The following is a 60,741-nucleotide window of genomic DNA, read 5'->3' on the forward strand; positions in this document are numbered from 1 at the left end:
ACCTAACCTGTACATAGTCTGTCATCAGCTGGAACCAGTGTGGCCATTCTCCCTTGACCTCTCTCATCAACAAGGCTTCTTTTAGTCTGCAGACCTGTCACTCATTTGTTTCACCACAAAGGAAGCTGCTGTCAAAAAACAAAACAAAAAAAACACAACAACAACAAAGTATTACAGCATGTCTCAGGTTTGCACATGGTTTGACCATGTGGATGAACCATGCTGCTTCTTTGAAATGATTCTTTGGGCAGATAAGACAAAAGTGGAACATTTTAGCACAAATGCACAGCTCTACGAAGGAAAAAGAACACACAAAACTTCATCCCAACTGTGAAGCATGGTGGAGGAAACAAGCAATGAAGCATTTATAATCATTTAATTTGGTGAGGATAAGCATTTATTTGGAAAAAAAACCCCAAATTATCTACATGAAAAAGTAATTACAATAATTACATAAACAACACTGATGTAGTTGAATGATGCATTGTCTTGTAACTGTATGTGAATCAGTATCTTTTAGGTATTTCTATTGTTATACTTGATATATAAAACACTTTCAGGTACTTTAAGATACTTTAACTAAAGACCTAATTATCTAATACATTTTGGCTTATGTATTTACGTAGTGTACTATAAAGGTAGTAGATAGTAGTAGTTATAGTATTTATTCAAAGTGATGGTTGCAGTTGCGGAAGGAAGAAGAAAGGAAAGACATTTTGGTATCCAATAGTCATATTTCATGAGTTTTGTAAAGGTGCCACTCTAGCTATGGTCTGCACTCAGCTGTTTTTCTCCATCTTTTCAATTTCCTCTACTCCTCTTAGAGTTCTACTGTACCTACATCTTGCTGCTTTTCTCGCCCTTCCTGATACACAAAAGACCCCTCTGTTCCCTCTGCCTTTTCCTGGCCACCCCACCCCCTTCCTCAACACCCCAGTGGTACATTCCCCCTCCTGCCCATCCTCCGTCTAGTATGCATTCCACATTGACTGGTTCTATTGTGGAGCTTTTTCGTCAGTCGCTCTTAGACTCAAAGGTGCGTTGTTGCTGCACAGCACATAGATGGTCATAGGTGAAGACATCTTAAGCTGGAGAGCTAACAGAGGTGTAAAAGTCAGCCTGACATGGTCATGCCTTAAGGCATAGGTCATATATGTAGACATATGTAAACCTTGCCATATTAAAGCCAGTTTAATCATTAAAGCCTAGCCTCATTTTCTTGCTGCTGTCTGAATTTATATTCTACAGTCAAATTAAGAGGTGTTCTCTGGATGATTAAGACCATCCAGTGCAGCATGCAATCATGCACTGGTTTGTTGATAATGGAATAAATGTGAAATAACTCATGCATTAGAAATTTTTAAATCCAAATGAGTCATTTTGATGCTTTTTGTGACCATGATGCTTTTTAGCAAAGCTGCAGCAATGACAACTATATTTGCCATTATAGCCATTAAGGGCTGTGTTATGATATCTACCAAGCCGTAGATATGGAAATGCTGCCTTAGGTTTGCCACAGATTGGCATTACACAAAAAAACACCCAACACTGAAGTTGTAATATAGGCTCTCAAGTTCTCCAGAATTAACTTTTGGAACTGCCGAATTGTGCTCTATGTTAAGGATGCACTCACAAACTTTTTAACCTTCTACAAGATGAAACAACCCCAGTTAAAATTGGGCAGACTTGTAGAGTTTGGCAGAGTAAGTAGAGTAATACCTTCAACTTCTCTGTTGTTGTTATTGTCCCCACATTTCCACCGTAACCAGCATCTTAAATTACACCCAAAAGCTAAAATTACCCCCCCAACCACTCTGTACCATGTTTCTCTATGTAAACATGATTTGATCCCCTCCTTTCTCTGTCAATAGCCCTTATTCATTCCCTCTCTCCCTACACATACCTCTATAACCCCTTCCTCCATCCCTCTCTAGTCATTCCTATAATATAGGAATATCCCTCACTGTAGCTTTCCATGGCTTCTTTTGAATGTTTCCTTGCCTAAAACCACATTTTATTCCCTACATTATAAAGGGAACACTGTAAAATGTATAGTTACTTGCTGGCAACAATTTGCTAGTAAGTTGCTGTAATACACTTCACAGTATGCATATTGTACATTTAATCCCAGTACCTATACGATATTGTATTTTTATTACAGTAATAATCTCTCTAATATCACAGTAATGTATTTTGTATCACAACAACCTTTAGACTATTTTAAAATTCATTCATTTTTTAGCTAAATTAAGAAATAAAAAAATGCTATACTGTAAAATGAAGACACTGTTTCTGTCACAAAGCACACATTTCATTTGTTGTATCGTTTTCATCATTTCCCAACTTAAAAAAAGCATAGGTACTAAATAAATAATTGTACTGCTAGCAAGAGAAAATGAAGTGAGGAGCTTTACCAAATAGAGCCAGTGCACCAACACATGTACCTAACTATCTAGCTATAAACACAAACACACATTAACGTTTGCCCAGTAACGTTACTCCTACACCGAACTGATGACGTTATCAACTAAATGTCACCAGATCTATTAATATTTTAGTAATGCTTTACACACTGGCATTCTAGTTAAGGAAGGTGTGTCTAACATTTCTCTCTTACCCAAAGCAGTGTAGCTAACGCTGTAGCTACAGGGTGGTACTACAGAATGGTGGAAGGGAGTTTATTTTTAGATTCTACTCTAAATATTTAAGGAAACAAAGCTTTTCAAGCTTGGTATCACTTTCCTACATCTTCTCAGACGGACTGGTTACCAGCCAAAAGCTATGAGCTGAAAAAGGCTTGGCCAGTAACGTTAGCAAGCTGAGGTAACAGACCACCAGCATATATCTATTACCTAAAAGACTAGGTGCCTTTCTCTGTGTACATTTCAGCTACATATAATCTAACTTACTGTGTTTATAAACAGTTGTGGAGGATATATAAAGATCTTTCTGTCTTTGTGATAATAGTATTTGAGTTGGAAATAATGTGCTAGAGAAAGAATCACATAAAATAATTTGTCAAATATAATGTTCGTGATAAGGAATACTACATGAAGAACTACTTTGGTCCTTCAAGATTTCTATACAGAACAATAAAACGCAAATAACTTTTTGGACCTTTTAATGTTTCTTTGCTGGTGTAAAGAGTTGCAGTCCCCAAAAAAGCACTTGGCAACAGTGGCAAGGAAAAACTTGAGCATGAGAGTAAGACACACTGAGAGGAACCACATCCTCTGTTCGACTCCATAAAGCAAAACAAATAACATAATAATAAAAAAATAATAATATATAAAAAAATAATAATATATAAAAAATAATAATATAAAATTAAAGATATAAAATTAAGATATAACATATATAATATATACCAATATGATGAAAGAAACAGATGTGAGCCTACTGCTTCATATACATTTTGCAAAAGGAAAACACAAACACAGGTAGTTTTTGAGGTTACTGGACACAATATATATGGCAGCCTGGTCTGTCAATAGCACCAAGCGGTGTTGGCAGGCTCTTCATAGGGTGGTGTGATCAGTTGAACGTATTTTTAAGAGTAAGCTTCCTGACCTTCAGACCATCTACAACCAACCAACAAAAAAAACTAAATAAGGCATTGCCAGTAAGATGTAGGAAAAATGATATTGTAGATATTTGATTCCAAATATATTATGTCCTTCATAAAATATCAGCTTTGCAACATCATAATAAAAACAAAGAGACTTTAAAAACAATGACACTTAAATCAACTTAAATCAAATCATCAATGACATGTAACAATGACACTCAAATCACATGCACAGGTTTTTGGAAGGTGTAACATATTAAAGATTATTATATATTTAATGTATGTATTTAATGTATATATTTAATAAATTCTAATGCATTTATTTATTTATCTTATTTAAACACTGACTTTATACAGATGACACTCCAGTATAGTTTTTCTCTCCCTTCTATTTTATCAACAATCTTTATGTGCAATTTTTAGAGCTGACTGAGACTACTATTTTTTTAAGTCATTATAACCTTATAACCATATTTACAACTAATTTAAATTAATTTTACAGCTTTATTCTTTCGATGGGTTTACAGAAGTCTTTTACCAAGCCATTTAACGTCCATACACACTCACACACAAATATTCACACACCCAGTCCATTTCCTCCCCCTTCTCTGATCTATTTTGGTATGTTGTAGTGGGCTAGGGTGTGTGTGCATGGTTTGCAGCCCTGCCCAGTAAAATACAGAGCTTTCAAAGAAGTCTACAATAAAATCTGCTTGCTTTAGTGTAATTACAATGTTCTATTTTTAAATAGCTTGTCTAGCCACAAGCGCTTGCTTAATCTGTCTATATGGCACACTTGTCTTTTTGTTTGGACATGCCACCTGATCTTAACATCACTGAAGCCATGAAATGTGTATAATACATAATAACAATATAATTTATATAATTGTAATTTATAAATATAAAAACACTAAAAACACAAATAATTTAAAACAAGCCTACTCCAATGAACTGTTAGTTTGGGTACCTGATCTAAACCAAATGTACTATTATTTGATGCACCTTTGGCAGCAATTACAGCTTCAAGGTGTTATGGGAAAGAAGTTATGAGCTTGGCACACATGTTTCTGGACATTTTTGCCCATTCCTCTTGGAAGCTATTGCTAGCTTCTTCAGTTGGGGAGTATTGGTACGCAGCCAGTTTCAGCTCTTTTCATAGATATTTAGGCCTGCGCTATGGCTGGACCACTCAAAGACATTAACACACTTTGTCTAAAGCCACTCCTTTGTTGTCTTGTCTGTGTGTTTTAGGCCGTTATTTTGAAAAGTAAACTCCCCCCCCAGTCTTAAAGTCCTGAGCACTGTGGAGCAGATTTGTTTTCAAGGATCTCGTTATACTTAGGTGCATTCATTCTTTCTATCTGGACTAGATACCCTAGTCTTGCTGCTAAAAAACATACCTACATAATTATGCTGCCACCATCATGCTTCACTGTATGGATTGCATAAGCCAGGTGATGAGTGTTGTCTGGTTTCCTCCAGACATGAAGTTTATTATTTAGGACAAAAGGTTCAATGTTGGTTTCATCAGACCAGAGAATCTTGTTTCTCATGATTTGAGAGTCCTCTAGAGATGCCTTTTGGCAAACTCTGAGCTGGCTGCCATGTGCCATTTACTAAAGAATGACTTCTGTCTGGCCATTCTATCATAAAGATGTTCTTTGTGGAGTGCTGCACAGATGGTTGATCTTTTAAAAGTTTCTCCCATCTCCAGAAAGATACGATGGAGTTCTGTCAGAGTGACCCTCCAAGGTCTGTCTTCCCCGATCACTTAGTTTCGCTGTTCCAATCTCTGTACCACCAGACCTGGCTCTCCACCACCCTACTGCCTCGCCTCACTGCATGACTATGCTTGTGACTGTTTATCTGCATCGACTTATTTAGTTATTTTTTTGTTACTATCCTGTAATAATATTCCGTTTTATTGTTGTTTTTTTCCTGTTTTGCTTTTTATTGTGCTATCCAATGTCGGCCAGCGGAGTATGGATTCCCCTTTTGAGTCTTGGTTTCTCTCAAGGTTTCCTCCTTTTGATCTAGGGCAGTTTTTACTCGACACTGCATCCACTGGCTTACTTAAAAGAGGCTCAGACCCAGATCTCTGTAAAGCTGCTTTGTGACAACATTCACTGTGAAAAGCGCTTTACAAAAATTATTTTTATTTAATTGAATTGAATATAATATCTTACATTTTGATTGCAAACCATTTTCCATGCTTGACTGTACATAAAAGCATGCTTGAAGTGAGCCAATGTTGTGCCATATTCTGCAACAGAGTATGCTTGTGATTGCCTTGTGATGTGTTTATTAATAAAAAATCACTTAAAGTGATTAGTTTTATTTATATATATTTTCTGGTTTGATTTGTGTATACAGGATTTAAGATTTCAGTCCTAACAATATAAATGTACTATTAAAGCTCCCCACTTTATTCCCACTCATTTCATTTACAACCACTAATCACATGTCAGTATTCTAATCACTATTTGTCATTCTGTGTTTTTCACATCTCTTCAAAAAGACTGTGCTGGGTGATTACTGTCAAACCTGATTTACCTTCTTTTCCTCAATCATTGAGATGCCTTGATAGCCTATGGGTTCGCTGGAGTAGGGGTACCTGGGGAGCATCTTTGCTCAGAGTCAGTGTGGCAGTATGGGAGGCTGAGCCAACCCTCAAAAATGTATGTTAGGTAATGGCACCACGATATGAGGCTACCTCATTCCCTTCACAATGGGAACTCATTCGGCAAACCTGTGTGGCAGAGCTAATAACACTGTCCGAAGCACAGTTTCTGAAGCCCTGTTTTTGTCTGTATGTTATACATTTGTATACATTTGAGAATTTCCCCACTGCGGGACTAATAAAGGATTATCTTATCTGTCTTCCTCTGATGTTTATTTTGTGTAGTCTGAGTTGGGGATTTATTAACAGCACCTCATGGAATATGGGTTATAATCTTCCCAATCACGGATTACATTAATAACTGATTTCATTTCTTAGAGTACAGAAGGACATAGGGTCATTGCTGAACAACTGGCAGCAAATCTGGCGGCCCACTGGCGGCTGCCACCAGCGATGTACTAGCTTTTTGGTCATCGTTTTCTGGGCGTTCCACTTGCGGTTGAGCACACTTACAGAAAAATGCCGCTCTTTTGCAGGTCATTTTCCACGCTCCAGCTTTTATTTCCCTTTTCCACGCGACTGTGATAGTGAGTTTATTAACTGATGTTTCCATATAAATCGTTGCCATTAATACTAAAAGAGTATGCTTTCTGCATAAGTTTTAGGCAACTAAAATATGTTGATCTTACAGAGCCAAAGGAGTTTCAAGATCTGTTCGTTGTATGCTAGTCTTCATCTTATTCACCTGGAGCAATTCTTTAGAGCAGCACACTTATTCAGCAGTTAGCGTTAAAAGAATGGCACGCAGCTGCCGCCACTTCATTATACAAGCAAGGAAGCTGTAGCCAAAATAGTGCAGTCCGTTTTCGTAAAATATTTATCACACTATTAGCCATGTCACTGTTTGTTATTTATCTGAATTACAAAGCTTAAAAACGGTCGAGCTTCATTTGTTTGGATCGGCAATGGTAGACAAGCAGTGGCACATAATCAGACAATTATATCGAGACAGAGGACCAACGTATGTTTGCTTTCTAGGTGTTGGAAGCATCTTTAAGTTACATATTTCAAAAGCATGTCTTCCTCGCCTTTTTGCACACGTAACCTATCCAAAGACTGCTGCTAGCATAGCTCATAGTTATATACTCCTGATTTTGCTTTCTTTCTCTCCACACACACATACACACATGCACACGCCCTCGCTTGTCAACGGAGAAAGTGTGTGCCACTGTGAGTGATAGAGAGAAAGAGAGAGAGAGAGAGAGAGAGAGAGAGAGAGAGAGAGAGAGAGAGATTCCAGGTTTCCCTCTGCTCTCTTCACTTTCAGGACTTCTGCTCACTCCATCTGAATCAATGGAGCTTTAGCGTCAGGGATTTAGTAGAAAATCCAAATATTTATTATTCATTAATTTGCTACTATTTAAATTTTGTACATAAGTAGACGTTTTATTATAAAGGTGAGTGTGCTTCACAGAAAGCTCAGCCAATGCTCTCCTCGACTTACTTTCTGTATCAGAAGGCAATCTAAATAGATACTGTCATACATAGTCTTACTGAAATTTGGAAACTATGGATATTCGGAAGAAGAGAAGACCGTGGGGCATGGAACTCGCCTCCATGGTTCTGGTGACTTTTCCACTTGTCCTGTGTCAGTTACCACAAGCTCGAGCCGGTAAGTAAGAACTTGTCGTTTTTGCAGAGATTATGTAATAAAACTAATTCTAAAATCTATTTGCCACAACACTTCTTTTTCTTTCCTTCTTTGCGTATTTTTTTATCTAACAACATAGGCTAGACATTTAATGAAACATTTCTTTTATTTATTTGTTTATTCACTTACTTAATTACTTCATTCATTTAAATATCGTGATAGCTAGCTCTGTTTCTTTAAAATGTATTAATGAACGAACTGTGGTTGATATTAAACAACTGAGAGAAAATATTCATGACGGGGATATAGGTTAGGACGGTGCACTATACTGTCCAGGTAATCTGATTATGTAGAGTTGTGTCATATATCTATACTTACATCTGTAAGTAATGAAAGAAAATCAATTAGTAAAAACGAAACACACCGCAAAAAATCTTAGCGTGACATTTTATATGAGCTTAATTTACTTTTCACCTGCGCCTAACTAACCCTTTAGGTCTACTTATCTTTGAACAGTACATATCTTTATATATGTTTATATATATTTATATATGCTTCCCTGTTAACCTATTGCTACGGATAGCTATTATATGGGCAATTGTATGTGATTGTTCTCATGGCAAAACTAAATGGTAATAAATAAATAATGCATACTTTTATATTACATTATTATAAAAATATATAATATTGGGCAATATTATTATTTAGATTTTACATTTAAATTATTTATATTAGACTATACTAAATAAAGATTCTATTGTATATATGTATATATATATATATACAATATTATATGTAATAGTCAACGATCTTCCAATTGTTCAAATCGTTCTTAATTTGTGCACTTTTTCCGCATTGCAAACGAGGCAATGTTTGAAATTAGCTATATGGTGGGGGTGGGGCATGGTGGAGTAAATCACTCACCACTGTGGAACGTCGGTCATGGACATTTAAACATTTGCAGCTTAAATTACTATTTAGCTTAATTTTAATACCATTAAACACCTGATAAAAAGTTTTTTTGTTTTGTTGTTGTCCATACGTACATTATACTACCACTACAATACCACTAAAATAAATGTTCAAATGATTCAAAAAGTCAATAGTTTTATGTGGACATTGTAAATGTCCATGAGTTATAAACTATAATTGTGTCTTTGCTTTTGAGATGTAGCATCTAATTTGCTTTAAATGAAGCTAGCCAAAACAAGAGGGAGTCATATGAGTCAATTTAAATGAGAAAACTGCTCTTTTTACTGTTCCAGTCATTCTGTGTTTAAAAGAAAGCCTGGATAAATGTTTCTTTTTGCAAATAGCGTATTGTAAAATAGAACGCTTGTATTACTGCAGAGCGTGAACGTAGTTGTGTGTCAGTATGTGTGTGTGTGTGTGTGAGTATGTGTGAGTGTGCTTTATTCAGTTATGTTTGTGTGATTACGCACGTTAGTGTGAACCAGATTTTTTTTAACCGCCAGAGGGTGGAATGAATGCTTCACTGTTTGGACTAAAGTAGAGCTCTTTGGTGGCTTGGCCTTGGTCCATGTGCAATTTACAAGGGCTGCTTACGCTTCCCTACAGGTCCGCCCTGAAATGACAGTGTCATCAAGTTATGCTGTTTGATTTCTTTGATCTATGATTCCCCTGAGAACTAGCTGGGAAAGCATGCAAAACTAATAAAATAAATGTCGACAACATACACTGCACCGCACCGAGATTGGTTCAACGTGTAGTATTTAGATAAAATGAAATTACCAAACCACACATAAAATGAATGCATACTCACAACGTGTTGTGTGCTTTTCCAGTAAGTTTCACAAACGTTTTCCACATTTTCACATTAGACAGGGGTGGACAGATCGAAACTGAAATAGTAATATCCTAACCACGCGCTTTGATACCTCACATTCTTGAACACGTTTCCAATCGTGGTTTTACTTACCCTTACTCAGTGGACCTGCAGCAACTCCACCTAATCACTAATTTTAGTATATGCTTACGCCGATCCACCCACGCAAAAACATCTACATAAAAAAGATCTATGTAACTCCTACAAACTGTACAGTTGTTTAAACGCCGCGCCGGAGATTTTGTGTCATGCTGACGTCTCCTGTCGACGATCAGGAAGTTACACGATTGACCTCACTTGGTGAGGTCCCCTATCTCGGCTGTATCCTAGGCTTTGGAACGCGGCTGGCTACTTTTTTGCTTAATGTTTCTAACATTGCTGGTGTAAATACACTAGCAATGTTAGAAACAATACACTAGCAATGTCAAAAATATTTAGTTTAAACAACGGTACATTCTGAAACACTATACATAAAAAATATTGTGATAAAAGATTAATGACTTATTCTAATGCTCAACTATCAGTTAAGTAAGTAGTGGCATTAAATGAAATAATAAATAATAATAAATAATAATAATATTATTAATAATAATAATAATGTACAATTTGATCTTATTTCAAATGTATTTTATATGAATTATGATATGTATATACTGTGTATAGTATATATAGTCCATTTATTGATAATGAAACAGAATCATATTTGTTTTGTTCTTCTTACAAGGGGCCCTTCTGCAGAACCATTTTAGTATTACCCATGTACTAATTTGTCAGCATAAACATAACAATGACATGTAAAAATAGGACACGGTGAATAACCATATTGAGGATATTCAGGTGTTCTCCGTCTTCTCCGTCAGGCGTTGGATTCAGCCCCTTAATTCCAATGAAAGAAACTCTTAATGTTTCCAAGAGATTTTGGTAAATTTCATGCTTCCAACTTTGCCAGAACAGTTTGAGGATGGCCCATGGATGAGCCAGTTTGGTGTAGATCATGACTTCAACCCTGAACACCTTTGGGATGAATTAGAGCAGAGACTGCGAGCCAGGCTCTCTCATCCAACATCAGTGTCTGACCTCACAAATGCACTTTCCAGAAGTGTTAAAGCTGTCATAACTGCAAAGGATGGCCCAACATTATATTAAACCCTATTGGTTAAGAATGGGATGTCACTCAAGGTCATATACATGCAAAGGCTAATTTTGGCAATAGTGTTTTTTGGCAATAGTGTATAAACATGTGTAGTACATTTTCAAATATATAATTTAAAAATTATAGGTATTATACACCACAGCATGATTTGTCAATGAATAACTCACAATTTGCAAAATACATAACCTACACCAAGACAGAAAAACCGAAGTTTGTCTTTGTCTGCAGTTATATTTGTAGCCAAATCACAGTCTAGATCCAATTACCAACCTCCAAAATGAACAGCTATAATTAGCAGTCCTTATGCTAACCACAGAAGTCTTCTTCAAAGAGTAGACTTTTTCAAATGATGTTGTGAAAATCTTGGTTCAGGTGGTTTGTGGTTTTGTGGTAATGTTCTGAAAAAGGGCTATACATTTCCTATTTAAAATTCAGTACAAAATAGCACAGTACATGCATGTCTCCCCATCTTTTGGGAATTTTAAATCGATTTTTCTTTACAGTCTATACATGTTTCAAAGTATATTTGATTATATTCATTTTCTGAATATATATGAAAAATTGTATTTCTACCAAGTGAGTTGTTTTGTCCTATGTCACCCAGCTAACATGTCCATATGGGGCCACTGTACAGTACTAGTTACTATTTAGTTTAATAACTTAGTTACAGAATTTGGGCTTATTGTGCAGTGATTGTACTGCACATACTGTATTATTCACTGAACCCTCTATTTAAATTCATAGAGTTATCTCTTGATTGTAGAAATTGACAATGTCTATGTTTAAATCTTTGAGAATACTCTTGACTTCAAATCTGCATTTGTCCTCCTTGGTCTTCCAGGCGTTTTGGTCTGTTTGAGCTTCCAAGTGCATCTCTCCTGTACCAAGTTGTTGATTTGGCCACTTGTAAAGCTTTCTGATAATATACTTTGTTTATTTAGCCTAATGATGGCCTTTTCACTTGCATTGTCACCTCCTGGCCCACACATTTCCATGAACAGCTACCAAATGCCAATTTAGTACTTGTGATCAACTCCAGACCCTTTATGTCCAGAATGTACTGATCCCTCAAAATATGCAATTACTTTTTAGCCTGTGAAATCAAGGGGGCTATGAAAAGATGGCTGTACTTCATATACAGTACTTGAGGTAAAGCTGAAAGTCTACCCTTGAGTCACATTTTGATTGCATTTTGATTGCTTCAACTTTTTTTTGTTTTTTGTTTTTTTGTTATTCTTGCAAGTTTCTATCATTCTATAATAAAGTTGTGACATTTAGTGGATCTGTCTTGGCTGACATGAATTTACAAATAGAAAAAGTTGTTTAAAAATAGTTAAAGTTGTGCAACAAAGTAACCAGTGTAAGTCCAAGAGGCAAAATAACAAATGCTTTGAGCTACTTTAAGCTGCACCCGTGCTGACACAGATTTTCAAATGGCCACACACACAACTTGTCTAGCCAATTGAGAAGTATAGTCAATTGAAGATGACTCACTGGAGCAGACAAACATGAACCAATTGGCACCATGCCTAATACCAGGCATGGGCTAGAGGGGTAATAAGCCCCCAGCCTTGAGCTATGGAGCAGTGGAGCTGTGTTCTCTGGAATGGTAATCATCCAACATTTTGATGCCATTACGCTCTTGTCACTAAATGCAATCAAATTCTCAGCAGTGGTTCATAATGTAGTAGAAAGTGCTGGACAGTAGAGACAGATACTCCAACAAAAAACAGGATAAACTCTTTTAATATCCTTGATTTAAAAAAAAAACAATGAATCTGGTTAAATGGCAAATTATATTGATTTCCTAAATCTGTACCTGTAAATAATTGAATAACTCGTTAGAGAAAATAAACTTAAACATAAATATTTTCTGCACTTTACACAAACTCTTTTTATTTTCTGAATTCAACAGATTGTAAAAACAAATAAATAAGTAAACCCAACACATTTAATATTTTTGTACATGATATATTGAGTAAATAAACAATTATTCTGCATATTATTAATCTATTTGACACACACACATTTAAGGCACTGAACTGCAGGCAAAACCCACCTAAGGAACCACTTTATAAACAGCGTGTAACTTCCTAATCTGCAAGCTAGTTCACATAGTACTTAATGTATGGAGGTTTTTAAGAAACCCTTTAAAATTAATAGATATTATTAATGAATAACATAAATATCATTAAAGAATAACAAAAAACTGAATTTTATTTCACTGTGTACTTGTACAGAGCTGAAATGACAAGTCAAAGCCTTGACTTGAGTTCAATAGGAAAATACAGGGGGAACAAAAACACTTACTTTACTGCATATAACCTTATTACAATATTGCAATAATTACAATGAATGTTGTAGTGACATTTCTCCCTTTCTGTCTTTCTCAACAGATCCAGTTGATGTTTTGCGGGTGCTGCAGCTAACTTCACTCCCAGAAGGTGTGCAGATGGTGCCAGGATTTTGTGCCTCTCGGCGTGCTGGCACTTCTGACCATGCCTACCGCATCACTAAGAAGGCTCAGATCTCTGCTCCAACAAAACAACTCTTTGCAGGTACTAACCTTAAATTTAAATTCAAATGTACAATGTTTGTACAGCATTTTTACAACAGGTTTTATCACAAAGCAGCTTTATAGAAACCCAGGTCCAGGTGCTGAGCTGACAGTGGCAATGAAAAACTCTCTTAGAACCTTAAACTCTCTTAGAATCTTAAGAGGCAGCAAGAGTTAAAAACAGAACTTATTCTCTTCTAGTCAACACCAGAAAGAAAAAAGAAAAACAATAAAAACAATGTAAATAATGATGAATATTGAAACTCTAATAATTAAGCATAATGCACATTTTAGTAATATTGTAAGCCAATCAGAAGTTTGCTAAAAGAAGGAGAATGATAACTAAATCAGTTATCGTCGTGACAGAATGACAATGCATTGTGAGGCAGATGTACAATAATAATAATAATAATAAGAAGAAGAAGAAGAAGAAAGATTAAATGTACCCTAGGGCATTGCACAATCACAAGATTAAACAGAAAGGAAAAAACAAGAACAAAATACACACACAGCTTGTCTACTTCCTGTAGAGAAGTATTTCCAATCAAAATAAAAACAGTATACACATGAGCCAGAGGGAAACTGTGCTTTTGGAATAATTGTGCTCCATCCAATACTTTTGGAATGGGTTTGGGAGATGAGGGTGGATGGTGATCATCCAACATCCTGACATCACTAATGCTCTTGTTACTGAATGCAATCAAGTTGGTTCACAGCAATGGTTCAAAATCTAGTAGGAAGCCTGCCATAGACAATAGAGACAGTTACTCCAACAAAAACAAGGCAAACTTCTTTTTATATCATTGATTTCAGTTCAGATTTCAATTTTCATTACAATGTGCAGAAACGATTTATATATTTTCATGGTTTTCATGGTTCATGGTTCATGGTTGGATTACACATTTTATTGATTTCATATTCTTTGTACATGATTCTGCTTTAGAATGAGCAGAGGTGCATCTCTGTAGACCTATTGTGACTTTCTGATTTACACTCAGAAAATCTTGTGATTTAATATATAAACACTTGTGATTTAATATAGTAAGGAATTACAGAATTATGTCTATTTAATAATCACTTTTGTGTGATCATACTTATTCTATTTATCATTCCACTGTTTTCATATGAATTCCTTCCCCTAAGAATTAGTGGCCCCTGGCTTTTGAATGCTAAACAGCAGTCAAACTCCACCTAAAGATACACTTTGTGAAAAACGAGTAGGTCAGGTTACTGGTTAATCTACTAGCAAGTTCACATAGTACTTAAGTAAGCAAGGTTTTTGGCAAACGCTTGTTAAGTAATGAATGTTATTATATTAAGAACTAGTGAACTAAGTATTTTTTTGGGATAATCACCCCAGAACAGCTCTAGCTTTGTTCTTAAGATGAAAGTAAGCTGTTTTAGTTGAATGACTAAAATAACACCTAGATTCCTAACCTGGGCTACAAACGACAATAAAATCAGAAATTGACTTTTGTTTACTGGTGCAAACATAAAAAAGGGCTGTTGACAGGATAAGAGAGAAGAATAGATATTGTATTATATCACAAAGCAGCTTTATAGAAACCCAGGTTTTTTCACTAAAAATGTTAAAAATGTAGAGTAGTTTTAATGCAGTAGAGTGGGGCTAAGGGAAAGCTATTAGAAATCTTTAACACATTACTGACACTAGGAAATGCTGCATTTTTTTGTATCCTGATTATGTAAGACTGTTATGTGCACTTAGCTGCTGCTTCAAGTAGATCAGAGGAGCAATGATTGTGTAAAGACTAGGTAAAATCAACACAGCGTTTCCAGTAGGTAGTCACAACAGTCAGGTGAACAGAGCTCAGTGCTTCTGTTAGGTCAGACCGGCGCTTCTAGTGTATTATACAAGGGAGGATTAAATAAAACACTGTGTAACATGAAACACTATCCACTACTCATATGATTGGTTGGGTTGGGTGGTGGGTTGGGTTCAAATGATCTAATGTTTAAAAGCAGACTAATGTTATATCTAATGTTGTGTCTCACAGCCCATCCAATTTGTTTACAATAAATACAAATGATAATGAAAATATTATTCAAAGCCTTTCCAGAAGAGTTGAAGCTGTTATTGCTGCAAAAGGTGGCCCAACATCATATTAAACCCTATGGATTTACAATGGGATGTCTCCTACTATATATGCGTGCGAAGGCAGGCAAGTATAGCAATATAGTGTATAAAGGTTTGTGTTTATATAGCGAGTATGTAAAAGCTTTGTCATTTAGATTAGTTGCTTTAACACTGTGATGCCAACTGCACTGTTGTGCACTGTTTGTAAAGGCATAGTGTTCGAGGCTTGTAAAGTAGTTCACCTGCATCACCCAAACTGTCTTCTCAAACAACACAGGCAGGATAGTGTTGAATGCACTAAATAATTTTGTTAATTCCATGAAAACTTAATGTCTCTTACCTTATTTTTATTTTATAGCTTTTTTTTAATTATTAATCTACACCAATTTCCCGCTTCCCTCCACACCTATCTCATCCTCTTCACTTTCCCCTCTCCATCTGTAGTTCTTTTTTTCAGATGTCTAAGTTGTTCTAACTCTTTGATCCACTATATCCCAGGATCATTTTATTTAATTCAGGAAATTTGTTATATGATCATTTGCTTCTTTTCTTTCCAAGGTCGTTTTCCAGAGAACTTCTCCATCATGGCCCTGGTGAAGGCTAAGGCTGGTCTTCAGGCCTTCCTACTTTCAATCTACAGTGAGCAAGGGGTGCAACAGCTGGGACTGGAGCTAGGCCGCTCACCTGTTTTCCTTTATGAGGACCAGAGCCGCAAGCCTGCCCCAGAGGACTACCCACTGTTTACAGGGATTAACCTGGCTGATGGCAAGTCAGTAACCAGATCCCAAACTTATTCCAAAAGAATTGTGCGTGTTTGTGTGTGTACATTATTTCACATAGTGATTTGACATAGTTATATCAAATTAAAAAAAATCAAATGAGTGTTTATATATAACTTCATATATTATAGTTATGATCAGATTTAAAACCTACTGTAGATGTACTTATTACTTTCATTGTAGTTAATTAAATGCATACTCATCTGCTTATTCTCATCCAATCCTGCAGATGGCACCGCCTTGCCATCTCTGTACAAAAAAAGAATGTTACTCTCCTGCTTGATTGCAAGAAGCGCATTACTAGACCTCTTCCTAGAAGTAACAAGCCAGTGGTGGACACCAAGGGTATCACTGTATTTGGTGCTCGCCTGTTGGATGAGGAGGTGTTTCAGGTCAGTTTAATTATGACAGCTTATTTCTTGCTGGTGATATGATAAGAGTATATATGTCTAGTTTTAGACCTGACAGAAAGGCTACAAAGAGGACTAGGTTAAGCATCTAACAAATGTGCTGACTTTTAATGTAAACTCTGCATCTAGAACTATAATTATAGATATGCAAATCCAGCCTCTATGTGTAATTTATCAGTGTTATCAGTATGACTGTTCAGCAAATTTTGTTTGCTTGTTACAATGTTTATTAAACATCTAGCACAGTCAAAAAAACAGCACTGTTTAGTTGAAAATTAAAACATTTAATTTAGCATTACCATTTGTTTTCCTGTTTTTTTTGGATTACCCATTAATTTTCTTTTTATGTTATGCTTCAGGGGGACATACAACAGTTGCTGATTGCCTCCAACCCTCAGGCAGCCTTTGATTTCTGTGAGCATTATAGTCCTGACTGTGATTCTCCTCTTCCCAAAGTTCAGGCCCAGGATCCTAACATTTATGTGAGTAGCACATTACTTCTTCCCAAAAAGTGCTTAGAATGGGGAAAGACATATTCTTACTCATGCTGTCACAAGGAACACTTTAAACCCAGTTTCCTCAAAAGTATCTTGGTTTACTTAACTGGATCATTTTAACTGACAGAGAAAAATTTCAGCAGATACTCGCTGAACAATTTAAGAATCATCTCTCATTTCAGGGAACCCAACCCAGCCACATTCATATCTTACATTTTTTATTACACAACACACCCTCATGCCATCTACATACTTTTCAAAAGCTATGTTTTTCACAAATATATACAAACCCAAAGTCATCTGCAGTTCTTGCACATCATCAAAGTTATATTTCCCAGATGCACTGCTATTTCTATTTCAGAACCTCATCTTCATTGTTGGCTGCACTTTAACAAGTGTATTTTTCTTTTTTTCTTGTATGGAGGAGAGATACAATGGCATGGAAATGTTTGGGCACTCCTTGTCAAAATTTCTGTGAATTACTGTGAGTGAAAGATTAACTTGTTTGAGATTGTTTTAATCTCCAAAAGGCATAAAGTTAAAGATTAAACATTCTTTCAACATTTTAAGTAATATTATTATTTTTCTTCTGTAGACTTTTTGAGTGGAAAAAAGGATGGACAGTGCAATAATTGAGCACCCAAGAGATTTGACCTTAATTAGCATGTTAGGGTCATTATCTTGTCATTACTAGGAAAGGCCAGGTGATTATGAATGCTCTGTCTCCTGAAACCAACAATCAGCAACAGTCAGGGCTTCTCTAAGTAGCTGCTCCTCTGGAGTACTGGTGCATTGTTCTACTGAATAGCAAGAAATGCACAAATACGTCATCAGAAAAAAACCTTTCCTTACAATCTCACAACCTAAAACTCTGTGGCTAGACCTGAACAAAAGCAGTGTGTGCAGGACAAACTAAGAATTGTACTGTACTTGTCTCTTGGAAAAAATATTTGACAAAAAGAACCACTGGAAATACCACGACAAAAAATATCCCCCACAAAAATATACTATTAAATGTCATGAACTGTAATACTTGCCAAAGAAAATGTATCTAAGTACTGCTATGCTGGGTGGCAAAAAGTTTGTTTCAGACTTTTCTATGTTCTATGTTTTTACAGCCTTCTCTTGCTTTGTGGGCATCAGTTTGATATATTTGAAATGCAAATGTAGTTATAATTATTGAAAATAACTATATTGTTATTCATACTTCTTAAAACTTCTTTTTACTATAGTGCTTATTGTGGTTATGTTCTATGTTAAATACAGATACAGATAAGGTCAGAGCCTCTGCATTTATTTTATCTGTATTTGTATGTATTGTATATGTTCTGCATGGAACAACATGGGCAGTGGCAGTTACAATATTTGAAATGTTGAAATTTTCATACTTAGTGAAGTGAAATTATGTCGCTCCAGGACTATGGTGCAACATGCAACAGAAACAATAGAGTACAGATACATAATGTGCAAACATAAATGTGTCTAAACATGAAATCAGAACAATACAATAAATACAACATACATAAGACACAGTAAATAGACAGAACCGTGCAACGCTTACACACCACTCAGTCAGGTATGTAAATGCGCTATGACATACAGGTATACGCAGTTAGCTTATACATACATGATCACAGCCATTACTGTAGAACACTTTTTGTAATACAAGCAGCAGTAACCCGACAGGTGTGCAAGTAGGCACATGGTGGGAGCATCCATAGAGGCCTGTATGTGAGTGTATGTAAAGTATGTTCTTAGCTCAGTCCTTGTGCATTGAGAAGTCTGGGGTAGTAGCTATTTCAGCGTCTGATAGTGATGGCTTGGATGCTTCAGTATCTTTTGCCAAATGGCAGAAGTGAGAAGAGTCTGTGTAAGGGATGGGTGGGGTAATGCTAGTGGCTTTGCGGACACTGCGGATGATGTAAATGTCCATGATAAAGGGGAGGAAGACCCTGATGATGAAAAAGTGATGTGGCTGCTCAAGATGCTCTCTATGGTCCCTCTATATAACATGATGAGGAGGGGAGTGGGAAGATAAGCTTGGTAAAAATGTCTGTAAGAACACTGCCAGGTGTTCTGCACATTCTGTGAGCACTGTATCCGGGTATGTGTTCCGATCCTGGAGCTTTTCGGGGGTTGACTTTGTAGAGTTTTCCGCACATTAGCTGTGGACAGACACAGTATCTGGTCAGTTGGAGGATCACAGTCTGCAGTCATACATGGCTTCTGGTTGGGGTGTATTATGATGTGTTAGGAGACAATAACATCATCAATGAATTTGCTGATTTTATAATCATCCAGATTGGTGGAGTCACCTGAAGTCACTGCTCCCCTGAACATGTTCCAAACAGTGTGCTCAAAACTGTCCTCAGAAACCTGGGGGCCAGGTTTTCACTTTTGATTTGGAACGACTGCTGAGCAGTCTGTATGTTGGAATAAGCATCACAGAAATGTGGTCTAAGTAGCCATATTTATATATTTGTGTATGCAAGGTCCAGCACGTTAGCTCTCTGGTTGCAAAGTACACATGCAGGAGGAATTTAGAGAGCAGTGACTTGAGATTTGCATGGTCGAAATCTCCGGCAACAGTAAACAGTCTGTCTTGAGAAAACTCATCTTGCTCAGCTGTAGCAGGGTCTGGCATTGGTAGACGCAGTGCTGTTGTAGTAGGTGGTAGCTGGTGTGATGAAGCCAGGGACTTCACACTTTCCCTGAAAATGACTATTTTCTTCAGGAGAAACAAATCTAGTTAAGGGTAGAAAGCTTGGTAAAAGAAAAGTCATATCTTTTAGGGTGCCCAAACTTTTACATGGTGCCAGATTAATCTTGCTTAAAATGGTGAAAGGAATAAATATAAATAAATATATATATATATATATATATATATATATATATATATAGTGTGTTAGTATAGTGTATAGTAGTAATAGATTTTAAGAACAAACTGTGAATTACTGGGAGAACAGTTTGTCCCACTCCAAACATTAACATATCCTTTCCACCCACTTAAAATGAACATTTAGGTAGCATTTGTATAATAAAATAGCAGCTTTAATTCTCCACTGACTTGTAAAAAGGAGAATAGTGTAAGATAGAACAACACTTGTGAGAACTGTGTAATGCTGCGTGTCTCTTTTGTGTAAAATCCTGATTGCTATATCACATCAGTCCACATGCTTCTTTCACTTTAGGTTCTGTTTATCTCAGTTTGTCCAGAAATGTATGTATAAAATTTAGCTCAAATCACAAATTACACGTTATAGTGCGTACTGAGGAGGGAATTGGGCAAATGTGAAATCTTTGTTCTCCACAATCATGGTCAAAAGTCATTGTCAAAGGTCATGGTCATGATAATGCCTGTATGCTACCCTACACTAATAAGTTGAATTAACTAATTAGTGTAGATACTTATCAAAAATAACTCTAAAAACCTCTTGAACATTTAATTGCCTCTTTTCTATTGGTGTGCCTCTCTCTTTCCTGATATTCTATGGCTTTATTCATGGTTTTATACTCAGTTCTATGATGAAGACTATAATGACAATTGTTATCAAAACATTTAGCCCCTCTCTGTATTTTTCCATTTTTCCTTTAGCCCACACAGAGCCTCTCACTGAACATGTAAATAGGGGCAAATAGGATAATGCTGGGTAGATCAAATATATAAAAAACATATTTTTACCATATTCTTACCATATGTTTATATAACGGATAATTAAATACAAACTTTACCAGAGTACATTGTGCCAAAAATAAAGGTCAAACTCTTCTTCCATCTCTTCAAATCAGTATCCCTTAACTGTTCACGCCCCTCCCATGTCATTATTGTTAATGCTCCCCTTCCTCTGTACACCATCTCGTATAACACTCTCTGAACTAACAATACACTGATGTCATGTTTGTGATCCTTCATATGTTGTCTTCTGTCAAATAGTTGTGTCTGTGTACTTCACATTGTGTATGTTTCTGTAAAATATCTAATTCCTTGTACGTATATAGACAGGCACTGGAGGCTCAGGTATAGCTTTGCTGTCGCTTACATACAAACACATACCTGGAACAAAAAATGTCACTGAATGACAAACTACAGAGGAACCTGGCCCTACTGTGTCAGTCCAGCTAAGCAGAGACGTTTTAACTTAATAAAATTGTAGGAACAGTAATCATGATTGTGGACACTTTAAAAAGTAAGGTCATGTGATTACATTATTTTCTTCCATTGTCTCTGTGCCCAGATATAATAATATAAATTATATTTATTCAATGAATTAAACATGTACAGCTAGAGCTCAACTTTTGAAAAAAACAAACATTGCATTCTCAAATTTTCTAAGTATCATTTTGTTGTAAACTACATTGTGACTACTGTGTTTGTGACTGCTCACATCTGTGCAAGCTAACTAGCTTATGTTTTTGTTTGGTAGTCTGGTCAATGATGCCACAAATTTAATGTGGTAGATAGTATACATAGTATACATGCATACATTTTTATGCTAAATCTGTCATACCTAAGTGTCTTGCTTGCCAAGGTAGTGCAACCCCTTGGGTAGTTTTAGCCATTCATATGATCTCATGTGTTGTTATTATTATTGTAATGTTACAGTCTTTGTAAGGGCACTGTGCATCTGAACCTGTTATGCTTGTTGCTGTCAGCCTTCTGTTGTTCCCCGTATGTCATCAACCCTCTCTGCACAGCAAAGCAGCACAGTGTAACAGTCATACATTAGTATTATCAGTGACACATGCTTTATTTGAGTCTATTTTGCTCAGTCCCTGTATGCACAAAACACTGCTTTTTAAAACAGACAATGGCATTATTGGAGAACACAGTGTTGAACAAGTCAATGAATTGGACTGCAATTCTGAGAAACTACTGATTAAACAGTTGTTTTTACTTTTATAATTTTTTAACCCACAATATGTATGTGCTTAAAATACTGTATCCAGTAATGCCAGCGACAGTCATCCAAGTGCCAGTGATCTTAATGTCATTATCAAACACCAACCTTGTCTTTCTCTCTCCTCCTGTCCTTCTCTCTTTTTCAATCCCACCCATCCCTGACATCTTTTTCCCTGTATCCTTGTCTTCGACTCTCTCTACTTAAATACTACTCCATTTAAATACACATTATAAATGTACAAACAAACTTGAACTGTGAACTATATAGGGGAGCAAGTCCACCTTAGTTAAATCCACTGCCCCTGGTAAAACAAAACCTAATACGGCAAAAGACAGTCTACTTAAATCAAAACCTGTTAAGTCAATTACATCAGTTAACATAAACCCAGCCCTTACCACTGCTGCCACAACTACGCCTTCCAAAGCCAAATCAAAAATTAAGTTATCTGTAGCAGTCAAATCTGGGTTTAATTCAAAAATTACATCCAGGACTGGAAGAGATAATATAAACAATGACAGTACTAAAACTCAAAAAGCTAGTGTTGAAACTAAAGTAAATGTAAACCAAAATATAAAGAGAATGGAGGAGAAAAAAGCCAGTGGTGCTAAAGTTAACAGCAATGATAAAGTGAATGGAAGTGGCAAAGCAGCAAAAGAGACAAACATAATTGGAAATGCAAAGGCAGCTGAAGTCAAGGTGAATGGTTATTCCAAAACCAGTGGTAATCTTAATAGTAGGGCAGTTGAGGAGAAAAAAAATAATGGTGCAAATAAAGCCAATGGAAGAACAGTTGAAATAAACAAAACAAATCACAGTGCCAACAGGAAAGCAGAGGAGGGACAAAAAACTAATGGTGCTAAAGCTAATGGCAGTGGAAGAATTGTTGTAGAGAACATGCCTAATGGCAATGGGAAGGCAGACAAAGAAAAGGGAACAACTAGGAATGTGGCAAAATCAATAAAGACTGAGCTTACTGATGCCAAACCAGAAAAAAACACTAGAACAAAAGCTAAAACAGCAAAGACTCAAGTTGCAAAAGAATCAAGGTCCAAGGTAACCAAAGCTGAACATGGAAAAACTGAGGCAATCAAGGTCAAAACTAAACCTGAGACATTAAAGATCAACGTTGGGAAAACTTACATCAGTCATATAGCAGCAAAGCCTAAAATCATAAAAACTGTAAAGGCAAAGATTGAAAGACCACCAGAAAGGGCAGCAGTCAAAAAGGTTGCCAAAGTTGAAAAAGACATAACCCAAAAACATACTGTTGTGAAACCCATACCCAAGACAGAGACACCAACCCTGGCACCCATACCTGCTTCAGTCCCTGTGCCCTTGCCTGTCCCCACCCCTGTCAAGCCAGAGAAACTGAAGGTGTTGATAGACGTCAATAACATCAAATCAATGTCCAAACATTTCCCACCCTCCGACAAGGCTGCAGTCAGTGGTACCATCATCTTCACTCCAGAAAAAACCAAGAAGAAATCAACCAGTGGTTATCAACAGGTACAAAATCAAAAGGTCATGTTGGCTGTCCAGATCTTTCCAACCTCATCATACAGGGAAATAAGGTCTATATTCACAAATCAGCTCAAAGTAAGAGAGTGTTTTACTGGAATCACATTTTCTTAAGCTGTACTGCTGTTAATTAAATATGACACAGACATTCTGGCTCTGTGGTATGTTGTGAATGTAGCCCCAGCTGTCTTTTAAAATCTTTTTGGTTTTACACACAGGAAAACATTTTTAGCTGTCTACAGAATAATACAATACATATATTATTGTGTCTAAGTATTTACCCATAGGCAATTTGTACAGTTTCAGTCCTAGAAGTTTCAGTCAGATATTTTGCCATACTAATTTAGTACACTATGCCATTGGAGTGTTGAGAGACCACTGTCTAAATGAACAAAAACATTTGTTTGGTGTTCCATACTTCACTACATCACTCTGGTATATTTGAAATGTCCACTGTTTTTTGCACATTCTCAAGACAACAGCCAAATTTTTAATGTTGGTGTTTGTTGCACAATATTTGGTCAGTATGCTCTGGCCTTTGAAATAGTTAGGTGTTTCCTGACTGGATTCTGTTGTTCAACTGGTATTTAATTAGATTTAATTATGTCTATATTTTGGTAATAATTATATGCTCAGTATGATATTTAAGTGCTCTAAAATATACTCACTGATTTCACCTGGTTACTCTCCCTTGCCCAAAACCATAACATGATTCTTTTTTTTTATTTCGAACCTACTAAACCTGTGGGAAAGTCATTAATTGTGTTCTGGATACAGATTAGAGGGAATGCATACTACTAATAATAGATATTGTCACATTCAATAAGATCAATCACAGTCACGGTCAATAAGGGTACTTTTAGCATAGGAACTGACATTCACTGAAACACCTTAATAGCAATAACTGTGTATTATAGTTGCTTACATGCGGTGCATGTGTAAGAAACTAAACAATTGTAAAAATGTGTAAAACCTTAAAGATGGCATTCTCCAGCAATGAGGTTGGAAGATACTGACCCACTGGACTCTCTGCACCATATCATATATCAAATGATCTCATGGATCATGAGAAATAATATGATAAAGCGGAAATTACTGTAACACATAGCATGACTGCCTGTACAGTGTTCTGTCTATTTCTGCTTGAATATTACTACCAGTTTACACACCCTGCTGCAACCTTAGTTTAGGTTGTAGAGAGTAATTGTCGCATGTACACTTTTAAAAAATATAATTGTAAGGGTCGACAAATTAATATTACAGTCGATCTATAGATGAAACACATTTTACTTTAAACCATTCTATGGTATTTCTGTTTCTGTTTTTTTTTCTTGAAATGCTCTTTCTCATCCATACTTAAACTAAGATTTCACAAAAAATTACATATGCAATTGCACACTTTCACAATGTGTTTTTGATCTGCTGCGTTACCCAAATGTTAATATACTTATATAAAAAATTACATACTATTTGCAAGGCTGAGCTCAGGAATTGTTTCTATGTCTGCCCCTCATATAATTTAAAATGTCTACAAATGGCTGACAAATATCTAAACAGTATTATGTTTATTATGATGCAATGACCATAATATTATGAGATGACTCATAACCAACAATAACATGTATCTCGCAAGAGGTACCCTAACTATCCAAATACCTTGGCATGGCATTGTGGCATCTTTTTCTGTCCAAAATGAGCCTGTTATAGCAAATCTACATTTTGATGTAAAGGTTTATGTCAAGAGTCTACATTCTGGCTTAAACTTTTTCCTTCTCTAATTTTATCATGAGCCTAGAACAACAAAGTTTCTCGCAAAGAAACATTGTTCTTTCCTCTCTGCAAGTTCATTAAAATATGAACTTGTTTTAAACTAACTAGTCTTTTCTTCAAATCTACATACCTCCCCCATTCCTTTTTTCTCCTTGGCTTGCCCAATCAGGATGTAGATACTGCTTACTCTGAGGCTGACCACACCCCCACAAAGACGGATTATTATTACACCTTAGAGGAAGAAGCCAGCCCACAACCAAAGAGTGAGGTGACTGGACAAGGCCAGGTAACTCATGCACTTTAGACTACTAAAATGAATGAGTATTAGTTATGTGAAAAAACTTGGTGCCATAAAGAAAATGGAGGTGAGGCCAGCCTATGCAGAATGCATTAGCCTAACAGTCTGTAATAATATATGTTCTAATTAACATGCTTCTGCAGCCACCAGTGTCATGAAAGGTGCTATGCTTTCCTCTACATTTTATTAGACTTTCTTTGGTGACACAAGATTTCTCTTTGTTCCTAAATCAAGATGAGATGTCAATCTTGACATAAGAACTCAAAAGGGTTATTTCATGGACTTGATATTTAGCCATTTTTTAAAATTAGAATTAAATTTAATTTTATTAAAGTCATCAGCTGTGTATTTAAATAAATATAAAGTAATATGGATTTTGGGGGGAAATGGCTGTTAAAATGGTAAGTTGATGTATTGTTAAGGAAGTCTGTGAAACACCCCTGTAGACATTTCTTCCACACATTTCTTCTATACGGTGAGTATTATCATAAACTTGTGATTGTGTTTTTATTTAGGATGAATAATGAGGTTTGTGTTATCATAATATAGCATAGTATTGTATACTATAACAAACCCACTATTGAAGAGCTGCTGTGGAAGCACAGTTCACAAGATTATGGACAAGCATTTACTTTTTGAGGTGTGGTGGGGTATGGTCAGAATATATTTTCTGGACAAGAGAAATGGACAAAGACACAGTACACTAAAGCAACCTAATAATTTATCTAGACATGCCTTGGACCAGAAACCATATAGAATTGATATTTTGGCTATTGTCTGCCTTCCATTGACAGTGGGTTGCATGTAAACTCCAGTGTAATAAGTACTAGTGTGTGTTTGTGTCCTTCTCATTGTCTGTATATCCATAGGTAAGACTGTCTCTTCCGGTTTCTCGCTTTTTTCCTTTTCCTCCTCTATTCTTCACCTTGGATGTCTTTATCCATTTAACACTAATACACCCTCTGGCCTAATTTTAACCACCTTTTTTTTACTACTATTTTCTCTGCTGTCTATGTTTTAATTGAATGCCCCAGGTCGAGGGGACTGTAGTGGGTGGAGTAAAAAAGATGAAAGCAGGTGATGAGGCAGTGTTTGAGACACCAGATGAGCCCTTCACTGAGGAGTATGTGACAGGGGACTTTGGCATCAAGGAGTATGACTATTCCTACAAGGACTACAACGAGCCCATGCCTGAAGGGGAGACAGATGATACCATGGGCCCTGTTCTATCTGCTGTCACAGATGAGGGAGGTGTAAGTAATTTTGTGCTTTCTGGCAAATTCTCCAAGCTCTCGAAACCTGAGAGCTAAAGTTTGCCTTTGCACTATACCAAGTTAAAGTGGAATCTTACATATAGAGCTACTCACCGACCTTTCTGCACTTAATTGTGTCTTGTTTTACATCTGCATTTATTTAATCTATAATATGTCCTTTGGCACCACCAGTCTTCATGACATACTGGAAGATTCCACTGTTGACATACATACAGTGAACTATTTAGGAGGACTGAAGTACATTGCATGTTGCAGAAGATGCACTGATCTCAAACCAGTTTTGCAGATCATATTAGGATTTAAACAGAAGAATCTAGCTCTATCTCAGTGAAAAAGAACAACTTCCTTCTCTAGTGCAACTTAATTGCAGACTGTTTTGTGCTTCAGTGTGTTCTGTATGTACGTATATGTGCAATATGTACTGTTACTGACAAGATTGCTAAACCTTGTATCTCTAAAATGACAACTTTATCAGAGCAGGAAAAAAACGTCTTAATTGTTAATGGAAGATGATGATTAATTCATTAAACATGAAATATTCACATGTGTAAAATGCAACAATTAAAATCAAATTATCTTAAAACAAAATGGACATACAAGGTTTTTATGTGACAAAACAATATTAGTTAAACAGGGGGCTCTTTCATGGTGGGCATTCTTTTTTGGCGAATGACACATGAATTATCCTGTACTTAATAAAGGTAGTATAATACGCCAAATGCAGTTATATTGACTTCAGTATGACCCCTACACTTAAACTGTGTCAGGCCTGTGGAAATAAGTTCAGATCAGTATTCAGATCAGTTCAGCCATGTAGACGTTATCCATTAAATTGCAAACAAATTTCCACAGTCAGTGTTCAGAGTCTGGTTCTGAGGCTACAGGCTTGGTAAGATGTTGGCACCTTACTACTGGGAAAACTGTGTAACTGAGAACAAAGTTGGACTATACTAAGGTTTGAATTTATTTATTTATTTGTTTGTTGTTTTCACACATTGCAAAATCAATCAAAGGGCAATGGTATTTTCATCGAACAATCCATTTTTATGATGCACTGAATATTAAACATGACAAGGTCATTGAAGTGTTACATTCTAAGTTGTTTCATGTAGAATTTCCTTGATTTTGACTTTGTCTTTATTTCTGTGTGTTGACTGGGCTGTGTTGTGGGTTACATATCTGTTTTCCTCAGGCTTCCATGAGAGCCCAGAAAGGAGAGAAGGGGGAGCCTGCTGTCCTTGAACCTGTAAGTTGATCATTGAATAGAGCAAGGCTGACAAACCATTTTCCTGCAGATCTACACTCCAAATGGGTTAAAATCCCAATCATTAATTTGGTGGATTATTAATGTGTTACTGGGCGGGGTGAACCCCTGGAATAAAGGCTGCCTTTAAATGCACTTAAAAAGCCTCCATAGTCACAAAACAATTATGATAATCACAAGAGAGGAAAAACTACATGTCAGCAACAATCAGGAAACCTACTGCAATATAAATAACTATTGGGTAGTTTAACACAGCATGACACTAAAACTTGTAAAAACCATGTAAAAAAAATTAAACAAAAACTCCCAGTCCTAATGAATTACAGTTCAACCTTAAACTCTAAAATGTATATCATTTAAAAGATTAAAAAAATACCTCACACATTGTTTCAGCATTAAGATTATATAAAAAGAAACCTATGTAAAAACAAATGAATGGTTAAAAAAAGATCTTCTGGCCTGTATACAACTTTACACCATGTTGAGCAGGCATGCACTGGTCATACTGAGGAGAGGTTCAGAGCACTTTACTTATTTAGCATGTTGTCTCGTAGTTTAAACTCTTCTGACCCCAGGACCCCACGCAGAACAAGAAAGAAGCGTCCTTGCCACTCAGGGACACATTATCTCACAGCAGTTGTCAGCAGAAAACACCTTGACCTTTGCAAGTAATGTAACAGCACAAACAATGTCCAAGGCCTTTTGCCCTTGTCATTGTGACAGAGCTAAAGAGAGTGTATATAAATATGATTAAATAAGAAATTAGAAAAGAAATATAAAGTGGTTAGAGCACCTGGCTATTGATGACACGGTTGTGGGATTGTGAGATTGTGTCAGCGCAGGGCAGTATCAACATTTTGTTTGCGTTATTTTACCATTTTCATAGGGGATGTTGATTGAAGGACCACCAGGACCAGAAGGACCAGCAGTGAGTAAAGTTTATCAACCTGCAAGACATATTACAGTATTAAGTCATTCTGGAAAAATACATTCAAAGTTATTCCCCAATTAATTAGAAGTCCACTGCATTGCTTAAATGTTTGTCTGTTCTCCCTTACATTCTCACATTCACTCTGCCTGCTAAATAACATAATCCATTGCTCTCCTCCAGGGTCTCTCTGGCCCTGCAGGACCTTCAGGACCTCCTGGGTCTGTGGGGGATCCAGGAGAGAGGGTGAGTTTGTACTGCAATTTTGTTGGACTAGTTTTTTTTTGTTGGACTATGTTTATATATGACTGAGAAAGTTATATTTGACCGCTACTGGGCCTTATCTTCAGGGCCCTCCTGGTAAGGCTGGTCTGCCTGGAGCTGATGGTGTTCCTGGACCTCCTGGAACATCGGTTATGCTTCCCGTATGTTTTTCTGTTAGCAGATTTCAGTTGCTCTATTGTAATGTACTTAAACAACTGTGGATAGTTCCACAAACACATATAAACACATTATGAGGACTTTTTAAGAAGTATCAGCTAATAAGTCTTAAACACATTTTTAACCCATAGTTCCGATTTGGACAAAGTGGAGGGGACAAGGGCCCTGTGGTCTCTGCACAGGAGGCCCAGGCTCAGGCTATTCTCTCTCAGGCTCGGGTGAGTTGCACATATGAGCCATATATATATATATATATATATATATATATATATATATATATATAATTGTTTTATATAAATATACTTATGTTTTATTATTATTTATATATAATTTTTATTATTATTTCTTACATATATTCAATACAGATTTTTGTATTTGTCTACATATTACACTGAATTATAATCATTAGAAGTATTGTTTGAAATATTGTTTTTGCATGAGATTGAGAAGTCATTTAGCATCTTATGCTAAAATAATTATTTTTATATTTCTGATAATCTAATTTTTTTTTTTTATTTCAACATAGATTTCTAAAACCTATGGTGTAGTTTCTGGAAATTCACTTAACCCTGTTACTCCATCTGAATTTCCTGCATATAAAGAGACATTTTCTCATTCTCACATAGTAAGGGTAAGGCAAGGGTATTCTTCACAAACATCAAGGCTGTGATCATCCCCAACAAAACATAGCAAAATGTATATTCAAACAGAAGCAGTTGTTCTTTAAACATTGTAGAATGTTAAAAAAAAGAAATCTTCTATTTTATTCTTTGGTATGACTTTAACATAAACTAGAAAAAGCATGCAGATTGTTCCAGATATGTCAGACATGGTTTCTGTTAATGTACTCACCAGTGGTGAGCATAGATATGTGGTGCGACAGAAAGTGGAGACAAAGTATGTGTTATATGCTGATTTCTGAAGCAGATGTGTTGGCAACAATGGTAACAGAGAATAGATATAAAGCTGAAAGGTAATAATGAGCATTGTGCTGTGATTTGTCATTCATACAATACTTTGTAATGTGTATATACTGTATCTTACTATATATTACTGAATTCCTTACCCAGTATAAATGACATCTAATTTAATTATTTTGATCTTTGTTTTACTTGAACTAGAACTCTTTTTGAATAGTTATTTAGCTAACTGGTACCAGGCCTCAAAACAGCAGACATTTTTATGGGTACCTGTCTAATTTCCTTTTTCTTAGTTGGCCCTGAAGGGCCCACCCGGGCCAATGGGTTTTACTGGCAGACCTGGACCTCTGGTATGAAAAACAGATATTTTTTGCATGTTTATAAGAAATCAATCTTTTTATGTGCATCAGATTTATTACATTTCAACATCACAAAAATAATGAAGGATGCAATTACCATTCTTGCACTGTTTTTTACAGGGTTCACCTGGAGGTCTTGGTTTAAAAGGCGAGAGTGGAGACCCTGGTCCCCAGGTTAGAATGTGTTTTGTATATGTGCATAGTATGAGTGTATACTGTTAATTGATTTCAACAGTTTAGCTAGAGACGGTCAACCACTTAAGTGAAAAAGAAACAAATCATTCATACCTTTTGCTACTGCATTCTACAATGTACACACTTAAATTCCATAGGGTCCCAGAGGTCCTCAAGGATTGTCTGGTCCCCCTGGCAAAGCTGGGAGAAGGGTAAGTGACCATATTTAGGCTCATTGATTAGTCTGTTTTCAGATCCAATATGCCTAGTTCTAGTGTTCAGGTGCTTTGGAAGGCCCTTATTAATTGGATCAAGTGTGTTAGATTAGGGTTGAGGCTAAATTGGTAAAATGTTGGTAGATCAGTATCACCCGAAGGTATAGTTTTCCTGACATGGAGATGTTACATGGACCTTACATGAATGATTCAATAAATGCATTCTTGTATCTTTTAGGGCCGGGCCGGTGCTGATGGTGCTCGTGGAATGCCAGGAGAACATGGAATTAAGGTTGAAAATGTTTGAACCATCAATGCTAAATTGTGATATTTGTCTTTTATTTTAGTAATGATGAGCTGTGGTATGCAGATTGTAAACATTTGTTTTGCCATAACATCCTTAATGGACATCCTTAATCATCAGTACTAATTGTAGTGCTTTAAAATCTAAAGTTTATTGCTGTTCTTGTCTATGTGCTTTAGGGTGACCGTGGTTTTGATGGGTTACCTGGACTGCCAGGAGACAAAGGACATCGGGTAAGTGCTATATTTTTCATCTCAGCATCTCAGATAAAGATTTTTCAATTTACTTAGTAAATTGTACCTCATACCAGTTGCTTTATTTTGTCTGTGGCAGAATAAATCTATAACATAAATTTTTATAGAAAAAACAAACATTTGGTGCAGTTATTTGGTGCTGAATTCAACACTGGGTCACAATTACACATACATTGTCAAAACCTTGAACAGACACTTTTGGTAGCCAACTAGCTTCCAGCAGAATTGTGATTGGATATTTTTCAGTTAAATTTGGATATAGTTTAATTATATATGTTGGTTTCCTTGCACATATACAATAGGTAAGCACATATTTTGATAAGGTTGAGGCCATTCAAAAAGCTTAATAGTTGAGAGTGTAGTGTCGATTTTGGACCAGAGGCTTTTTTTATTGGACAGCAGCCTCTCTGTCCATGGTAAAAATCCCTCAACTGACCCATAATCTCTAATGAGGGTGACAGTTTTGGTCTTCTTTGAGACTTAGCAAAGTGGCTACACCTCTCAATAACTTGTCCTCATGTACAATAGTTTGAACTCTTGCACAGTAAACAAACAGTTGTTTAGAAATGGCTCCAAGCAAATCAAAGCCCAATGAATGTGACCTTCTAACTATAGTGTAAAGATCACAGTATAAAGCATAAGGTTTTACTAGGCTACCTATTTGTACTTTTATATGTTTAAAAACTTTCTTTTTCACCATTTAAAATGTATATTCTCCATATGGTTGTCAAAAGATTCAACACGAATTGATCAATAAGAACTCAAATCGCTTTTGTGTTCATCACTGGACAGAAGGAATTATACATCAGCAGCTACACAGTGGCCCATACAGTTATGAATTGTCTGTAGTGGAACTAAGCAGCCTAAAACAATACTAAAAAAAAGTGGTTTAACAACTATCAGTTATCAAAGCATAAACAAATTCTGTATTTTACAGAAATAAAATTGGTTAACTTGCTGTCTTATAATTAGCTTTCTTTCTTCTTTAAATAATAATTAGAGTTTTGTGAGATAAATGCAGAGTAATTGGGCATTTTTTAGAGATTGTTTTATGTTTTATATATTATCTATATAATATATTTATACTGTGTAGACTTTGCATTCTGTACTTCCAAAATATCCAGTGTATCAACAGTATCTAGGTTGTCAGTTAGTGGATCTTCTTTTGAATCCAGGGCAACACTGGCGGAATGGGACCAACAGGACCCCCTGGAGAGGATGGAGAGAGAGTTAGTAGCATCATCCTAATAAATATTTTAGTCTTAATGAATAACAATAAATTTATTCAGCAGTATATACAATCATGTATTCTTTACAATCTATATAATATATCATAATGAGCCAAACACTGGATTCATGAATCCATATACGCTGAATGATATATTTTAAAGAAACTTTGAATATTGAAGTCATTTCTCTTTTGAATGTTTTTTTCAGTTGTAGCTTGCTTTAGCTTTTATTTTATTTTCCAGGGAGATGATGGAGATGTTGGACCCAGAGGACTCCCAGGTGAACCAGTGAGTGACCTTATCTACACACAAGTATTCCTGTCCTATTTGCCCCAATATGTATAAAACAGGTGCTGGAATACAGGGGCCTTGCAGAGATTAGTGTTTGTGTTCTTTGAACACACAAGATTTAGAATCATTAATAAATGGCATTACAGATGGCATGTTAGATACATGGTACAATAAGATATGGATGTTTGTGTACTTGCACAAGTGTGAAATTTATTTTGGTAGCTGCTGTGTAACTAAAGTCAAATATCAGTCAAAAATACTGATTATGGTTCTGAAGATCTTATTATTAGCTGATGCGTTGAATCAGGTGTGCTAAATGTGGTGTGAAAGACACTTAAAACGAATGTTTGTTTGAGAAATCACATTCATTGAAAAACTTTGATTAGGCTTAATCTGTGTTTGTGAGCCCCTTTATTTTATTTAATTTATTTATTGTTATTCCTCTCACAACTTATAGTCATATTATATAGATCAATAATAAGTGTGTGTGTGTTTGTGTGTGCGTTTTTCCAGGGGCCTCGTGGTTTGCTTGGACCTAAAGGTCCGTCTGGAGTGCCTGGATCCCCAGTAAGTATTTAGAACCACCGAAGGGGAGAGGGGAATATGAATGGTATACTTTTTCTAAATTTACAGAGCAGGCTTGTAAGATTTTTTTTCTTACAAGCCAGTTCTTTACATAATGTATGTCCTTTAGAAATGTAAATTCTAAGTAGCTAATTATCTGAGTGGTATGCTACATTACTTGCTGATTAGAAACTTTTTTTGCTCCGGCCCAAATTAGATGCTTTTGTACACATAGTGTACAACAATTAACCTAAATATGAGCTCTTTTTATTGGCAAACAGTGCAAATATGATCAAGATCTAGATACAAACCATAATTCTTTCTTTTTATTAAATTAATTTTCTGTTTAAAGTTTTTATTTGCTTTGCCTTTGTTTTACCTGTAAGCAACATATCTACAAATCACTGAGTGTTCTCTGAAAGCTGTGTGGTAAAAAAAAAAAAAAATTGAAAACTCTCTGCACAGGTAATCTGCTAGCCTCACACTTTTTTGTCTGCTTTCAGGGTGTGCGTGGAAGCGATGGTCCCTCTGGTCCAAAAGGAAACTTGGTAAATAAATGTTGTAATGATAAATGCAATTTGCAAATACAATTGACACCTTGGAAGAAAGAATTGTGAAGATTTGGGCTAACAAATGACAAATGGTTTGTGTTTCATAGGGACCCCAAGGAGAGCCAGGTCCTCCAGGCCAGCAGGGAGCCCCTGGAACACAAGTGAATATCAAATCTCATCAAATCAAAATAATATAGCCAAATAATATCATGAGTAAGCATGTACAAATATAAAAGTGATTCCAATGTTGTACTAAAAAACTCTACACACATACATATTACAATTATTAAATAGCAATAATGTGTTGGCAGTCATAAGGGCACAGCAGTCTCCATTAAGTTTATTAAGTTGAATTCTTAACTGGCATTTTGCTTTGGTACCAATATACACACATTTGTTTGACATTGTGATAGATCCATTGTTATCAGATTGTGCCAATAATCAGATTTTGATAGTGGGTGTTTATTTTTAAACCAGAGTTGCTCTATTTATTTAAAAAATCTTCAGTCAAAATGTAGCTCGATTGACAGTGGTGGGATTGTTTAGTGATGGTATTTCAGTGTTCTTTAGAACAGTATTGTTTAATTTATTAGAATAATTGTATGTACTGCATGGCTACTCCTTTGAAGTAAAAAAAAATGAGAATAATATTTTTCTGTTTCAGGGAATGCCTGGGCCTCAGGGTGCCAATGGTCCTCCAGGAGAGAAGGTTATATTTTCCCCCAATTTTTTTCGCAATTTCCCCAATTGTGGTTTCAATTGCTGCTTCATATTATAAAAAAACATTATTTTGGGACTTTTTTAGGGACCTACAGGAAAGCCAGGTCTACCAGGCATGCCTGGAGCTGATGGTCCTCCTGTAAGAACTTCTTTTTAATTCCTCTCTTATAGATCACTATTAAATATGTTCCTTCACCTAGGCAGAGGCAATATTTCAATATGTTGTTGTGTAATGCTATAATAAGCTTTTCTCAGCATATTGAGGACATCATCAGTATTTAAAAAACACTGTCAAAATACATATTTAAAAAAACAAAATTAGTGCTGTTTAACTGGGAATAGTTTTCAGGTATTGTTGTATTGTAAAGTCTTCCATTAGGAATACACTGGTTAATAGAAATTTCAAGACAAAAGCACTGCCAGACCACTCTTCAGTAAGTTTGTCTTAATATTCAATCATAAGTTAATACTTCAATTTTGATAGATATTGTTTACTCTTAGGGTCATCCAGGAAAAGAAGGCCCATCAGGAACCAAAGGAAATCAGGTCAGCATATCCAAATTAACCCCCATATTCCTAACAATTGTTTTCCCAACAAATTTGTTTGCATTGCAAATTGCAAGTTTGTATGTAGTTCATTTGTGTTCATTATTTTTGTATTTTATTTAGTAATTACTAATTATATTAATTGAGTGTGTCTCACATCTAAAGTGACTAAATACAGCTGAACGTGAGAGTTTTTTTCTTAAACATAATGGGAAAATAATTTCAGAATTAATTTAATTAATATTACATCTCTTCTCGTCAAGCAGTGAATAATTTGACTTCATTGTGAAAATAATGTTTTACACTAAAAGAATATCAGCATGGAAACACAGTATATGTGAAATTAAAATGATCATACTGGCAGTTCACATAATATAACAGATAAGCATGTAATTTATTTAGCATACCTAGTACAATATATGTATGCTTAGCATTCTTAATTAGTAGTTTTTTAACCTTAATTTCTTTCTCTCACAGGGGCCTAGCGGTCCTCAAGGTTCTATTGGTTACCCTGGCCCTCGTGGTGTTAAGGTAAGATGCAGCTCTGTTTCTAAATGAGGTTATGTAATAGTGGATCAAAATGAGGATATTTCTTGGTATCTAATTGTACAACAGAATTAAATATATATGTCAATTAAAAATATGTGAATGCACAAACACACCATACGTACTTGTTATGAACATGTCATTCTAAAACCATTGCCATTAATATGGAACTTATCCCATGGTCTGCCTTTTGTTGGTAGAACAGCCTCCTCCTTTATGAAGGCTTTCCACTAGCTTTTGGAAAATTATTTTGTTGGTTATCATTTCCATTTAGTATGATAATACCCGGATTTCAGTTTTCTTTCCAGTTCATCCCAAAGGTGTTTGACAGAGTTTAAGTTTGACTTCTCTGCAGACCAGTCATGTTCTTCCAAAGCAAATTCAGTTACCTTTTCATTTATGGGCCTATTTGTCATGGCCTTTTATAGGCGTTGACATGCTGAAATAGAAAAAAAATCATTTCTAAGTAATTGCCACAAGGTGTCCTGTTCTCTAGAAAGTCATTGTATTCTTTAACATTAACATTTTCATTCACTGAAATGAACTGGCCCAACCCTTATCATTAAACAAAAAATGGATTCCACTTCCATTTATTAGTTTATCCTAGATAGATCATAGATTATTATATGTGCTTCAATTCTACTTGTATTTTCTCCTTTTAGCAGCAGTCATTTAGCTTTAAACTGCTAACATAAGCAGCAATGAGTAAGCTGAACAGTGGAGTTCTTGCTCTGTTTTTGCACAAAAATTGGGGACTTATGTATGTGCTTATACTGATGTAATATATACCAGATATTAGTGATCTTGGCCAGGAAAGCAATGTTTCAGTGTGTAATTATGTAAATGGACAAGATTACTTTTCTTTAGTTCTATTTAAAGACTAAAACCGCACAAAACTAGACTAATATGCACAGCATAATTTCCAGCCGGTCAAGCAAGACTGTAAACAGCCAGCTTAAGCTTATACAGCAAGTACATACTTTATATGGGGCTGATAAATAAAGGAGGGGATAGCAGATAGTAACATTAAATGGTCCAATTACTTTGTAATGGTATTTGGCCTACAACTCACACAGGTAGACCTATCAGTTGTGTCAGCAGTGTGCTATAAAGTAGCTGAATTCATTCATTAGATTAGACTGTTTTGGAATTACCTTTGGCCAGGTAGTGTGCAATCATGCACAGAATGTCTTGGGGATGAATCTATATAAAATAATATAATTGTAGAATATAGATACTTATAGCTACTTATATTCTGATTGCGTTTTTGGAGTTTGGCTGTAAGACACTAAGTTTGTGTTGTAAGACAGATTTGATGTGTGATTGATATATTGGTGTTTGATATATTACAAACAAAAGTGTAATATTTCCAGGGGGTTCAAGGTATCCGTGGAATGAAGGGTCATAAGGGAGAGAAGGTAAGCATTGCCGGTCAATGTGTGTGTGCGTGTATGTGTATTTGTGTATGTATATGTGTGTGTGTGTGTGTGTGTGTGTGTGTGTGTGTGTGAGTGTATATATATATATATATATATATAAATACACACACACATACATACACATACACACATATATGCTTCAAGAAATATATATACATGGAAGCACATATTGGCATGCATTGTTGTGTAAAATGTTACTATAATTTTTCTTTAGGGAGAGGATGGATTCCCTGGAATCAAGGGAGATTTTGGTCCAAAAGGAGAGAGGGTAAGGCAAATAAGGGATTACAATGAAGTGACATTTGTATTCTTTATAGTAGTAACTTGTGTTGCAAAGTAATAGTGTATTTTCTATTCTAAACATTCCATTGAATGTAAAACCTTGGTATAGTTGAATAAGGTTTTTGTAAGGATGAAATATGAAAGCACAGGTCTTCTCATTCAAATACAAATCCTGCATACATGAAAGACATAATCTTGACTTAATATTTACTTAATATTTACTATGGCAGTATTCTTGCCCTAGTTTTAGATGACTACGCAGTAACACGCAGTGGCCACTTGCTGAAAATATGGTGCTTTTTTGACTTTTGTTGTCATTTTTTTGAGACACCAATTTCCAGAATGTGCATCAGTGACACTGGGCATGCATATAGCCACCAGCCACTGCTAGATATAGGAAAGTATGCAACATTTTATGATTCAATCGACTTCTTTGTAGGGAGAAGTAGGAGTGCCAGGTCCCAGAGGAGAGGATGGTCCTGAGGGTCCAAAAGGTCGTGTCGGACCCAATGGTGAGATTGGAGCTAATGGTCCCGTTGGAGAGAAGGTAGGTTTTTTTAATAGGCTATTTTAATTAAATAGGTACAAGGTCCATGCAGTGCTCAGGTGGACCTATTATAGTAATGCAAAATTGGTATATCTAATAGTGTAAAGTTGTTTCATTCATGTATGATTTAGTTGTTTCATAGTGAAATATGTGCCATTTTAGGGAAAACTTGGTGTACCTGGATTACCTGGCTATCCAGGAAGGCAAGGTCCTAAGGTAAAATTTACTTCATTTGTGATATGAAAACTTCATTTGTAGCTCAACTGTAAAATAGTAACTTTTATAGTAATTTGTTTTATTTTTCCAGGGCTCACTTGGTTTCCCAGGATTTCCTGGCACAAACGGAGAGAAGGGAGCAAGGGTGAGGTCCACAAAACAGATACTAATAAGCGTAGCTTTTTTTAAAGTGGTTGAAGTTTACAGAAGTCACATTGAGTGTCCTATTTTCTTAGTCCAGGCCAGTTTGAGTTAAAGAGTTTTAATTCAGGTATTTTACTTTTTTCTTTACTCCCAGCATTACACTAAAAACACCATTACACACAAAAAACTCTATCTGCTCATTACTTCATCACTTAATTAGTTTGAACTGTTTGCTGAATTAATATCAGTTCTCTGAACTGGTACTTGTTGCGCTTGTTTTCCTCTGTAGCAATCCATCAGTTCATCAGTTCAGTTTAGACAACTTGGAGAAATTACATTTACTTTTGCTAGTCTGACAGGTTGCAAACCTGTGTGTAAATTCAGAGCAAATTGTTTATTTATTTAATGGACAATAAACAATTAAGAAGTATATTTCTTTTAGTCATTTTTATTCTTTTTAGTCAATTCAGTCAACTGTCTCCTATAAGCGTAGTGTAAAAATAGAATCGATACTTCACTAATCTTTCATTCTGATCACTCTCCACCCAAATAGCTGCAATTTGAAAAAAAAAATGTTTTGCTCAGTAGTGCTTTTATTCACTAATCATCTGTTACTGAATGCACTTTGAACCACTTGTAACTTATGTTTTCTGTCTACAGGGTCTAATGGGAAAGACTGGGCCAAGAGGGCAGAGAGGACCAACAGTACGATCTTGTTCCAGTTTAGGCTGTCCTGTCCTGTCCTCCCCCCTCCTCTCCTCTCTTTTAATACATTCAGATTTTTTCAGATGTAACAATCTGAATGTCTGCCTACTTTCCCTCTTTCCTTTTATATTGTATATGTTAATGATTTTATGACCTGTTTTGGGTTTTTACCTAGAGAGACTTCAGTTTGATTCAGATAAATACATCGGTTCATCTCATTTTGGCCACTGACTTAATTTTGTGTCTCTTTGTCTCTTCAGGGGCCCAGAGGACAAAGGGGTCCGCGTGGGTCTACTGGAAAATCAGGTGCCAAGGTAACAACAATGAATATTATTGTGTATAAACAATACAATACTATTTGCCGTATATATTTAACATTCAGTATTTTATAATGTAGGGTTCATCAGGAAGTGATGGCCCTCCTGGACCACCAGGAGAGAGGGTATGGTCATTTTTTTTTTTTTGTTGCAAAAATGATTTATTCTTTTTAGTTTGTTCTCTTATGTCAGCTTGATCTTAGTAATATAATGTAATCTTGCTTGCTTGCTTGTTATTTTCCTTTTTTTTAAAAACTATTTTACAGTATTTCACTAAAATCCCTTTTGTTTACTGCTTCGTTCATTGATTTTTTTTCATGGCAGGGATTACCTGGACCTCAAGGAGCAAATGGATTTCCAGGGCCAAAAGGACCTCCAGTATGAGAAGTCATCAATTAGTCAAACAATTATTGTATATAACAAAACTAAATGTTAGATGTACTTTTGTAGTCATGTGTAAAAATGTATTTCATAAAATAATTAAAACAATAATCTGACCTTTTAAGGGACCTCCAGGGAAAGATGGATTGCCTGGACACCCTGGACAGAGAGGAGAAGTTGTGAGCATTTTTTTGATCATCTCAATTGTTGTATTATAGAGCAATTCATGCAGTGAATTTAGATTTTTATAAATATTTTTACTAGCTACAGATTAGAAAGAATATACTTTGGTTTATTACTTTAGGATATTTTTTGTTTGTCAACAAAGTATACAAAGTATTAGTGTAGTATTAGGGCCTCAACAAAAGAATCAATGTTAGTGTTTAGTTGATTTTTCTTTTTCTTAGGGATTTCAAGGCAAGGCTGGGCCTCCAGGGCCACCTGGAGTTGTTGGACCTCAGGTAAGCTTTAGGTAGCTGTCATCAGCATTCAACATTTCTCTCCTGATGGGAGTGGTCTATTCCACAATAACAGTACCCCTCATGAGAGGTTAAATTGGCTAATCATATGCTATGGCTTTCACAGTGGTCAGATCTCATCTCAACTGAACACCTATGGGAGATGTTTTCCAGCACCATTAAAACACTAATTATGGCAGGATCTTGGACGATGTGTTATCCCTGTCCAAACCCTGCTTTACAATGCAACTACAATGCAAGCCACTCTTCAGTCTTCATCCTTATTTTTTTTTATTTAGGGTCCCTCAGGTGAATCTGGCCCAATGGGTGAGCGTGGCCACCCTGGCCCTCCTGGACCACCAGGTGAGCAAGGTCTTTCTGGCCCTTCTGGTAAAGAAGGAACCAAAGGAGACCCTGGTCCTCCTGGTGGCCCTGGCAAAGATGGACCACCTGGACTGAGAGGCTTCCCTGGAGAGAGAGGACTCCCAGGAACACCAGTAAGTAATTAATGAAAGATTTGTTAAGAGTTTATAAACACTGATATTAGGAAGTATGCATAGTGTTGGAGTCACTGACTATAGTTGTAAAATTGTGGAAATTATTTATATATATATATATATATATATATATATATATATATATATATAAATGTGGAAATATTTATAGTGATTATTGGGTACTAAGTAAGCAGACTCTGTGTCTCTGAGAGAAAAATAATATTCATAATCCGTCAAAACTTCTACTTTCGTTTCCTGCGGCCCAATCACAGAAAAAAACTATGACAACAGTGACATCATCATGACTTGCAGCAGCTGTGTGGTAATCAAAAAACTTTTTGATAACCGTTAACACTAGGCAAATATCTTCTTCATATTAGTGCAGACGTGGGTGTAGTACCTGTAGCGCCGGATCGTCCATGTTGTTTGATGTTCATACCTAATTCGACAATGAAACTTGGTTGTTTATAGAAGAGTGGACTGAGAAATATGCATTCATTTTGCCTTAGAGAAGCAGTGTGCTTAATTTAGAATTAACCCATGGCCATTTTGAACAAAACTACCCACATAAAACAGAGTTAAGAACCACACAAGATACATATTTGAGTACCCCTGGTGTATATATTTTTTACAACTTGTTTGTTCTCTGAACAGGGTGGCAATGGGCTAAAAGGAAATGAAGGCCCTGCAGGACCTCCTGGATCAGCTGTAAGCGTTTTTTTTTTAAAACAAAAAAAAAACAAAAACAAACAAACACACAACAACAATGATTTAAAGATGGTTATCAAACACCTTTTCACAAAACAAATTCAATCTTTTTAATAACTGTATAGGGATCGCCAGGTGAGAGAGGCCTGGCAGGCGCAGGAGGCCCTATTGGTCCTCCTGGAAGACCTGGACCTCAGGGACCCCCTGGAGCTGCAGGAGAGAAAGGGGTTTCTGTGAGTGTTAACCTTAATTTAACTAAATTCCTAACATGTAATGCCTAAAATTAAAAGTACAAATTATGACCAAATTATTATCCTCTCATTTTTCAGGGAGAGAAGGGCCCAGTTGGTCCAGCCGGTCGTGATGGCATTCAAGGCCCTGTAGGTCTGCCAGGCCCTGCTGGACCCCCAGGTGTCCCAGGAGAAGATGGTGACAAGGTCATTTACTCACCTGCTATCTGGTTCTAATGAATAGAACAATTTAGCAAATGCTTAAGAATATGCAATAATTATGTGATGTATCATATACCATTAATAGGGAGAAATAGGAGAGCATGGGCATAAGGGAGCCAAGGGAACCAAGGGAGAACACGTGAGTAGATGTAGATCATAATTATAACATAAAATTGTATAAATTGTAATTCCCTCATGGTATGTGACAATCTACATGATTCATTAATATTTTCATGGAATAATTATTCATTGACAGGGTCCGCCTGGTCCACCTGGGCCAATGGGTCCTCTAGGGCAGCCTGGTCCACCTGTAAGCATGAAATATATTCAATTAATATTCATGTTATCAATGTTTTTCTTAATAGAATGTAGTTTCCCTCTTAACAAGTGCCTCCTTGTGAGATCCCTCCTGTATTCTAAATTCTTTTGTCAGGGTGCTGATGGTGAATTAGGTGCCAGAGGTCAGCAGGGCCCATTTGGTGCAAAAGGAGATGAAGGGACTAGGGGATTCCCTGGGCCTCCAGGCCCCATTGGTCTACAGGTACGTTGTTTACTGGGGCAATGGGAAATGCCCATACTGGGAAAAACTAAAGAAACAAAAAACAAAACCCAAACTAATAAAAAACACCAGAATGATGAACACACACAACATGGTGAATCACACACCAGGAAATGGTTAACAATTACCAACATGACTGTTCAGCGGAGAGTGGGGCTAAATTGAGAAACAGGTTGGAACACTAAAGGTTGGTAGAGCTAGGGTAACATCAGAAGATGTTTTGTGCGAGGACAAAAACCACTGACATGAAGACCAGTAAAGGCAGACATGAGGACACTAACTAATGGTTTTTAATTAATAAAGAAATTGAAGTGAGTCCAATCTTTTAATCTTTTCAAGACCAATAGGCATCCACAAGCTTTTTGTTTTCTGCAGCACTGTACAAAACTTGTTGGGTCTGCATACAGCAAGTAATTTATTTGGGTCACTTTTTAAAAAAGAAATATTATTAAAATAAAAGCTTTGCAACACAGTCATCAAGGGTCTACAACTTCTATCTTTAGGTTTTTCATTTGATATTTTGGTTTGTATCAGTGATCATTGCCCACAAAACAATGTACCAATTATTTTAGGGATTGCCAGGCCCAAGTGGGGAGAAGGGTGAGACAGGAGATGTTGGACCATTGGTGAGTCTTGCTTTAAAAGTTGATGGTTTGTCAAAAAAAGTTGAGTGTAATGATTAATGATGCAATTTCATTTGTTTCACTTGTTAGGGTCCTCCTGGCCCTCCTGGACCCCGTGGTCCGGCTGGTCCTAATGGTGCTGATGTAAGTAATTCCAAAAACACTAGACCTATATTTTTTCTAAATCATGCAAAATTATTGTTTATCTCTGTTTTGCAACACACAACACATAATTTGCTTAACAGGGTCCTCAAGGTCCTCCTGGTGGTTTAGGTAACCCAGGCCCCTCTGGAGAGAAGGTGAATACAAAATACAAAGCAATACAATTATGCACAGTTGATCTTTAACATGTTATTGTTTTTGACTGGTTCAGAGATTGTGCTGACCTTTACATCTATTAACAGGGTGACCCTGGTGAAACTGGACCACCTGGTATAGGTGGAGAGCCAGGAAAGAAGGTAATTAGTTTCTTATATTTTTAGCATTTTTGGATCGACTTTACTGCTTGTGTTATTGGCTGTTTTTGCACACTATTTGCTTGATAACTTACAGGGCCCAAGAGGAGAACGTGGTGAAAAGGGTGAAGCTGGGCAGCCAGGCACTCCTGGTCCTCCTGGTGGAAAGGGCCCTTCTGGAGATGATGGCCCTAAAGGAAACCCTGTATGTTGCACAAATGAATAATCACACATAAATCAAAGTAAATCCTGTTGTGATTGTGTGAAAATACATTTACATTTTACATTTTACATTTACAAATACAGTACATTTTGCCCCTTTGTCTCTGTAGGGTCCTGTTGGTTTCCCTGGTGATCCTGGCCCCCCTGGAGAAGTTGGACCTAGAGTGAGTGAATACTGTATTCAGTCAAATTTGGATGGGCTCTAATTTCATTAGTAAAAAATATAAATAGATGTTATTATTTAGGTCAGTGTTTGCTTTTATGTGAGCTTAATCATGTTGTGTTACTTTTTTAATACATCTGTAAGGATAATTCTAAACTTTCTGATTTAAAAGGGCCAGGATGGAGCTAAGGGGGAGAGAGGAGAGGATGGTGAACAAGGAGAAGCTGTAAGTGCCAAATGTTTTTATTTCAAACATTATTTCGAGTTTAAAACTGCTAATAAAAATCGTTTTGGAATTTGTAGTTGATTTTCTTTTTACCTTTCATGTATTTTTTTTATTTATCTATTCATTTTTTATAGTTACTGCTTAACTAAACTGTTTACATTTGACTATTATGGTTTTACATCTAATACCCTCAGAGTATTTGGAGGTTAAATAGTGATTGATTTATTGCATTGATTTTTTTTAATAGTTTTTCTATAGAAAATGTTATATTTGTGTTTTGTTTCAAACATAAGTTAGAGTAGAGTTTGAGTTTGAAACTGATTTGGCCTACTAAAACAAAACATTTCAGTCTATAATTCACTATTGTCAAAAACACTGTTTCAAGCTGTTTCACTTTATGGAACTAAGACTTTGCACTGTTGATATACACTGCAGTCTGTATACATTTGCTCCTGATATTGATTTTAGGGCTCTCCAGGACCCCCTGGAGAAAATGGACCACCTGGGCCCCCTGGAAAGAGAGTAAGAATAAACAACAACATTTACAACCAACATCTCAAAGAAGCCTGAAATAAGTTTTTTTTGTTTTGTTTAAAAGGCAACTCTACATTTAATCTAAACCATGTCAAAAAAAATTTCCAGGGTCCTCCAGGTTCACGCGGGCCTGAAGGTCGTGAAGGAGAGAAAGGAAGCAAGGTAAAGGATCATGATGTAATTCTAAAAATATGCCTAAAATTTAACAGAAATTATTGCATTTTTCACCAAGTCACTGAACTAGAAGTTGAATTAGAGCTGCCATTTAAATTTGTTTCAGCCATGTTATAGAGGCATAATCTGTAGTTAATAGAATGCATTCCTCATCAAACTCTCAAAGGTCCCAAATCTCAAAAAATAGATTCCATTTCTCTTTCTAATGTAATTTTCTTAGGGAACTTCAGGAGCAGCTGGACCCCCAGGAAAAACGGGCCCTGTTGGTCCACAAGGCTCTCCTGGAAAACCAGGAACAGACGGTCTGAGAGGGCTTCCAGGATCAGTGGTAAGTTCACAGCCTCTTATCTATGTTGGTGGTCTCTATGTTTTGTCATCTTCCTTTTTTACTTTTTTGTTGTTTGTAAAGGTTACTTTTTTCTTTTTTTCTAATCACATTTAATCATTGATTTGTCTTAGGGACAACAAGGTGCTCCTGGCCCTGCAGGCGAAAAAGGACCTCCTGGACCTATTGTAAATTATTATGCAATTACAATTATTTTGGGAATGCAAATTATAAAGTATATGAAGGCACTTTATGCTTTTAAATGCATCAGTATGTTTTAATACATTATTAATTTATTAATGATTAAATACTGTCCCTCCCCTCCTTTCTTAGGGTCCTTCAGGGTTGCCTGGTCTGCGTGGTGACCCTGGTACTAAGGGTGAAAAGGGTCATCCAGGTTTGATTGGTCTGATTGGACCTCCAGGAGAGCAGGGAGAAAAAGGAGACCGCGGTATGCCTGGGCCCCAAGGATCAACTGGGCCCAAAGGAGAAACTGTAAGTTTTACATTTGTTTCAGAATTGTCTACAATTAACAACAAACTGAAAAATTACACCACGTACACTCACTAGTTATATTTGCATTTTAACTGTAAATATAACAATAACCTAGTCTGTCACACTGCATGCACCTTCAAATGGACATAGAAAGCAACAATATCTTTCACAATACATTTAAGAGTAGCGTGCACAAAATAAGCAAAGATGTTACAATATGTTGTGCTGTTTTCTAGGGGATGCCTGGTGGAACTGGCCCTCTAGGCCCTGCTGGTCCTGCTGGTTTGCCTGTGAGTATTTTTAATGCACTCTGTGTAGTTGATATATAAGCTATTGGTGGGTTTTCACTACGACCATTTTCACTACTATTCTTGTACATTCATAATAACAAGTTTTATTTCTTGAGCAATTATTTATTGTCCTTGTCACTTATTTGACAAATTAAATACAAGACTGCTATAAAATATAAAATATGTATAATATAAGTAATAACATAATAAATGTATTTTTTGTCTTTACAGGGTTCAAGGGGTATTAAAGGAATGAAGGGTGCTAGTGTGAGTAACAACTTTTTTGTCTTTAGCAGCTTATTTAAGTGGTCATACCTTTGGTCGCTCATCATTTTAAAGCCATTGCTGTGATATTTGCAGGGTGGAGCTGGACCCAAAGGAGAGAAAGGTGTTCAAGGCCCCCCAGGACCCCCTGTAAGTACATATCCAAAATGTACTTAGATGTGCTTAAAGTGTAAATTTACAACAGTATATCTACAATAACCTCACTCTTTAATTTGTTTTTTTCTTCTAGGGACCTTCTGGTGATGTCATTCAGCCCCTGCCCATTCAGATCCACAAGAAGTCCAGGCGCTCCATTGATGCCAGTGAGATTTCCTCTGATGGCAAGGCTTCCCTGGCTGACACCATGGGCATTGAATTTCTGAACGGCAATGAAGGAATGGAAGAGGTTTTCGGTTCTCTTAGTTCTCTTCGCCTTGAGATTGAAGCCATGCGTTTCCCACTTGGAACAAAGGAAAGTCCAGCCCGTACCTGCCAGGACCTTCACCTCAGTCAACCACAATATGAAGATGGTATTATGGTCATACTTTATCTGCAGCAATATTTGGCTTGTAAATATAGGTAGAGGTAATAAAAACATTAGACCTGAGATGTTGAGGGTGGGCCAACAAGTAAAAAAACTCACTGAAATTGTCACAGTGTTTTACATAGTGCCTGCTACAGCTTATTTATGCTTTCAGTCACATCAAATTCATTTAACTAAATTAGATAAAAATGAGTAAAGCTGTCGCATTGTGTTTCTCTGTTTCTATCAAGGTGAATACTGGATTGATCCTAACCAAGGCTGCACTCGTGACTCTTTTAAGGTTTACTGCAATTTCACAGCTGGTGGGGAGACTTGCCTCTATCCTAGCAAGGAACTAGAGAATGTAAGCAAACAAAGCACAGTCTCATATTACTACATTTTCTTACAATAGAAAAAACGCTTTGCTAATCTTTCTTGTCTCAAGTTAGTAAAATTCTTGATCTGTTTAAAGAGACAAGATCGTCATTATATGTCTGCAATTATATCAAATATGAGACAAAATAAATAATGGTAAGTGCTCCTTGTGTGTGTTAATTTTCACAGATAAAGATGAACTCTTGGTCAAAGGAGAAGCCAGGGACATGGTATAGTCACTTTGCTAAAGGAAGTAAGGTGAGCATTCCCTCATAACTAAAAGTGTTCCTACACCAATTAATAATTAGTAATTCATCATGGTCTAGTATGATAATACATTACACATTGCAATTTTACAGCTGTCATATGTGGACTCAAATGGTGAACCTGTGGGTGTGGTCCAGCTAGGCTTCCTGCGATTGCTAAGTATTCAGGCTCGCCAGAACCTCACCTACCACTGCCACCACTCTGTAGCCTGGGCTGATAGCACTGCTGATAATGGATACCACATGGCGTTGCATTTCCTGGGTTCTAATGAAGAAGAGCTTAGTTATGAGACTAACCCCTATATCAAGGCCCTCTCTGATGGCTGTTCTGTAAGTTATAACCCTTTCCTTACTTCTATATACTTAGATTTCACAACATAGTTGGATCCCAAGTAACAAGCTGGGACTAGTTCTAGGTCTAGTTCTGGTGTTGCTTTTACTATAATATTTAGGTGAACATTGACTGTGCACTCACTGGTTGTATTACATTCTGTTACACTATATGACACCTTCTCATCCAGTGTTTCTACTAAATAGATGCGTAGAATGATATATACAGAGGTATGAAAAGGTTGGGCACCCCTGATAATTTTGATGATTTTCCTTTATAAATCATTGGTTGTTCAAATTAGCAATTTCTGTTAAATATATCATATAGCAGACGAACACATTGATATTTATAGGATTTACAGAAAGTGTGCAATAATTATTTAAACAAAATTAGGCAGGTTCATAAATTTGGGCACCCCAACAGAAAAATTACATCAATATTTAATAGATCCTCCTTTTGCAGAAATAACAGCCTCTAAACATTTCCTATAGCTTCCAAGTGAAGGTGTTTGGATTCTTCTTTACAAAACATCTCCAGTTCAGTCAGGTTTAATGGTTTCTGAGCATGGACAGCTCGCTTAAATCTCACCACAGATTTTCAATAATATTCAGGTCTAGGGGAATGAGATGGCCATTCCAGAACATTGTACTTGTTCCTCTGCATGAATGCCTTAGTAGATTTTGAGCAGCGTTTAGGGTTTTTGTCTTGTTGAAGTATCCAGCCCCGGCGCAACTTCAACTTTGTCACTGATTCTTGATCATTATTCTCAAGTATCTGCTGATATTGACTGGAATCCATGCAACCCTCAACTTTAAGCTGGCTTGTCCAAATGTGCTTTAGCATACCAACAAGTCAACAAGTGACTCTGTTTGTGGCTTCTTCTGCATTACTCTCCCATACAGCCTCTCCTTGTGCAAAGTGTGCTGAGTAGTTGAACAATGCACAGTTACACCATCTGCAGCAAGATGATGTTGAAATTGTTTGGAGCTGGTCTGTGGGTTGACTATGTCTGTTCTCACCATCCGTTGTCTCTGCCTATCTCAGAGTTTTCTTGGCCTGCCACTACGGGTCTTAATTAAACTGTGCCAGTGGTATTTCATTTCCTCACTATGTTCCTCACAGTGGAAACTGACATCTGAAATCTCTGAGATAGTTTTTTTTTTTTATCCTTCCCCTAAACCAGGATGTTAAACAATCTTTGTTTTCAGGTCATTTGTGAGTTGTTTTGAGGCTCCCATGTTGCCACTCTTCAGAGAAAATGAAAAGAGGAGAAAAACTTTTGCAATTGGCTAAAGTGCAATTGGCACAAGTGCAATTGGCCACCTTAACCTCCTTCTCGTAATTGGACTCACCTGTGTATGTAGGTCAAGAGTAAATGAGCTTACAAAACAAATGTTGTGTTTCAATAATCAATGCTAAAGGTATTCAAATCAATAAAACAACAAAGGGTGCCCAAATGTATGCACCTGCCTAATTTTGTTTAAATAACTATTGCATACTTTCTGTAAATCCTATAAATAACTTTTGCATACTATTGCATACTTAATGTAAATCCTATATAACGTCTTAAATATCACTGTGTTCTATGTGATATATTTAACTGAAATTGCTGATCTGAACAACCAATGATTTATAAAGGAAAATCATCTAAATGATTAGGGGTGCCCCACATTCATCATACCACTGTAGATGATGAATGCTTTCTTCTAAATTTTGGAATTAGAAATGGTGTCTACTAACTTTGGCACACATAGTGTTTTTCTGATTTACTTTCATACAAAATCTTGAATTTTTAGAGAAAATAGTTTTCTAAAAACATCTTGCACATAAAAAAGGTAAGTGTTCTGTCTGTGATTTATATGGATGATTAAAGTCTAAATAAATGTCTGTCTAGCTTTTTTGTTGCTAAAACAAGTTCCTTGTACCTAACCAATACAATGCTTACCAAAATGTGTTCTTCACAGTGAGGATTTGGATCTTGAGACCAGCATTGTTGCGTAATTATAGCTGATGTTGGAACATGTTGAGACATTTAACAAAAACAGAAAACTAAATTGCCTTTCTTTGTAAATGACGAGTTTAGTCATTTTAATAAAAAATACATATTTCCTTTCTTTTACCTAGTATCGTAAAGGTTATGACAGGACAGTTCTGGAGATAAACACACCTCAAGTGGAACATCTTCCTTTCTTGGACATCAAGATTACAGACTTTGGCGAGAACAATCAGAGGTTTGGTTTTGAAGTGGGACCTGTCTGTTTCCTGGGGTAAACATATACACATGCAAAAGGAACACAAATATAGACACAAATGAGAGCACACAGACATACTTGGACATTGACACTCATCCATGCACACACACACACACACACACACACACACACACACACACACCTGCATACCTAAAGTCATGAAAAATAACAATGACACAATGGCGTGGCAAAACAGCATGCTCAGTGGCAATCAAAGATAATATTCAACCAAGTATTGGATGACAAGGTTGTATATTATGAGGAGGAGTGTAATGGCAAGAGTTGTTGGTCAGTGCTCAGTGGTCGGTGCTCAGACCACTAAAAGATCCTGTTTCAGATTCCTCTCTCCCTCATCTCTCCTCCTCGCTGTTGCTCTTTAGAGGTGTCCTACTCTCTACCTCCATGCTTCAGCCTTCCACTTTTAGCTTTATACAACCCTTGTCTGAAGCAAAGTAATGTTTTCTTTTAATAATGTAAGGTAAAATGCAGACATGGATGAAGACAAGTTTCTTACTTTGATGTTTCTGATTCACAATCAGATGTGAATAAGATCAAACATTTTACCCTTTCCTTACTGTAATAAAACCCTACCAGCAATGTTTTTGTACTGTATAACTGTTTTGTTGAGCCTAATATATGCAGTGAATTCAAACCCCTGTAAATTTTAATGACATGTACATTAAGATTGTGTTAGAAAGCCACAAACACAATGACAGTGTATCACACCAGTATTTATAGCGGTGGAAGGGGGGGCAATTCTGGTCCTGGAGAGCTGTATTCCTGCAGTGTTTTGCAGTGGTTTACTTATTCAGACCTACTAAACCTGGAAATTAACAGATTCTCTAAATCACATGTGCTTCTTTAGGAAATCAAGCACATGTGATTCAGCTCACCTATTAATTATCAGGTTGAGTAGGTCTGTTAAAGCAGGGAAATAAGCAAAATGTGCTAAACTCTTGCTGCACTGCCCACCCTGTTATTAAGAATACAGTAAAGCAATGTAATCCTGTAATGCATCTTTGTATTTAAGCATGATGCACTTTCAGATACAACATAAACCAAATGTGTGCTTTAAAGTGGAATTAATTCTGTGTTCTGAATATTTGACAGCAGTCAGTTGTTTTATCCACCTGAAGTGATCAGTATTGACAACAAGCTCATTAGCTCCCCATTACTGACCTCTCTTACAGCTGTGCTAAGACTGGAAATGTGCATTGGAAACCATTTGTACAGTAAAATTGTTTTATTGTATTTATTTAACAAAGTGTAAACCAGAATTCTAACTACAAGACCAAACACTACTACAACACAAATAAAATGTGGTATTTCATCTGTATTTATTTCCTGTAGTTTTCCCATCAGTCCATTAAACATGAGCATTAAAACGTGACAGTTGATCTGACTTCAATGTATATTTCACTCTTCTCTGTACACCACACTTACATCTTTGTGTTTATGAATCACCATACACAGACTTCAATCAAGTTTTTAACTTTAATTTTAAAATTGCCCAAAAAAAGTAAATTTTAGGACAAAGGACAAAGGACAATTTTACTGGTATTGTTTCTACAGGAACCACTAAGAAAAGGTGTGTTGTGGTATTGAAATATGGTGCTGAGAAAGTTGTATGTGTATTTTTAAATGCTTATTTAAAAAAAAATTATATATATAAAAATTTGCTCATTTAAAATGTTTTTTAAAATTATAAAAAATATATTTTATACAAATGATATACGATTCACAAAAATTATGTTGTGGTTAGGGGTATGAACACAGAGGTTGCCAAGAACTTGTTTATATAATAACTATTATTATTATTATTATTATCCCCTGGTTTGCAAAATGTAGTTTTATTTAGTTCATCCAATCATGATAAATCATGTTCTTACCAATACTCTGATACTCTGAAAGTTTTTATACAAGTTTTAGTAGTTTTTTTACATGTACATAAAAAAGTACTATGATTGTGATTTTTGATTTAAGATTAGCTGTTATTTTTCTTTCTAAATAAGGCTTCATTTCAATTGCTCTTTGAATACCAAGAGGGAAACAAGAACAAAGCAAAAATATACATGTCATTTCAGGTCAGGTGTGGCAGTGACAACAAGGAAACAGTACAAGAACAGTAACAAGAAACAACCAAATAGGGCAATAAACAAAAACACAAAGCAGAACTTCAGCTAAGCAGTGACCAAAAATGCAAAGAGCTCATTAAGGGTGCTGAATTCCTAAATTCCTATTTAGGTCCATGGGCAGAGTCCTGGGATTTCCCCTGGGGGAGGGTACCTGACAGGATATAACAGATACATAGCCCAATCACTGGGGTAATAAAAGCTGTATAACCGGAGCTCTTGGTTAGTGCACTCACACTAGCCATTAGTCTGGGGGTGGTATCCGGACATAAGGTGGAAGATGCGAGTCTTCCCCGAGTGGCCGGATGACAGGGAGGAGTGGGCCCAGGCAACAAGGCACTCTTGGAAGGCCTCAGGGACATAAGTTTTGCCGGTGGCACACAACCTTGTACGGAGGTACGGAGGTGTGGGCTAGAGCTTGGGCTATCTCCGTGCCTATGTATCACTGGATAGCACGAATAGACATGGTGGAGGATAAAATGGGTTCTGGGGTCTCTCCCCTCTCTTTATCTTGAGCGCGTCCGCCTTAGTGTTTCAGGAACCTGGCCGGTAGGGGGTGGAGAAGCAGAAGCATTAAAAGAAGAGGGATCACCTAGCCTGTCGTGGATTCAATACCTTGGGCTGGTGTAGATATTCTGGGTTTTCCAACTTGGCATACAGCTGGTTGGCCCTGAGGGGGGTCATGGCCTGGCGAACGTGCTGTATGTGGGTGTGCAGATCAGCGGAGTACACCAAAATGTCGTCCATAAAGGCCACCATGAAGCACCCGAGGTAGTCTTAAAGTAAACTTATAAGTGACTGGAAGACGGAGGGGGCGTTGGCCAAGCCATAAGGCATGACCTGGTACTGGGAATGCCCCCAGATGGTGAGAAAAGCCGTCTTCCACTCATTCCCCTCTCTGATCCGCACCAAGTTGTAAACGCTACTTAGGTCAAGTTTCTGTGAACAGCTTTGCCCCCCGAAGCTGTTCCAAGGCTGATGGCAGAGGGTAAGGGTACTTCTTGGCTATGGTGTTAAGCGCTCTGTAGCACAGGCCCCCCTCCCTTCTTCTGTATAAAGAAGAACCTGGAGGCCACTTGGAACTTGGATGGCGTGATATATCCCTGGGCTAAGGCCTCTGCAATGTACTCCTCCGTCGACCATTCTTCGTACAGTCATACGGGCGAAGGAGAGGCAGTTTTGTGGCTTGGGACTTGCTGAAGACATCCTGTAGGTCTGCATATACTGGGGCAATGTCATAAATACTAAAAGAAATACTCCCAATTATAATCAGACCTTTAATCAAAAAAAACAAATCTTGATCCTAGTGTATAGTCTAGACCCATCTCAACCCATCTCAAATTTAACATTTATATCTAAGATATTAGAAAAGGCTCTGGCCCAACAACTCTGCTTATACCTGAGAAAGAATGACATGTATGAGAAATTCCAATCTGGATTCAGACCCCATCAAAGCGCAGAGACAGAAGATTACAAACAATCTTCTTCTTGTCTCTGATCAAAGCTACGTATCTTTATTAGCCCTACTCAGCCTACCTCAGTGCAGCCTTTCATACAATGGATCACACTATTCTACTAGAAAGATCAGAGAACATGGTAGGAATCACAGGAATATCTTGGTTCAAATCATATCTAACTGAACGCTATCAGTTTATAAAGGTAAAAGATATGGCAAAAAAGCAAAAGTAAGATATGGAGTTCTGCAAGGTTCTATTTTAGGACCGCTATTATTTAAATTATACATGTTACCACTGGGTACAGTTATAAGCAGACATGATGTTAATTTCCATTGCTATGCAGATGACACATAGCTCATATATCAGCCAAACCTTGAGAAATTTAAGGCCTGCATAAAGGACATTGTCAGCCTCTCTGTATTGCGCCCTCCTTGGGGCGATCAAGCCAATCAAGTCATCAGTGAGGCTTGCTCGCTCTAGGACAGGATTTACTGGCAACCCACGTCTCAGCTAGGCAACCCACACTCACGGCAGCATGCTGCGGTTCCAGGTTTGGTCGGCCTATCCGTTCTCGCTCAGTATCTGGTCCCCCAGCTCAATCCCCAGTCCCAGGTTCGCCCTCTTGTTTGCCACGTTCATGTTTTTGTTGATCACTGTTGTTCATGGTTTGCTGCTGTTTTGCCTCACTTGCCCCCTTTTGTTTTTCCCCTTGTGTTAATAAGTCTGCTTGCTTTGACTCCATCTCTGTGAGTGTTCGTCCTTCTGTGTCTGGCCTAGCACGCCATGACAGTGTCATGCTGGCTAGGCGAGACAAGGGAACACTCGCAGGGACAGAGCAATGCAGGGAAACAGTCTTTAATGACAAAACAAAACGACCAAACACAAACAAAACGAGGCAGCAAAGTACAGGGTCCAATAAACAGAAACAGAAAACAAACAGGTGAAAACCACCTGAGGCTGGAAAGTAGTCCGGGAGCAAAGCGAGAGGGGACAAATCAAACGGGGGGGGGGGGGGGGGGGGGAGGCTAGAACGCAAAAGAACCAATGAAACTAGCAAACAAAAGCCTCACCCCAAAATCGCGCTCGTCAGGCTATGATGAACTTACTCGACTAGAGTGCAAGGGAACCGGACGCCAAATCTCCCTGGCGACCAACCGGTGAACCAGACAGTGAACTCCTGAACGTGAAACCGCTCCGATAGAGCATATACTACTTGAACTCCCTAGAAGTCTCCAGAACGTGAAGCCAACCTTACAGCTTGGCATCGCAAGAGTAATTCTCGGCGCCGAGGCATCTGCGTTTGCTCCCTTTGTACTCCAGCTCTCAGGTGAAACAAATCAGAACTAAACAGAAAACATGGCGTCTTACTGCGACCGCTGTCAACATAAAAGTCCTTAGTGAGAAAACCAACGGGAGGAACAGAAAGTACATGAACATTGAAATCAACCCAACATCGACTGAAAAGTCCCAAGGAGCCTGTGGACCGCGGCCCGAAGCCGCCCCTGGGGGGGGGGGGCGCGGCGCAGCAGGGCTGACAGTACCCCCCCCCCAAGGCGGCCGGTCGGGTCCCCCGACGGGGACGCCCCGGTCGCCGGCCAAATGCCTAAGAACCCAGAACGTCCGGGAGCGGGCTCCGCGACTTCTTGGGGCGACCGCGAGGCCTGGGAGCCGGCTTGTCCGGACAGCGTTCATGGAACTCCTGGACCAATGCCGGGTCCAGGACGTTACTAGCCGGTTCCCAGGAGCGTTCCTCCGGACCATACCCTTCCCAGTCCAGCAGATACTGCAGTCGGCCCCCGCGCCGTCGGGAGTCCAGTACTCGCCGGACTGTGTAAGCAGGAGTCCCTTCCACCTCTACAGGCTCCGGCGGCGTGTCCGCCGGGGTGGCCTCGTCCAGGGGCCCAGACACCACAGGCTTGAGCTGCGACACATGAAACACAGGATGTATACGTGTAAACGAACCTTAACAGAAACCTCGTTGATGTGCTTGACAACCTCGAATGGACCCATGTACTTAGCTGCCAATTTCTGAGACGGAAGACCAGTCCGAATGTCCCGTGTGGAGACCCATACGCGATCTCCAGGTGCGTATGACGGGGTCTCCCCACGCTTCCGATCGGCCTGTGTCTTGTAGCGCCGCAGGAAGGTCTGGATGTGCTGATGGGTCTTGGCCCAGATGGCATCGCTGCGGCGCATCCATGCATCGACTGCTGGTACCTGGGTCTCCGCAGCAGTCCAAGGGGCCAACGGGGGTTGGTAGCCTAACATACACTGATAGGGGGTGAGGCCAGTGGTCGCACACCTCAGCGAGTTCTGGGCCATCTCGGCCCAAACCAGATACCGCGACCAGTCGCTGGGGTAGTCGTGACAGTAGATCCGCAGAAACTTCCCCAGCTCCTGGTTAGTGCGCTCGCACTGGCCATTGGTCTGAGGGTGGTATCCTGAGGAAAGACTTACACTCACCCCCAGGTGCTCGCAAAACGCACCCCACACCCGGGATGTGAACTGGGCCCCTCGGTCTGATGTCCTCCGGGATTCCGAAATTCCGGAGGACGTGGTCTACCAGGGCTTGGGCTGCCTGCATGGCTGTGGGCAACGTAGGGAACGGGATGAACCTAACCCCCCTCGAGAAACGATCCACCACAGTCATCACCCCCGGATTCGGGCAGATCCGTGACAAAGTCCACCGCTAGGTGAGACCACGGGCGGTCGGGACGGGCAGAGGCATGACCTTCCCCGAAGGGAGCGTCTTGGGGGTTTTGCACAGGGCGCAGGTGCTACATGAAGCGATTATACGGTGAATGTCTGCCCGCATCCCTTCCCACCAGTACTTGGCTGCCAGTAGGTGGAAAGTACGGGTCTCACCTGGGTGGCCGGCCGTTGGAGAGGCGTGGGCCCAACCAATGAGCCTCTCCCGGAACGTGCTCAGTACGTAGACTTTGTCTGGGGGGCACACCGCGGGAACGACGGTGCGGGAAAGCGCCTCGGCTATCTCCGTATCTAGGTCCCATTGAATCGCCACGACTAAGACAGAAGGTGGTAATAAGGGTACCGGGTCGACCTCCCCCCCTCCGCCGTTTGGTGGATGCGGGAGAGGGCGTCCACCTTAGTGTTATGGGAGCCCGGCCTGTACGTGATGTGAAACTGGAACCTGGTGAAAAACAGGGACCACCTGGCTTGCCTGGGGTTCAGACACTTAGCTTGCCGGAGATACTCGAGGTTCTTATGGTCAGTAAGTACTAGGAATGGGTGGGCAGCTCCCTCCAACCAATGACGCCACTCGGACAGCGCCATCTTAACCATCAGGAGCTCCCGATCCCCTACCCCGTAGTTCCTCTCTGCTCCTGTGAGCTTCTTAGAATAAAACGCAACGGGGTGTAAGCGGTCGCTTACCTCCTGTCTTTGTGACAGGACGGCCCCCACCCCTGTACTGGAGGCATCCACCTCCACCACAAACGGCCTACGGGGATCGGGGTGGTGCAACAATGGGGCCGACGTGAAAGCACACTTGAGTGCTTGGAACGAGTCCTCCGTGGCCGGCGTCCAAGTGATGCGCCGCGGGGCTCCCTTAAGCAATGACGTGATGGGCGCTGCCAAACTACTGAAGTCTCTAATGAACCTCCTGTAGAAGTTTGCAAACCCTAGAAAGCTCTGTACTTCCTTGACCGAGCCTGGTGACGGCCAATCCAGGACCGCCTGAACCTTTGCCTGATCCATAAGAACCCCCCGCTCGCTGATAATGTAACCCAGAAAAGGTATCTCCGGCACGTGGAACACACACTTCTCTAATTTAACAAACAGCTGGTGGGACCTGAGTCTCGCCAGGACCAGGCGGACGTGGCGCACATGGGTGACCAGGTCGGGGGAGTACACCAGTATGTCGTCCAGAAAGACCACCACGAATCGTCCGAGGTAGTCCTTCAGGACGTCATTAATGAATGACTGGAATACGGAGGGGGCGTTGGCTAGGCCATACGGCATGACCCGATACTGGTAATGCCCCCTGGTGGTCATAAACGCCGTCTTCCACTCGTCCCCCTCCCTGATCCGCACGAGATTATACGCACTGCGCAAGTCCAGCTTGCTAAACACTTGGGCCCCCCGCAACTGTTCGAGGGTAGACGGGACCAACGGCATGGGATAGGGGAAGCGCCTGGTAATAGCGTTAAGTGCCCTGTAGTCTATACATGGCCTCAACCCCCCCCCCTTTCTTCTGAATGAAGAAAAACCCTGACGCTACGGGAGACTTAGACGGCGTGATGTACCCCTGTGCTAAGGCTTCGTCTATATAATCCTCCATCGCCCGTTCCTCCTCCCTAGTGAGGGGGTAAACTCGAGCTTTAGGTAAGACCGCTCCCTCTACTAGGTCGATGGCACAGTCGTACGGGCGGTGGGGGGAGAGCTTAGCAGCACCGGACTTAGAGAAGACATCTACAAGGTACTCATACTCGGACGGCAAGACGACTAGGGATTCTGGTTCAGGGCTCTCCACAGAAGTGGACCCGATGCTAAGGGGGGCGAGATTGAGGCAGTGTGTGCGGCAATATGAAGACCAAGATACTATCTCCCTGTCTGGCCAAGAGATGTGAGGGTTGTGTTTACTAAGCCATGGCAGACCTAGTATCAGAGCATGCTCGGAGGCCGGGAGTACCAGCAGTGAGGCCTCCTCCTGGTGTAAGAAACTCGCAGCTAGGTGGACCCCAGTGGTCACGTGGGTAATGGGGCGAGGACCCATGGGCTGCCCGTCCAGGGTGGTGATGCGGAGAGGTCTCTGGAGTTCCTCCACCGGGATTCTCAGACGCTCCACGATGTCGGCCCTCAGGAAGCTCCCCTCCGCACCGCAGTCGATCAACGCTGCAACACACACACACTGGGACTGGTAGGTCACTAATACTGGCAACGTGATCGACCTAGACACTAGCCCTGGAACGGGCAGACTAACCGCATTAGCGCGAGGAGTCCCCTCCCCGCGCCCATCGGTGTTTGGGCGAGAAGCCATCAGGATCCTCCTCCGGCAGTCTCTGTGACGATGCCCCACATCCCCGCAGTAGAAGCACAGCCCCTCTCTGGTCCTACGACTGCGTTCCTCCGGTGCCAAGCGTCCGATACCCACCTCCATGGGCTCACTCTCCGGTGTACTTGGTGAGGCGGAGGCCGCCGTACCCGCTGAACTGGAGAGTCCTATACTCCCTGGCGCACCTTGGCTGGCCTGCTTGCTGGGGCAGGCGACCGATCCCCCAGCTCCGTGGGGTCTGAGGTGAGTAGGGCGACCTAGGAGCTGGTCCAGCCGGATCGCGAGCGCAATGAAGTCGTCCAGCTCCAATGTCTCGCCCCGACAGGCCAGCTCCCGCTGCAGATGGGGGTTCAACCCGTTACGAAACAGGGCCAAGAGGGCCGGCTGATTCCATCTGCTCCCTGCCGCCAGAGTACGGAACTCCAGGGAGTATTGAGCCGCCGACTGGGAGCCCTGACAGACAGACACAAAACTTTGGATGTCACATAACTTCCTTCTTCTTAACAGTGACCGAAGTTCTCCTTTTAGGTCCAAAAGACACTACAAATAAACTATTAAACTTAATGTTAGACTTGGCTGATTTTCCATTATTCTTGGTCCAGCTGCTAAAAATCTTGTCATATTCATCTCATCATATTCGATTCAGATCTATCATTTAAGCAACATATAACATATAGCTAATCTTAGTAGGACAGCCTTACTAGACGTTAGAAACAGTGGCAAACTAAGAAATTCCTTATCTCTTCAGGATGCATAAATGCTAATATACGCTTTTATTATCTTAAGGCTAGATTACTGTAATGCACTTTTGTCAGGTTGTTCTAGCAGGAACCTCAATAAACTTCAACTAGTTCAAAATGCTGCAGCCAGGGTCTATCTATAAAACTAGAAAATTTGACTATATCAGTCCAGTTCTATTATCACTGCATATTCTCCCAGTAGCATTTTTTTTATAAAGCTGAGATGCTGAGATGCTGGAGCTGTTGTCTCGCTGCTTGCACGCGTTTACTCAGGTTTGTGGACAGTGGAGCAGATGGACGCTAGCGTTTCAGGGTGCCCCTGTGTCTGTGTTACATTCCGGCTCTCTCCTTTTAATTAGGTTGTTATATGTCAGACCTGTTGAAGTCGTCAGACACATTCTGATACTGCTCAACATTCTCTGCTCCGACCAAACGAACAGTGTATGCAATGATAACTACAGATTTGAATTGTGAAATATGAACAGAATTGCAAACATAAATAGAAATGTACAGGTATGAAATTACAAAAATAAAACGCAGCAGTGCCAGGTTTGGTCGGCCTAGCCGTTCTTGCCAAGTAGCTGTTCCCCTAGCTAAACCCCCAGTCTCAGATGTGTTTGTTTTCGCCCTCTTGTTTGTCAAGTTTTGTGTTGTGTTCAAGTTAATGCCCTGTAGCTGCTGCTTCTGTTGCCTTATTTTGCCCCCTTGTTTAATAAACTTCTTGCATTGAATCCATCTCTGCGAGTGTTCGTCCCTCTGTGTCTGGCCTAACCTGCCTTGACAGCCATATTAAACACAGACATTCAAAATGACACTACATGAGCCAATTGGCCAATATATTTGCCACCTGATCAAACACCTCAATCGTTATTTGTTACCACTTCAATGAGAAGGTAAGCATTATAAAAATAGCACGTGATCACCTTTTTTAC

The 60,741-nt window shown here is 38.4% G+C and overlaps 1 protein-coding gene across 1 annotated transcript; it reads left to right on the forward strand.

The window, feature by feature from the left end:
• Positions 1–7,757: 7,757 nt before the first annotated feature.
• col11a2 (collagen, type XI, alpha 2) lies at positions 7,758–50,667 on the forward strand. Its single transcript, XM_072674648.1, has 64 exons — positions 7,758–7,860; positions 13,235–13,396; positions 16,049–16,259; positions 16,499–16,661; positions 17,039–17,161; positions 25,535–25,651; positions 26,698–26,916; positions 28,130–28,183; positions 29,088–29,129; positions 29,313–29,375; positions 29,480–29,554; positions 29,702–29,788; positions 30,784–30,840; positions 30,970–31,023; positions 31,182–31,235; positions 31,477–31,530; positions 31,722–31,775; positions 32,972–33,025; positions 33,269–33,313; positions 33,830–33,883; positions 34,384–34,428; positions 34,539–34,592; positions 35,096–35,140; positions 35,237–35,290; positions 35,653–35,697; positions 36,175–36,228; positions 37,617–37,661; positions 37,897–37,950; positions 38,404–38,511; positions 38,674–38,727; positions 38,819–38,872; positions 39,532–39,576; positions 39,837–39,890; positions 39,974–40,018; positions 40,218–40,271; positions 40,400–40,453; positions 40,682–40,735; positions 41,032–41,229; positions 41,884–41,937; positions 42,063–42,170; positions 42,267–42,374; positions 42,475–42,528; positions 42,646–42,699; positions 42,823–42,930; positions 43,521–43,574; positions 43,662–43,715; positions 43,817–43,870; positions 43,976–44,029; positions 44,124–44,231; positions 44,359–44,412; positions 44,584–44,637; positions 45,106–45,159; positions 45,280–45,333; positions 45,566–45,673; positions 45,805–45,858; positions 46,004–46,165; positions 46,402–46,455; positions 46,687–46,722; positions 46,816–46,869; positions 46,970–47,249; positions 47,494–47,606; positions 47,807–47,875; positions 47,977–48,213; positions 50,339–50,667. Exons 1-64 carry the CDS (start codon positions 7,758–7,760, stop codon positions 50,483–50,485), a joined length of 5,301 nt encoding a protein of 1,766 aa, XP_072530749.1. The 3' UTR covers positions 50,486–50,667.
• The last annotated feature ends 10,074 nt before the right edge of the window (positions 50,668–60,741 follow it).

The sequence above is a fragment of the Salminus brasiliensis genome, chromosome 3, assembly GCF_030463535.1.
Source record: "Salminus brasiliensis chromosome 3, fSalBra1.hap2, whole genome shotgun sequence".
Lineage (NCBI taxonomy): Eukaryota > Metazoa > Chordata > Actinopteri > Characiformes > Bryconidae > Salminus > Salminus brasiliensis.

Excerpts from the sequence above, each read along its gene's own strand:
- col11a2 (XM_072674648.1), top strand. The coding sequence starts at position 7,758 with ATGGATATTCGGAAGAAGAGAAGACCGTGGGGCATGGAACTCGCCTCC. Across the intron at positions 42,529-42,645 it reads AGGGAACCAAGGGAGAACAC|GGTCCGCCTGGTCCACCTGG; the intron begins GTGAGTAGATGT and ends ATTCATTGACAG. Across the intron at positions 43,575-43,661 it reads CAGGAGATGTTGGACCATTG|GGTCCTCCTGGCCCTCCTGG; the intron begins GTGAGTCTTGCT and ends TTCACTTGTTAG.